The 59262-nt window shown below is 53.9% G+C and overlaps 1 protein-coding gene across 4 annotated transcripts; it reads left to right on the top strand.

The window, feature by feature from the left end:
• The first annotated feature begins 30216 nt into the window (after window positions 1-30216).
• LOC123360919 (serine/threonine-protein kinase pim-1-like) lies at window positions 30217-58489 on the top strand. Of its 4 annotated transcripts, none has more exons than XM_045001285.1 (8): window positions 37329-37423; window positions 37808-37902; window positions 49159-49266; window positions 49670-49776; window positions 50003-50053; window positions 54510-54876; window positions 56886-57062; window positions 58098-58489. In XM_045001285.1, exons 3-8 carry the CDS (start codon window positions 49185-49187, stop codon window positions 58253-58255), a joined length of 942 nt encoding a protein of 313 aa, XP_044857220.1. In that variant the 5' UTR covers window positions 37329-37423; window positions 37808-37902; window positions 49159-49184; the 3' UTR covers window positions 58256-58489. The 4 variants fall into 4 exon arrangements, with proteins under 4 accessions (XP_044857219.1, XP_044857218.1, XP_044857220.1 ...); XM_045001282.1 differs by having other exon boundaries at window positions 49154-49266; XM_045001284.1 differs by lacking the exons at window positions 37329-37423; window positions 37808-37902 and adding an exon at window positions 30217-30932 and having other exon boundaries at window positions 49154-49266.
• Window positions 58490-59262: the final 773 nt, after the last annotated feature.

The raw sequence follows: 59262 nt of genomic DNA, 5'->3' as shown, positions 1-59262 counted from the left end.
TGGCATTATGAATTAAGTTATTTTTTTCCGTACTACTGCCTTAGTAAGTGAGCTTTAGGAGCAGCAGAATAATGTTAACTGTAGCAGATGCAGGGAAGCATGATATACTTCTTATTAAAAGAATAAAATAAACTCACAACGATTACATTCTACGCTTCTGTCACTGCTGTCCTGAGAGAGACGTACTGTGTGATTTTCATGATTAAAAATCAAATCTATTACTCTTGACATCTTCTGCCCAACTGAAATCAGTGAGAGTCTTGCCACTAAATCCAACTGAAACAGAATCCAGCCCTTTGGGATTTGTGGGTGAAGAACGTAATAACAGCAACTGTCCATATTAAATGCTTGGCTGGATGGTAGAATATTAAAGAGCAGAAACTCAGGGACAATACCATAGTGACAGAAAGTCAATTAGTGAACAAAGAGGATTGATGATGTTTCTCATTTCCCAAGGTTGATTTAAAAATATCTATACAAAGGGTTCATTTGATTTAATATTTTTCCTTGCCCTTGGCTCTCACTCTTCCTTCATGGTTCCACCTACACCTGTCTTCATTGGCCAAGTACCCACTGACCTTCAAATTCTATTTGAAAACCCATCTCCTAAGGTTATCCCTCATCTCTTATTCTCATAGTCAATAATCTCCTCACTCTCAGGCTAGGTCTACACTGGCGGGGGGAGTCGGCCTAAGATACGCAACTTCAGCTATGCAAATAGCGTAGCTGAAGTCGGCGTATCTTGGGTCGACTTACCTGGCCATGAGGACGGCGGTGAGTCGACTGCTGCCACTCCCCCATCGACTCCGCTTCCGCCTCTCGCCACGGTGGAGTTCCGGAGTTGACGGCAGAGCGATCGGGGATCAATTTTATCTCATCTACTCTAGATGCGATAAATCGATCCCCAATAGATCAATCACTACCTGCCTATCCGGCGGGTAGTGTAGACGTACCCTCAGACTCCCAAAAGGGCTGTGAGTTTTGACTTTGTCTTGTAGCTTTTAACCTTTTCAGGGCAAGGAGAGTTTGTTTGTTAAAACATACATTTACCGTGCAATATAAATCTTTTGTAATAATGATAATAAAATAGGTTAATTTCTGGACTGGGCAATAACAGTGAACAGATATCAACCCAGTAATCACAGCACAAGCACAGTTCTACATAGTTACACTAAAATGAGGAAAACATATGAAAACTATCTAACAATGCCTAAGACATGACTTTTAAAAAAAAATACTGTATTTCCTTGACTTTTGCTCTTCTTGTGTCATTTGCATTTTTCTCCCTGACATCCCTGTGACCTTTCTGCCATCATATAAGTCATACTGACAAGCCAGACATTTAAATTTCACTATATTTAACCCAGTGAAATATAAGCTACAATATGTATTTTCCCATTACATGTTTCACTTGTTAGGTCTAAATCTCACTCTTCTACTCTGTGCAGAATGGATTTACCTAAGAGTTCATACAAGAGGAGTAATGAAAAATGGTTTCATGCATTACTGGGCTTTTTAATTTAATAAAATAGCATTTATATTACAAAAATAGAACAAAAAATAAATGACAGAATGCATTTTATGTTGCCATTGATATTTAAATATTTGCTCTATCATGAAGAATGACTGGTGGGCAGCGTGCGCCGGAGAGGCGCCCCCACAGGGACGGGGCAGTTTGTGCAGGAGAGGCGCCCCACAGGGACGGGGCAGTTTGTGACTACATGAAGGGAGCCACCTTGGAATGTGTGATTTGCTGAAGACTTAGGTTGTGTCTACACTGAAAAGACAAAAAAGTGTCTTAGCAATTCTCAGAGCCTGGGTCAACTGATTGGTAGGATGGCTCTTGCAATGATCGGGGATGGGAAATGACCAAAGGAGAGGCCAAAGGCTTGGTACATGGACCAGATATCAGTGGACATGAGCACGAGTCTTGGCAGAAGGCTATAACGCTCTCCGACCCCGAACAGGGAAGTGGCACGAAAGAAGAGGAAGAAACAACGTTAACAGACAATGAAGCAAAATATAAAATTATTTAAAAATAGGACAGACTGAGTGGAAAAACATTATTTTTTCCCACTTTTTTGTGTTTATGTCATCTGCTTAGGACAGATAACAAATACTTGTTTCTGCTTGAAGTGTTTAGTAATCCTTTGATCGCTATATAAATCCAAATACATGAGATCCTAACAACTAACAACAACAAAAATTTGAAATGCTAAATAAGGTAAGTTATGCCTGATGGGGAAGAAAACAAAGAATATACAATACATATGTTGGAAATTGTGTACAATATGAATGACAGGTATTTACAGCTTATATTTTATATACTCCTCTACCCCGATATAACACGACCTGATAGAACATGAATTCGGATCTAACATGGTAAAGCGGTGCTCTGGGAGGCGGGAGGTGCAGGGCTGTGCACTCCAGCGGATCAAAGAAAGTTCAATATAACGCAGTTTCACCTATAAACGCGGTAAGATTTTTTGGCTCCCGAGGACAGTGTTATATCGAGGTAGAGGTGTATCTTAAAAATTTGACATTTCTGATTTATAGTCTTTTTTTAAGGTATTTCAACTACTATTCTACTAAAAAATACTTGCAAAGTACTTAATTTTTTAAGATCCTATCTAAAGAATAAGAGTTTCAATTAAATTTCTCTGAAGGTTTAAGCTGTTACCAGAACCTACAGATAAAAATAAAGCTTTATATTGTACAGTTGGGCACAGTCCATATATAACCAACAAAACAGACATCCAGATTTATGGTGATGATAATCATATAAACTAGAACCTACCTATACAGTAGCATAACAGTATTGCCAGTAGCACGGAGACTTTTATAGCACAGAGGGCAGTACCTTTCCAGCTGCAACACTCTGAAGACTTCTTGAATTTAAAAGCACTTCTTGATAGTGTATTTCTAGGTACTGGCTGAGTAGGAGGGGGAGAAACAGAGCCAGATTCCATCGTGTAACCCTGTGTTGCAGTACTGAACAGTGGTGTTGTCCCTGTTCCTGTTCTGAATAAGAAATGCCTGTGGGAGAAAAAGACTCTATTAAAACACAATAATAAATAAACAAATGGAACAGGCAGAGACATTTTTGGTTCTCCTTAAAGCTGTTTGCCTTTTTTTTTTAATATCTTACATTTTTTTCAGCCTACAAAGATTCTTGAAACCAATACATAGCACAACACTTGCATAGAAAAAACAGCATATTTTTAAAGTACAAGTGAAAATATTTATGATACACACTCTGTCCACAGTGGGACCACAACCACACGAACTACAATAATGTAGTCAGTGTAGCTAGCAGAGCTCTTGCCAAATTCTCGGACGAGTGTGGACAGGCCTTCTTTCGTCTGAATCAAGTGTTATAAAACTATGTCACATACTCCAGGGATCAATGTTTTCCAGATACCACACCTCTATCACAATTGTTTCTTAGTCTAAATACAGGGTGTGACAGATATTGAAACCCCATGCCGTATCTCTGGATACTTCTATGTTAAAATTATGTAGGGTTTCATGTACGACTGGGTTCTGCTCCATTGGTGAGAATTACCAGAGTTCCTCCAGGAACTAAAAATAGTGGGGGGTGATTATCTTGGGGATTGTGAGTAACTCCAGCGAAGCACCACCTGGGGTCATGAAATATATTGGCTCAAGTTGGGATTTCCAGAGAGTGGGAGACAAAGAAAGGGCTTTCAGTATAAAAGGATAACCTTGAACAGACCCAGGGCCTTCTTTCTGACCCAGGAATGAACAGTACCTTCTGTCCAACAGGGCTCCCAAATCCTTTCAAAAGGGTGGGAATGCTTTGGCTTAAGAGGGCCCCATAAGACTGATGAGTGACCCCTGGTATATTTAATATGTTTTCTCTATAACGTTTTTACCCTGAGTTGTGTAGTAACTTGGAATTGCCGGCAATATGCTGGTCATTGCCCTTGGAGAAAAAACAATGCACAGACACTGGTCTTTAGCATAGCGTAAGGCAGGGGGCTGTGCCCTTCCAAAAACCCTAGTCAGACGGGAGTGAGTCAAGGATCTTTGCCCAGAGACCAGTAACAGCTGGAGATCTAAGACTTGACTGGGCACTCCAGGAGCAGACCAGGGACAAGGAGGATAATGGTGCAATGACCCTGAAACTGTGATACAGGGAAAACAGCAGCATCTCAAATATAACTGCATGGCAACTTTTGGCAAATGTAGGCAGTTTCGTTTTTGATGTATCCTAATGAATCATTTCCTAATCCTCAGTTTATGTTTGTGGCCATCACCCTACTAAGGTGTGATCACAGACACAGGAGCTGGTTTAATTTGGGGGATTGGGTAGGTAAAAAATTGTTTTGCAAGCCTGCCCAAAAAGGTTGTAGGCAGAATTAGAGGGGAAAAAATAAAGCGATGTTTGGGACTCTCTCAATGAGTCAATCACCATGCTAATGCTGACTACATTTTTTAACTGAAATTTCTGGGGCGAATGCCACTCTACATGAGCTCTGAGGCAACTTGTTCAAACGAGGCTTCAAGAAGCCCGTAAATCCTCACCAACTGGGTTAAGAAGGAGCACTGTGCAGAATTTTGTTGTTGCCAGAAACACCAACAGCAATACAGAACTATATAGGTGTGTGCATTTCAGAGGAGGAAACAGAGGGTGGCCAAATCATAAAATGATTTATAATAATTATGTTATAATATAATTATTATTCAGTAAGATACACTGGAGTTATATCAGGAATGAATCTGCTCTTTTACTCCCTGGGAGAAATAAGGACATTTGATAACCAGGAAAATTTGTGCTTTGAGAAGGATTTGCACTGTGGACCTTGGCATCAGCTGCCCTTCTTTGAAATATTCCCCTCAAGAACAGGGTCGGCTCTACCATTTTTGCCACCCCAAGCAAACACAAAATCGCTTGGACTGCTGCTGCCCGAACTGCCTAAGTGCCCCCACAAAAACCCCAAAACAAATGTTCGGACTGCCACCGCCCAAACTGCCAAAAGAGGGGAAAAAAACCCACACTCAGCCTGCCGCCGCCTGAACTGCCGAAGCGCCCAAAAACCACCGCCCAAACTGCTGAAAGAGGGAAAAAAACCCCACACTCAGACTGCCACCACCTGAACTGCCGAAGCGCCCAAAAAAACCCAAAACCAAATGCTCGGACTGCCGTCAGCCAAACTGCCAAAGCAGAAATAAAATAAAAAAGCCACCCAGACTCTGCCGCCCCAAGAATGGACGGAATGCCACCCCTTAGCATGTGCTGCTCCAGGCATGTGCTTCCTCTGCTGGTGCCTGGAGCCAGCCCGGCCTGAGAAGATTCCTGGTAATACACAGCATAAGGAACTTCACTTGTAAACAATATTAAGGCTATTGGTAATGGCGGAGAACTGGGAACAGCAAAGAAGCCCACCTCAGAGCATTTAAATTCAGAAAGGGGAACTACACAAAACTGAGGAAGCCAGCTAAACAGAAATTAAAAGGTACAATCCCAAAAGTGAAATGCCTGCAAGCTGCATGGAATTTTTTTAAAAAATTCTATAATAAAGCCTCAAATTAACTGTATATTCCAAATGAAAAAAAAACATAGTAAGAGGGCCAAAAAAGTGCTACCCCCACGATTAAACAACAAAGTAAAAGAAGCGGTTAGAGGCCAATAAGGCATCATGTAAAAACTGGAAGTTAAAACCTACTGAGGAAAATAGAAAGGAGCATAAATTCTGGCAAGTCAAGTATAATTAGGCAGGACAAAAGAATTTGAAGAGCAACTAGCCAAAGACTCAAAAACTAACAGTAATTTTTTTTAGTGCATCAGAAGCAGGAAGCTTCTACACTAAACATTCAGTGGAGCCATTGGTAGAATAAAGGAGCACTCAAGAAAGATAAACCCATTGTGGAGAAACTAAACGAATTCTTTGCATCTTTCACACTTGAGCCATTCTTTTTAGGTGACAAGTCTGAGGAACTGTCTCAGACTGAGGTGCCGTTACAGGAGGTTTTGGAACAAACTGATAAATTAAACCGTAAGAGAGTCACCAGGACTAGATGGTGTCACCCAAGAGTTCTGAAGGAATTCAAATACGAAACTGCAGAACTACTAACTGTGGTATGTAACCCATCATTTAAATCAGCTTCTGTATCAGATGACTGGAGGATAGCTAATGTGATACCAATTTTTTAAAAAGGCTCTAGAGTCGACCCTGGCAATGACAGCCTGGTAAGCCTAACTTCCGTGTGAAGCAAACTGGTTGAAACTCTAGTAAAGAACAGAATTATCAGACACAGAGATGAACACAATTTGTTGGCGAAGAATCAACACTTTTTTTTTCGTAAAAGGACATCATGCCACATCAATCTATTAAAATTCTTTGAAGGGGTCAACAAATGTGGACAAGGGTGATCCAGTGGATACGATGTACCTGGACTGTCAGAAAGTCTTTGACAAGGTCCCTGACCAAAAGCTCTTAAACAAACTAAATAGTCATCAATCCGTAACTAGTTAAAAGATAGGAAACAAAGGGTAGGAATAAATTGCCAGTTTTCAGAACGGAGAGAGGTAAATACTGAGGTCCCCCAGGGGTCTGTACTGGGACCAGCGCTGTTCAACATATTCATAAATGATCTGGAAAAAGGGATAAACAGTGAGGTGGCAAAATGTATAAAAGATACAAAACTATTCAAGATAGTTAAGTCCCAAGCAGACTGTAAAGAGTTACAAAGGGATCTCACAAAACTGAGTGACTGGCAACAAAATTCATTTGTCAGCATTGAATTTCATCTGCCAAGTAATGCACGTTGGAAACATAATCCCAGCAGTACATACAAAATGACCACTCAGGAAAGAGACCTTGATGTAAATGTGGATCGTTCTCTGAAAACATCCGCTCCATGTGCAACGGCAGTGAAAAAGCCTAATGTTAGGAATCATTAGGAAAGCGATAGATAGTAAGACAGAAAATCATAATGCCTCTACATAAATCTAGCTATACCCACATCTTTAATATTGTGTGCAGATCTGGTCACCCCATCTTACTTAGAATTGGGAAAGTTATACAGAAGGGCAACAAAAACGATTAGGGGTATGGAACGGCTTCCGTATGCGGAGAGATTAAAAAGACTGGGACTGTTCACCTTGGAAAAGAGACAGCTAAAGGGAGATACGATTGAGGTCTATAAAACCATCACTGGTGTGGAGAAAGGAAATAAGGAAGTGTTATTTACTCCTTCACGTAACTTAAGAACTAGGGGTCACCCAATGAAATGAATAGGCAGCAGGTTTAAAACAAACTAAAGGAAATATTTCTTCACACAACGCACAGTCAACCTGTGCAACCCATTGACAGGTGATGTTGTGAAGTTTTTGAATGCAGCTATTTTTTTGGTATATAATTCTACATTTGTAAGTTCAACTTTCATGGTAAAAAGATTCCTCTACTGTACTTGTATTACATGAATTGAAAAATACTATTTTTATTTTTACAGTGCAAATAGTTGTAATAAAAATATACAGTGAGCACTGTACACTTTGTATTCTGTGCTGTAATTGAAATCAATATACTTGATAATGTTAAAGATGTAAAAAGGTGTAAAAATCCCAAAATATTTAAAGAAATGGTATTCTATTATTGTTTAACAGCGCAATTAATTGCTTGACTGCAGCAGAATTCTGCTTGCTGTACGTACTATGAAGAAAAAAATTCTTCCAACACTACTGCAGATATACAGCACCTCTGTGGAGTAGGGGCTTGGGGCTATTTCTGCAGATCTGCTCAGCTCACAGCCTAGCTACTTCAAGCCAGTGTCTGTGGTCTAGATTTGCACAGACATATTCCTTGGAGTAATTCTATAGAGCCTTCAAGACCACACATGTAGACACTCATCAAAATAATGCCACATGACAGTATAACAATTAGAAGATATTTCCCCCTTAAAGACGATAATTAAAATGTACGGCATGAAAAAGAACTAGAATGTCAAAGATTAGACCATGTTGCACTCCACTTTTTAGTCTCTGAATCAGGCTGCTAAAGCTGTTACTCTCCACTGTGACCAATTATGGCTTAAGCCTAGTGGAGAATCAGGGCCCCACAGTCTTAAGGTCTTTTAGAATCACGTAGAATAAAAAAATCATGAAAAAATTGAAGAGGAGTCAAAAAATTCTTACAAATCCCGTAAGTATGAAAGGTAAATATCACTGTCCCCATGACAAGTGGGTAGGTTCCACAGAGTTTTGCAATATTAGAACTACTGAAAATTAGTTATACCTACAAATTGCTTGTCTTAAGATTCATAGGATCATAGAATATCAGGGTTGGAAGAGACCTCAGGAGGTATCTAGTCCAACCCCCTGCTCAAAGCAGGACCAACCCCAACTACATCATCTCAGTCAGGACTTTGTCAAGCTGGGCCCTAAAAACCTCTAAGGAAGGAGATTCCACCACCTCCCCAGGTAACCCATCCCAGTTCTTCACCACCCTACTAGTGAAAAAGTGTTTCCTAATATCCAACCTAACCTCCCCACTGCAACTTGAGACCATTACTCCTTGTTCTGTCATCTGCTACCACTGAGAACAGCCGAGCTCCATCCTCTTTGGAACCCCCTTTCAGGTAGTTGAAGGCTGCTATCAAATCCCCCCTCACTCTTCTCTTCTGCAGACTAAACAATCCCAGTTCCCTCAGCCTCTCCTCATAAGTCATGTGCCCCAGCCCCCTAATCATTTTTGTTGCCCTCCACTAGACTCTCTCCAGTTTGTCCACATCCTTTCTGTAGTGGAGGGCCCAAAACTGGACACAGTACTCCAGATGTGGCCTCACCAGTGCCCAATACAGGGAACAATCACTTCCCTTGATTTGCTGGCAATGCTCCTCTTAATGCAGCCCAATATGCCATTGGACTTCTTGGCAGCAAGGGCACACTACTGACTCATATCCAGCTTCTCGTCCACTGTAATCCCCAAGTCCTTTTCTGCAGAACTGCTGTTTAGCCAGTCAGTCCCCAGCTTATAGCAGTGCATGGGATTCTTCTGTGCTAAGTGCAGGACTCTGCACTTGTCCTTGTTGAACCTCATCAGATTTCTTTTGGCTCAATCCTCCAATTTATCTAGCTTACTCTGGACCCTAGATCTACACTCCAGCGTATCTACCTCTCCCTCCAGCTTAGTGTCATCTGCAAACTTGCTGAGGGTGCAATCCATCCCATCATCCAGATCATTAATAAACATGGTGAACAAAACTGGCCCCAGGACCAACCCCTGGGGCACTACGGTGACCAAGTGTCCGGTTTTCGACTGGAACACCAGCTCGAAAAGGGACCCTGGCGGTTCCAGTGAGCACCACCGACCTGGCCATTAAAAGTCCGGTCAGCGGTGCTGGGGCACTAAGGCAGGCTAGTCCCTGCCTGTCCTGGCATCACGCTGTGCCCCAGAAGCGGCCAGCAGGTTTGGCTCCTAGGCGGGGGGGCCAAGGGGCTCTGCATGCTGCCCCCAACCCGAGGACCAGTGGGAGCTGGGGGAGCCAGTGCCTGTGAGTGAGAGCAGCATGGGGAGCTTCCTGGTCCCCCGGGCTAGGACCTGGACCTGCTGGCTGCTTCTGGGGTGCATGCAGCGTGGTGCCAGGACAGGCAGGCAGCCTGGCTTAGTCCCGCTGTGCCACTGACCGGGAGCTGCCCAAGGTAAGCTCCTGCCCCAGCCACAAGCCTCTGCCCCAGCCCAGAGCCCCGCCTCAAAACCAAACCCCCTCCTGCACCCCAAACTCCTCATCCCCCTCACCACCCCAGAGCCCTCCTGCACCCCAAACTCCTCATCCCCCCTCACCCACCCTGCCCCAGCCCAGAGCCCCGCCTCAAAACCAAAACCCCTCCTGCACCCCAAACTCCTCATCCCCCTCACCACCCCAGAGCCCTCACCCACCCTGCACCCCCAGCCCAGAGCCCCATCTCAAAACCAAAGCCCCCTCCTGCACCCCAAACTCCTCATCCCCCTCACCACCCCAGAGCCCTCACCCACCCTGCACCCCCAGCCCAGAGCCCCGCCTCAAAACCAAAACCCCCACCTGCACCCCAAACTCCTCATCCCTCACCACCCCAGAGCCCTCCCCACCCTGACCCCCAGCCCAGAGCCCCGCCTCAAAACCAAAGCCCCCTCCTGCACCCCAAACTCCTCATCCCCGTCACCACCCCAGAGCCCTCACCCACCCTGCACCCCCAGCCCAGAGCCCCGCCTCAAAACCAAAGCCCCTCCTGCACCCCAAACTCCTCATCCCCGTCACCACCCCAGAGCCCTCACCCACCCTGCACCCCCAGCCCAGAGCCCCGCCTCAAAACCAAAGCCCCTCCTGCACCCCAATCTCCTCATCCCCCTCACCACCCCAGAGCCCTCCCCACCCTGCACCCCCAGCCCAGAGCCCCGCCTCAAAACCAAAGCCCCTCCTGCACCCCAAACTCCTCATCCCCTCACCACCCCAGAGCCCTCACCCACCCTCCAAACTCCTCATCCCCCTCACCACCAAACCAAACCCCTCCTGCACACCAAACTCCTCATCCCCACCACCCCAGAGCCCTCACCCACCCTGCACCCCCAGCCCAGAGCCCCCTCAAAACCAAAGCCCCTCCTGCACCCCAAACTCCTCATCCCCGTCACCACCCCAGAGCCCTCACCCACCCTGCACCCCCAGCCCTGAGCCCCGCCTCAAAACCAAAGCCCCTCCTGCACCCCAAACTCCTCATCCCCGTCACCACCCCAGAGCTCTCACCCACCCTGCACCCCCAGCCCAGAGCCCTGTCTCAAAACCAAAGCCCCTTCTGCACCCCAAACTCCTCATTCCCGTCACCACCCCAGAGTTCTCACCCACTCTGCACCCCCAGCCCAGAGCCCCATCTCAAAACCAATGCCCCCTCCTGCACCCCAAACTCCTCATCCCAGCTCCACCCCAGAGCTCTCACCCACCCTGCACCCCCAGGCCAGAGCCCCGTCTCAAAACCAAAGCCCCTCCTGCACCCCAAATTCCTCATCCCCGTCACCACCCCAGAGCCCTCACCCACCCTGCACCCCCAGCCCAGAGCCCTGTCCCACACCCTGAATCCCTCATCCCCAGCCCCACCCCAGAGTCTGCACCCCAACTCCAAGCCCCCTCCTGCCCCCATAACCCCTCATTTCGGGCCCCAGCCCAGAGCCCGCACCCCCAGTTAGAGACCTCACCCCACAGACACCCGAAACCCCTGCTGCGGCCCAGTGAACGTGAGCAAGGGTGGGGGAGGGTGAGCCACCAAGGTAGGAGGAATGTAGAGAGTGGGGGGCGGGGCCTCGGGGAAGGGGCGGGGCTAGGGTGTTTGGGGTTTGTGCAACTAGGAAGTTGGCGACGCTATGGGGCACTCCACTCGATACCGGCTGCCAACTAGCCATGGAGCCGTGGAGCACTACTCCCTGAGCCCAAGGATCTCGCCAGCTTTCTGTCCACCTTAGAGTCCATTCATCCAGCCCAGACTTCTGTAACTTGCCGGCAGGATACTGTGGGAGACCGTGTCTAAAGCTTTGCTAAAGGTTCATTCCTTCCTACCCGCCAAAGTGACATCATGTTTCAAAGGCTCAGCTGTTTACAACGACACGTATTATAGCCTAAGCAATGCTAGTAAGAGCGGCAAACATCCCATGCACCGCCACTGGCTGCAAGAAGGAACTGAGGGTGGGGGGAGCCGACAGCACCCCCTATACCGTGCCATGCAGGCGCCACTCCAGAGGGGGCCGGAGCAGCTCCCCTGTGGATACTGCTGGTGGAAAAACGTCCTGCACCGGTGCATGTGGAGAGCACACACACAATGTGCAATGGACATGAGCAGGCACCCGAAGAACTACCATTTACTAGTTCAAACCAGCAAGGGACCCATGCCCCATGCTGCAGAGGGAGGTGAAAAGCTCCAAGGGGGTCTGCCAATCTAACCAGGGGGGAAATTCCTTCACAACCCCACGTACGGGTCAACACCATTTACATAATCAGATACTCACCACAAAGGTTAAAGGGAGCTAGATGTACACTACAGAATAGCTCCCCAGCTGTACCTGTGTGACTCATCAGGTTTCGAGGAATACCAGTGATAGTCTCTCTGGTTTATGTTGCAAATGCTCAGCTGTGGACTCTACACTTAAGCAACAGTGTCTGTGTGCGCGGATGGGAGGTGGGGGGAGAGAGGACCTTCTTTCCTACCCTCTATGATCAAAATGCCTTCCAGGGATTTATGTGTTTCACAGCCGTTATTTGCATCTCTCAGTGACACCATTTTTTTACCATACCCTTAGAAAGCCATAAATATCCCCCACTGACTTGAGACAGAGTTGAACTGATGTTTCTGAGGTAAAAATTAGGCTTCATGGATCAATTTAATCTAGTGTCACTTCACCAACTGCAGTGGAATGACACCAGCGATGCATTTGGTCCCAGAGCCACTATCCACGAGTGTACAACTGAGGGCCAAATGCTGCCATCCAGCTGAGGAATGGATCGTGGTCACACACAGGAAAAAAGGGTCGCAGCTAAATCCTGCTCACTTGTGAGAAGTCCCAGGATTTGGCCCCTCTCTCTAAAAAAAAATCTCCCCCTGAACGATCATTTTATTATTGATTGTTTGAGCTGCACATTGGGAATTTTTGTCAGGATTCTTAAGAAAAAAAATGTTTTTTTGTGATATTATTCTCTGTAATGACCCGACATAAATTATTCATCTTAAACTGAAAAGGGAAGTGCCCTGATAGAACTGGCATCTGAGACTGAGACTGTCAGTTTTCTAATCAAAATCAAGTATCAGAGGGGGAGCCGTGTTAGTCTGGATCTGTGAAAGCAGCAAAGAGCCCTGTGGCACCTTATAGACTAACAGACGTATTGGAGCATGAGCTTGCATGGGTGATGGAGGGGATGGAGAAGAAATAACTGGAGAAATTGGCTGGAAGAATTTCACAGAGCGTGTCACAAAGGGTCAAAGAAGTGTGAAAAATGAACCCTGGAATATGCAGCATTTAGCCAAGGCCACAGGTCACTCGTAGCAGCACACCTATGTACTAGTGATCTCTGTGGCCTGTATACAAAAAGCTTTGAAAATTCAAATAGTTTAAGGTGCTTCCTGTTAATAAGAACTACCACTGATCTAAACTCTAAAAGAGATTAGATTGTAGACAGAGAGCTCATGGATGTAGAAAGCCACACACATCCAACCAGACCTCCCTTCACTCCTTAGAGACCGGTCTGTTCCTTCAGCTTTCCCGTTGCACGGGCCCTTCACATTCAGGGGACGGAGCTGGGCACACACCCTATGGAGCCGTTTGCTGGGAAGGTGTGTACAGGACACAGCCATTCAGAATTTGGCTCTTGATGTCTGTATTCTAAAACTGACTTATTAATTCCTAGCCAGACAGACCCTCACCCTACACTATGCCACACCATCCATCCAACCCCAGCCCTTCCTACTGACACTACCAACCCCACACTGCGCCATGATGTCCAGCTCCCCCCCCCAACCTGCCCCACTCACCCACCATGGCGCCCCCGCTTACTAACAGGGTCCACTCCCCACCCCCCTCTTTCCACCTCAGTCTCGGCTGGTTAAACTGTACTGGGGGCTCCCTGCCATGGGCCAGCCTGTCCTCAACCCACCAGGGGTGATGGCAGAGGCCCCAGAGTCACGAGACCCCTTTCATCTCCGAAGGCTAGATGAGGAACGAGGGGTGGGCAGGGGGTCTACAGGACAGAGGAGCTGGGGTAGATGTTGGGGGCGGGGGGATCCAGGACAGTGGTTTTTACCCTATGGTACGTGGCTCCCTGGGGGTCTGCCGAGCACGTCTGAGATGTCCACCGCGGTCTGCACCTCCATTTGAAATGCTTGGGGGGGCCGCGAATGAAAAAGGTTGAAAACCACTGGGTTGCAGGACAGGATGTTAGAGATCAGCGTACGTGTTAGGAGGGGCAGAGGCAGGACTGGGGGCTGAGGAGGTATTGGGGGGCTGAGGACTAAGCGAGGGATGGTGGGGGCTAGACAAGGGGAGCATGGGAGGTATTTCGGGATGAAGGCTAGAGGTGGGATGGTGGGGGCTAGAAGAGGAGTGGGAAGTATTTGGGGGACTAGAAGAGGGGGGAGGATGGGAGGGATTTGGAGGAGGGGAGCTAGAAGAGGAAGGGGTGGAGGGTATTTGCAGGGTGAGGCTAGACAAGGGGGGGATTTGGGGGGCAGGGCCTAAGAAGGAGGGGGTGGGAGGTATTTGGGGGCAGGAGCTAGAAGATGGGGGAGAAATTGTGGGGAGAGGAGCTAGAAGACAAGGAGGATGGGAGGTATTCGGGGAGAAGGGTCTAGATGAGGAGGGGGAGCTATTGGGGGCAAGGGGCAAGAAGAGGGGCCAAGATGGGAGATATCTGGGGGGCAGGCGGCTAGAAGAGGAAGAGGGTGGAAGGTATTTGGGGGAGGGGCTGGAAGGGTGGGAGGTATTTGGGGCTGGGAGGCTAGACGAGGAAGGCAGGGGCTAGAAGGGGGACACGGGGGATAGGAGGGGTGGGAGGTATTTGGGGGTAGGGTAAAAGAGGGGAAATGGGAGATATTTGGGGGCAGGGTAGAAAAGGGAGGAGGTATTTGGGGGCAAGGGTAGAAGGGGGGTGGGAGGCATTTGGGGAGGGGGCAGGGGCTATTGGGGGCGGTGTGTAGAGGGGGGGTATTGGGGGCGGGGGCTAGACGAGCTGGTGGGAGATATTTGGGGAGGAGGCAGGGGGTAAAAGGGGGTGGGAGGCATTTGGGGAGGGGGAGGGGGCTATTTGGGGAGGGTGTAGAAGGGAGGTTGGGAGGCATTTGGGGAGGGGGCAGGGGCTATTTGGGGAGGGTGTAGAAGGGGGGTTAGGAGGCATTTGGGGAGGGGGCGGGGGGTATTTGGGGTGGGGTGTAGAAGGGGGGGAGGGAGGCATTTGCAGAGTAGAAGGGGGGAGGGAGGGTGGGGTGTAGACGGGGGAGGGAGGCGTTTGCAGAGGGGGGCAGGGGCTATTTGGGGGTGGGGTGTAGAAGGGGGAGGGAGGCGTTTTGCAGAGGGGGGGGGGGTGTTTGGGGGTGGGGTGTAGAAGGGGGGTAGGAGGCATTTGCAGAGGGGGGGCGGGGGTGTTTGGGAAGTAGAAGGGGGGGAGGGAGGCATTTGAGGTGGGGGCGGGGGTATTTGGGGGTGGGATGTAGAAGGGGGGAGGGAGGCATTTGGGGAGGGGGCGGGGGTATTTGGGGTGGGAGGTAGAAGGGGGGAGGGAGGCGTTTGCAGAGGGGGGCGGGGGGTATTGGGGGGTGGGGTTTAGAAGGGGGGGAGGGAGGCATTTGAGGTGGGGGCGGGGGGTGTTTGGGGAGAGGTAGAAGGGGGAGGGAGGCGTTTGCAGAGGGGGGCGGGGGGTTTTTGGGGGTGGGGAGTCGAAGGGGGGTAGGAGCAATTTGCAGTGGGGGGGCGGGGTGTGTGTGGGAAGTAGAAGAGGGGGGAGGGAGGCATTTGAGGTGGGGGCGGGGGTATTTGGGGGTGGGATGTAGAAGGGGGGAGGGAGGCATTTGAGGTGGGGGCGGGGCTATTTGGGGAGGGTGTAGAAGGGGGGAGGGAGGTGTTTGCAGAGGGGGCGGGGGGTGTTTGGGGGTGGGCTGTAGAAGGGGGGGTAGGAGGCATTTGCAGAGGGGGGGCGGGGGGTGTTTGGGAAGTAGAAGAGGGGGGAGGGAGGCATTTGAGGTGGGGGCGGGGGCTATTTGGGGAGAGTGTAGAAGGGGGGAGGGAGGCGTTTGCAGAGGGGGGCGGGGGGTGTTTGGGGGTGGGGTGTAGAAGGGGGGATTGGGAGGCATTTGGGGAGGGGGCGGGGGTAGAAGAGGGGGAGCTCGGGGGATATTTGGGGAGCTCAGGGCCCCCCCCGCCGCCCCCTTTACCCGCTCGCGCTCCGGGCTGCGCCACGTGCTGCTCAAGAGCCGCCACGCGAACGCCTCAGGGCCACGTGACCCCGCCCGCGAAGCTCCGCCCCTCCCGACACGGCCAATAGGAAGCGAAGAGAGAGCCCTGACCAATCGGAGCGCAAGTAAAATCCCCCCCCACCCCCCGTGCAGTGTCCAGCCCCCCCGGGTGCTGCAGGGACCAGACCTCCCCCATCCCGGGTGCAGCGGAGGGGGGGCAGCCACACCGGCTCCGGGGGCACTTTGCGCAGCCACTGCTGTGATGAGCTGGCGAGTCTCAGCCTTGAGGGCCAGGTGCCCCTGCTGCCACCCCCCTCCCAGCCCCCCAGCTTGTCTAGGGGGCGCCTCCCTTTACCCCCCCCCCCGCCTCCCTTAGAACCACGTTGTGCCCCGGAGGCCTGGGGCCGCGGAGCCGCTGGCAGTGGTTCTGTAGGGGGCCCCTCGCACCAGCCTCAGTCCATCCTTCCTGGGGACGGGGACCCTGATTTCCAGCCTTCCCTGGGGGGACCTCCCCGAATGGGCTCTCTGCTGCGGAGCCCCAAGCCCCTCCCACTCCCCACCAGCGGGGATGGGAGTGGGGTGAATGCCCCCGAGGCAGTCACATCCCCCCCCCTGCCAGCTACATGCTGGGAATCCAGGCTGGGAGGCAGGGGGGCTGCCGGCCGTGGGGTTCCCTGCAGCCTGGTGCCATTCACAAGGAGAACCACGACGGTCTGACACCCCAACCCCAGTACGAGCTCCCGCCCTGCCCCCCCCATGCCTACTGCCTCTTGAGCAGCCCCCCCTGCGGTGTCCCCAGTACCTCCCCCCGGCTGTGTCCCCTCCCCCGCAGCTTCCCAGCCCCCCAGCTCCCACCCCTGTGACATCCCCCTCGCTACACTGTCTCCCTGCAGCTTGCCCCATTCCCTCCCTGATCCCAGCTTCACCCCCTGACATCTCTCCAACCCCACCTCCCCCCATCACAGCCCTTGTCCCCCTCTAGTGCCCCGGCCCCTGCTCCCCGTGGGGGGCTTGAGAGGCCCCCACTCCCCGGCCGCTCCACTCCCCAGAATGGGAAGCTGCTGGTGTTGAGGAAGGTGGGCCTGGGCTGGGCCAGCTGCTTGGCCAGGTCCTGGTGAAAGAGAGAAGAGCAGGCAAGGCTGAGAGGCCCCTCCCTTGTCCCGGGGGGGGGGACAGGGGGTCCCACAATTTGGCCAGTGTCACCCTCCCACATACAGAGGAGACATCAGCTCCCAGCAGCCGTGCTCCATCTCCAGCCCCGCAGGGATGAGACCACAATCCACCAGTGCCCCCCACCCCGCCACCGCCAGCAGTCAAGCCAGGGAATCAGCCCCTTCTCCCCTGCGAGGGCTGCAGGACTCCCTGCCCCTGCAGCACCAGCCTCCCCACCATGCACCCCAGAGTGGGGTCGGATAAGGGTGGATTTATTCTTTCCATTCCTCAGATCTAGCCCTCAGTCCTGGTCTGCCCATACGTGATCCAGGGTCTGGAGCAGTTGGCTGCTTACCCAGGGCTACCAAGGAGCCGCCAGGAGAAGGGACTAGATTCTCCAAGGCTCTGCATCCATTCACACTGGTACCCGTCTCACACATGGGGAAACTGAGGCACCAGGGAGGGCGATATGGGCTGTGCCAGGTCAGATTGGGAGTCTGTGGGAGAGCCAGGAATAGAACCCAGGAGTCCGTGGGCAGCTTGGGACTCCTCCATTTGGGGAGGCTGGGCGCTCCCGGACTGTGGCCCTGCCCCAAGGCTCGCTCCCGCTCAGCATCCCCTGGGCCCTTATACCCACCGCCCATGCCTGGCTCCCAGCCTCCCCTGCTCTAACCGCTAGACCCAGCAGGGCTGGAACAATCTTTATAGTGGGAGGTGCTGAGAGCCAGTGAACAAAACTGTAAACCCCGTACAGGATGGAAACCACTTCAAGCCAGGGGGTGCACCACGACTGGCCCTCACTCCCTTCCCAGAGCTAGCGGTGGGACCCGGATACCCTGGCTCCCAACCCCCACACTAACCACTAGACACCACTGCCCTCCCAGAGCTGGGGATAAGAACCAGGAGTCCTGGCTCCCAGCCCGGCTGTGGGTGGAGCAGGACGTACTGGCCATGGGCTCAGCTGGGCATCGCTTACCATCAGGTTGGAGGGGACGAGTCATGGACGGCGCGTACTATGGGCTGGGGCAGGCTGTGTCTCCCCAAACAGCCCAGTGTAGCCCTGCCCATGCTCTGCCCAGAAGGCCCCCTCCTGCTCGCCCTTCCCCCTTGGCCCCAGCCCAGGCCAGCTGGCTGCTACTCCTCAGGGCAGCGTGCTGGGGCTGGGACTAGGGTGGCCATGGCCAGCCTGTGGCCGGGACTTGAGGAGGCTGGGGGGCACCTGGGGATGCCCACCAAGTGCTTGCGAAGGAAGGGCTGGGGTGGGGGCTGTGTGCTGCCTGCCCGGCACTCGGGAGCTGGGGGGGCCGTGCACTGTCCGACCACCCAGCGTTTGGGGACTGGGGGTCACGGGTGGAGCGGGGGCATGTGTCCCCCACCGAGCATGCAACGGGAAGCCACAGGGGGGCGCTCTGGGCTCCGGTGGGGGAAGGGGGCCAGGAGGGGCAGGGCCGGCTGGGGGGATTGGATGCTCCATAAAGCAACCAATGGATCAGATCAATGGGCCAATCTAACCTGTATCGCCCCCCCCCCCAACATCAGATTAATTGGGCCATCTAGCCTGGTATCCCCCTCCCCACAAGAATATCAATGGGCCCATTTAGCCTGGAATACCCCACCCTACATGAGCTCAATGGGCCCATCTAACCTTGTTATCCCCACCTCATATCAGAGCAATGGGCCCATCTAATCTGATATCCCCCACCCCACAATAATATCAATGGGCCCATGTAGCCTGGTATCCCCCTCCCCACAACAATATCAATGGGCCCATCTAGCCTCGTATACCCCCCCCATTAAATCAATGGGCCCATCTAATCTGATACCCCCCACCCCACAATATCAATGGGCCCATGTAGCCTGGTATCCCTCTCCCCACAACAATATCAATGGGCCCATCTAGCCTCGTATCCCCCACTCCCCATCAAATCAACGGGCCTATCTAGCCTGGTATCTCCCTCCCCACATCGGATCAATGGGTCCATCTAGCCTGGTATCCCCCTCTCAAACATTAGATCAAGGTGGTCTGTGGGATGCACCCTTAAACAGCTGAAGTTGGTTAACATAATCAAGTTTTTGCTCGTTTGTTTTACATGTATCTTGTTTTTAGTAACCCACATGTAATACACAGATTAACTTAGTTCATCCCCAGTGTAATAGGGACCAAGTCTTCTATAACACAAGCTCTGCGTCTGGTCTGGTTTTTCCAGGTCTTTAGCACACATATGCCTGCTTTCGATCCTTTCGCAGTTGTTGCGCAGACAGTCCTTTTTGCAGAATTCATGCAAGTGCATTACTAACTATTGTAGAAGAAACGTAGTGCTTGACTGCTAAGAAGCACTGCAAGTCTGTAATGTTATATCCTTGGGGGGCAGCCGGTTTAGGAAGAAATCACTTGAGGCCAGACAGCAGACAGCTAACAAAACCACCATTTTATTTACAGACACAGAGAGCTCACTCAGCCGGCTGAAGCTGGCTGAGCTAACCCATAATAATCTAACTCAGTTGCCATAGCAACAAAAACCATGACAACCAAATACACACCATGTAAGAAAGCATATTGCTCTCCCCAGCTGAGCTCTCTCTTTCAGTAACAGAAGGGGCTGTGTCTGAGGCTGGGAGCCCAGTGCGGAGGCTGCTCCAGCATGGCCGGCAGCAGGGCAGTGCAGTGGGACCGGGGGTAGCATGGGGAGTGGGTGGCCCCTGTATAGAGAGGAAGTGTGGGCTGGAGGCATGGTCAAGATGGACACTGTCCTGATGGGAGAAGCAGGGGCCTATCTGCCTGGTTTGCCCTCTGCCCTGAGTCCCTGAGCTCCCTCACAGACCTGAGAGGGGGCTGCCCAAGGCTGTAGTGGGCCAGGGTGGACAAGTATCCCAGACAGTGAAAAGAAGAGCAGCCTCTCCTGCAGGGTCGGTGAAACTGAGGCAGGGAGTGGCTGGGCCCAGGGAGCTGAAAGAGGAGCTTGGGGCCTAGCTCTGGTGCAGATCTTGCAGCCCAGGCTACGCCCTGAGCGTGAGGGGACAGTCGCAGCTTGGGGTGGGTGGATCTGGTGGTTCAGATCTGGGGTCTGAGGTTGGAGGAATGGCTGGAGTTAGGGATCAGAAGTCTGTTTGGGTTTGGGGTGCAGGAGTGGAGCTGCGTCTTTGGGATGTATCGCATGTGGGGTAAAGAACTGGGTATTTGGGGACAGTCTTACTGTTGGGAGGGGTCTGTCCAGCTGTGGCACTGGGAGTCGGAGGTGGAGTAGTTGAGGGAATGGTTTGATGTTGACATTTTAGGCTGCGGGTAGGAGCTGGGGTTTGGGCTGCACTCCTGGCATTGCACCAGAGGGTCTTGTGTTTTTGTCTGAAAACCTGCTCCTCCTTTCACCTTTCCCTTTCAGATCTTCCTCGCTCAGCTTGTACACCTGGAAAAACAATCTGAGTCCCAAGAATTCCACTTGGGTGTCTGCAGGGCAAGGTGGGCCCTGAAATCCAGCAGCTGGGAGGCCACTTGCCGTGGTTTGTAGCCTCCCTCCCCTGCCTTCTTCTAGGAGGCAGCAGAGAGCACCTGACACTGCTGCAACGGGAGAGCGAAGCCGCCCAGGCCGAGGAGGAACGGCAAGGCAAGGAGTTGATGATAGATGCCTGGAGCCCTTGTCTCTCAGGTTTGCCTGCGGTCACAGTGCCTGAGTGACATGGTAAACCCACGGCTCGTTCTGCCAGCTGCAGTGTGGAAACCAGCCGCCGTGGAGCCCACGCAGAGTGCAGGGTCAGGCACGTGCAGGTAACACGATGGCCTTAAGGTGGAAAAGGCTGCTGTGAGGGAGAATGTCAGTCTGCCTACTGGCCCAGAAAGACCCTGCCTAAAGGCTGGGTAGATAGATCCATGGCCCAGTTCCTTTCTAGCACCTTGGGGAGAAAGGAGAGAAGATGTGGGCTGGAGAGATGAGGATTTTGGCTCAGGCCCAGTTGATGAGAAAAGCCCCTCCTGTAAGCAACGTCCCGCTTCCCCCACCCTGATTCCTCCTCCGTCCTGGCCTAAATGAACTTCCTATCGCCAACAGAAAGAGATCCTGTCCTCTAGTAAAGAGGTCCCCACCTCTTGGAGGCACATTTATGGTTCTCTGCCATTTCCAAGCCACCCTCTTCCTGTCATGGCAGAAACAGACGAAAGACAAGAGGCAGGAGATCATCTGGGAGAGGGAAGAGCTGCCTGGGTTCGTGGCAGGATTTGGGCCGGAGAAGTTCCTGCTGGAAGAGCTAGCCGGAGCCAGAGCCACTGTGAAGAGAAGGGATGAGGGTGACTCCAAACTCTCCTGGGAGATTTCCCTGTCCAACGAGAGGGGTGGAGAGAAGGGGCAGTAGCCACTGACCCAATCCCTGAGGGTCAGACTGTTTTATTGCCATGTGTGGCAAATTACCTGCCCCTCTGCTTGTTAGCTCAGTCCGTCCTAGCTTCAGAGGCACAGGCTAGGCACAAGGGAAAAAAAACCCTTCTCAATCTCACAAGGCCGGGCTGATTCCTTCTCAGCCAGCCTCCTAGTTCTAGTTTCTTTCCCCCCCCTGGGGAGAATGCCCTCCGTCCTGCAGCGAGTCTCAGAGTTCAGCTGTCCCTCCTTGCTGGCAGCTGCCCTGCTTCTCTCGTCCTCCTTCCCCCCTGGCTTCCTTGTCAGGGAGGGTTTAAAAAGGTCTCTAGCAACTGGGGCCGGCTGAACCTGATTAGTTTCTTCCCAACCCCTGCCCCAGCTGAACCTTATTTTGCTGGCTAAGCCTTCCTGGCTAATTGTTACCCCTCTCCAGGTAGCTAATTGGCCTGAATTTGCCACATATCCCCCCCCCCCCCGCTCAACACTACGGGGTTGGGCCACTTGGGTCGGAAAACAATGTACCCTCGACAGGCCATCCGCATTGCCATGTTGAGACCCGGACCGGTGCCGAACCGTGAAGTGGAAGGGCTGAAGCGACAGGAACCATCTCGTCACTCGCGCGTTCTTGTCCTTGTTCTGGTGCATCCATTGCAACGGGGCATGGTCCATGACCAGGGCAAATCTCCGTCCCAGTAAATAATAGCGGAGGCTTTCTACGGCCCACTTTACCGCCAGACATTCCTTCTCCACGATGGCGTACTTCCGTTCTCTAGGCAGGAGCTTTCTACTGAGGTAGAGGACGGGGTGTTCGTCGTCTCCGACCATTTGGGAAAGCACTGCCCCCAGGCCTACTTCCGAGGCGTCCGTCTGTAGGACGAACTCCTGCCCCCAGTCTGGGGCTACTAGGACAGGGTCCGTGCAGAGGGCCGTTCGTAGATCCACAAAAGCGGCTTCGGCCGCAGCAGACCATTTCACTATGTCCGGGCCCCGAGCCCTGGTCAGGTCCGTTAAGGGGCATGCCCTGGTGGCAAAGTGGGGAATGAACCGCCTATAGTACCCCACGAGTCCCAGGAACGCTTGGACCTGCTTCTTCCGCAGTGGCCGGGGCCACTTCAATATGGCGTCTAGCTTGTTGAGCTGGGGCCTCACCACGCCCCTCCCCACTACATACCCCAGGTATTTGGCTTCAGCTAACCCGATCGAACACTTGGAGGGGTTCGCGGTCAGCCCGGCCCTTCTCAGGGTATCTAATACTGCCTCTACCTTTCCGAGATGCGTCTCCCAGTCGGGGCTATATATGATGACATCATCAAGATAGGCAGCAGCGTACTCCCTATGGGTCCGTAACAGCTTATCCATTAGCCGCTGGAAGGTAGCGGGGGCCCCATGTAATCCAAAGGGAAAACGGTGTATTGATATAGTCCTTCCGGGGTTGCAAAGGCCGTCTTCTCCTTGTCGGTCTTCGCCAGGGGGATCTGCCAATAGCCCTTGGTAAGGTCCAGGGTAGACATGAACCGGGCCTTTCCTAATCTGTCGATCAGTTCGTCGATCCTGGGTAAGGGGTAGGCGTCAAACCGGGATACCTCGTTCAGCTTGCGGAAGTCGTTGCAGAACCTCATACTGCCGTCTGGCTTTGGCACCAGAACCACGGGACTGGACCACTGGCTATGAGACTCTTCAATAACCCCTAGGGCCAGCATCTTCCTGACCTCTTTCCGAATTTCCTCTCTTTTGGCCTCCGGGATCCGGTATGGCTTGACGTGCACCTTCACCCCGGGCTCTGTGAAGATGTGATGGTGCACTTCCGTAGTTCGACCGGGCTTCTCCGAGAACACGTCTTGGTTGCGTTCGACCAGGCTGACCGCCTCGGATCGCTGTTCTGGGGTCAGCTCCAGGGATATTCCCACCTGGTTGGGCCGATCGTCTTTAGGGGGTGGCGCCCCCAACCCCGTTACCAGGGTTTCTCTATCCTGCCAGGGTTTCAGCAGATTTATGTGATAGATCTGCTCCAGCTTCCGGCGACCTGGCTGCCGGACCTTGTAGTTAACTTCCCCTACCGCCTCAATTACCTCATAGGGTCCCTGCCATCTGGCCAGGAGCTTGCTCTCTGCCGTGGGTAGGAGCACCATCACCCGGTCCCCCACCTGGAACTTCCGGGCCTTTGCTTGACGGTTGTAGTAGGTCCGTTGTGCCCCTTGGGCCTTCTCCATGTGTTCGCGTACTAGGGGGGTGACCCTGGCGATTCGGTCTCTCATTTGTAGCACATGTTCCACAATGTTTCTCCCCGGGTTTGGCTGCTCTTCCCAGTCTTCTTTAGCCAGGTCCAGTATGCCCCTGGGGTGCCGACCATATAACAGCTCGAAGGGGGAGAATCCCGTGGAGGCCTGAGGTACTTCCCGGACGGCAAACAGCACGTATGGTAGCAGGGTGTCCCAGTCTTTTCCATCGCAGCTGATCACCTTCCGCAACATGTTTTTCAATGTCTTGTTAAAGCGCTCAACGAGGCCATCGGTCTGGGGGTGGTAGACCGACGTTCGGAGGGTCCGTATGTGGAGCAGGTCACACAAGTCCTTCATCAGCTTGGAAACAAAGGGGGTCCCTTGGTCTGTCAGGATCTCCCTAGGTATCCCTACTCTGGAGAATATCTGGACTAATTCTTTGGCTATGGACTTGGACAAGGTATTCCGCAGGGGGATGGCCTCGGGGTATCGGGTGGCATAATCCAATACTACTAGGATGTACCGATGGCCCCGGGCTGACTTTTCTAGTGGCCCCACTATGTCCATAGCTATACGCTCGAACGGGATCTCAATGATTGGTAGAGGGACCAGAGGGGCCCGCAAGCATGGTCGGGGCCCATGTAGTTGGCACTCCGGACAGGAGGAACAATACTGCCGGACGGCTGCATAAATGCCAGGCCAAAAAAACCTCTGTAGAACCCGGTCGAGGGTCTTATCCATCCCTAGATGGGCCCCGAACAGATGACTGTGGGCGAGGTCCATTACCGCCCTTTGATGCTTCCGGGGGCCAAGAGTTGTTCGATGACTCGCTCTTGGACCCGGACTACTCTATACAGCAAATCCTTTTTAATCATGTAATACGGTCCTGGTCCCTTAGCTCTTCCCTCCACCGGGACCCCGTTCACCTCGACTACTTCTTTAAAAATGTTATGGTATAGGGGATCATTGGCCTGATCCTGACCAAAAGTCCCACGTGCGGCCCCTATGGGCCCCATTTCGGGGGGGTCCTCCTCCCCCTCTCCCTCAGAGATAGCCTTCGGGGAACCCGGCCCAACAAATGGGCTGGAGTCGGCGGGCCTGGCCCCGCTGTCAGCTGCGCCCCTTCTTTCCCCCACCAATGTAGGCGTCAGGTACCGGGTCAGGATCCTCGTCCCCCTCCTTTTGTCGGCCCTCCGTTCCCTCCGAGGTTTCCTGGGCTTCCCCGGTGGGGAGAACACGTCCTGGCCAAACTCGTGGAAAGCGGGGAGAGGGTCCCCCATCTGGGCCGCCCCTGGGCCCCCAGGGTTCTCCCCCCCTTCCTCCTCTTTCCCGGGGAGTAGGCCATCAAATCCCGGGAAGTCCCGTCCGATAAGGACAGGGTAAGGGAGTTTCGGAACGACTCCTACCGTCACCTCGGTGGGGTTTCCGAGCACCTCAATGCGTACAGGGACGGTCGGGTAGTAGCCGACATCCCCATGTACACAGGATATTCCCGAGCACGGGGCCTGGGATAGTTGGCCCGGCTTGACCAGCTTCCCAGAGACCAGCGTAATCGCACTGCCTGAGTCTATTAATGCTGTGGTCCCTATCCCGTTCAGCTTAACGGGCCGAGTGTATCTATGAGGGACCATCGTGTCCCCGACCAGACTGATTAGCCCGCACGGTCCCCCTATTTCCCCTAGTTCGCACTGCATAGGCTCCCCAAGGTTAGGGCATTGGGCAGCAATGTGCCCTAGTTCACCACAGGCATAACATCGGTATCCCCCCTTGGGCAGCCCCCTATTTTTCGGGCTGCCGGGACACATTCCCGGAGCCCTTCTTCCCCAGTCCTCCAGTCTTTCCGGACCTGCCAGTGGTTCCTTCACCTCCTGCCTCCCCTCCATTTTCCGGCCCGGGGCTAGGGCGAACGGGGGCCTCGGCGTAGAGGCTGGCCTCTGATATTGGCGCCTCCCTCCCCCGGGGGTCTGAGATAGTTCTTGGGCTGCCAAGTGTCTCTCCACGAGAGCAACCAGATCATCATAAGAGGAGGGGTCGTTTTGGCAGACCCACCCGCGTATGTCCGGCGGCAACCCTCTCATGTATCTGTCCAATACCAGTAGTTCTAATACCTTCTCCGGACCATGGGCCTCGGGGCGGAGCCACTTCCGAGCAAGGTGTATCAGATCGAATAGCTGGGACCTCGGGGGTTTGTCCTCCCGGTACTTCCACTCGTGGAAGCGCTGGGCCCTTATGGCAGGCGTCAGGCCTGCCCTCGCCAGGATCTCCGCCTTCAGCCGAGAGTAATCCATGGCTGCTTCCGCAGGCATGTCAAAGTAGGCTTTCTGGGCCTCCCCGCATAGAAATGGAGCCAGCAGACCGGCCCACTGGTCCTGTGGCCAGGCCTCCCGCCCGGCCGTCCTCTCGAACGCGAGGAGATATGCCTCTACATCGTCCTCTGGTATCATCTTCTGCAAGTAGTTGCTTGCCCGTAGCGGTCGGGTCCCCTGGGCCCCCTGCGTCATCGTGGTCAGGGCCTTCAACTGATTCACTACCTCGGTCAGGTTTGCTCGATCTTGGGCTGCCTGGCTCATCAACAGCTGGTTGGTCTCCTGTTGCACCCGTACGGACTCCCGCTGGGCAGCCACCTGCACTCTGGTGGCCTCTTGTTGGGCCGCAGTGGCCTGCATCAGTGCCTTCAGCACATCCTCCATTTTAGAAGAAAAAAAAATTTTTTTTGTTTTTTGTTTTTTTTTGTGGTCTTCACCCTGCCCAGTTACGGCTTGCCATGGAGCCTCACTCACTGGGCGATCCCACCCCTGACACCACGTGTGGCAAATTACCTGCCCCTCTGCTTGTTAGCTCAGTCCGTCCTAGCTTCAGAGGCACAGGCTAGGCACAAGGGAAAAAAAACCCTTCTCAATCTCACAAGGCCGGGCTGATTCCTTCTCAGCCAGCCTCCTAGTTCTAGTTTCTTTTCCCCCCCTGGGGAGAATGCCCTCCGTCCTGCAGCGAGTCTCAGAGTTCAGCTGTCCCTCCTTGCTGGCAGCTGCCCTGCTTCTCTCGTCCTCCTTCCCCCCTGGCTTCCTTGTCAGGGAGGGTTTAAAAAGGTCTCTAGCAACTGGGGCCGGCTGAACCTGATTAGTTTCTTCCCAACCCCTGCCCCAGCTGAACCTTATTTTGCTGGCTAAGCCTTCCTGGCTAATTGTTACCCCTCTCCAGGTAGCTAATTGGCCTGAATTTGCCACACCATGATAATATGCAGCATTTCTATGGGAGCTTCTCAGCCCTAGTCCCCAAAGCATTTCACAAGGTGGGCTCAGAGGCATTATCCCTACGTTACAAAGCGGGAAAGCAAAGTTACTGTCACTCACTCAGCATGACAGTCCTTGTTGTCCAGTCAGGCAGCCAGATTGGACTCCATGGGGAAGGAATGTCCTCGTTTCCTCATGATACTTCGGTGCCACGTGGTAAAGGACAATTGTTTCCAATCTAATCCTGGCATCCTTTGGGGCTGAAAGCAATGCTACTGAAGCAGGGAGCGGTGTTCTATGAACAATTTGATGTAGGCCATAGCTCTCCATAGCTTTCTTCTCTGGGGTGAAAACCAACAGCTGGGTGCCTGCTATTTCGATCGCAGTTCTTGCCAAATCCTTCACCGTGCTAAAAGTACACTTCCCTGGAGTAGAATCATGTAGCAAACCACCCAAAATCTCAGCAGCGCTAGGCAGGAATAGCATCTGCAAACATGGCCAGTTTATTCCTTTAAACTGGTGGCACAGGTGCCAGTTAGGAACCAGACCTAAGCCTAGGTCACAGTCTCCGTTAGCTACCTGAGATGGGGGTTCTAAGCAAAAATAGTTATTTATTTTCCTGCAGCTCTCTCAGCTTCAACACTGGTTGTATTTCACACACCTTTGCAGTTCCTGCTGAGGGGTGACCGTGACATCACCAAAACCACCCTTTTCTTCCCTCCACGTTGCCATAGTTAGGGACAGCATTTCCCAAACCACCGGATTAGCTCGGAGATGACTTCAGGAGTAACCTCCTGTAGAGCTGAGACATACCAGGCTACAATCCAGACTAATGAGCAGCTCTATTACCCCTGCCCTGAAATCCTGGGTGCCTTACGATGCCTTGCTGAAGTAACTTCCACCTGGGCCACTCCCAAAGAGCCTTCCAGCAGGCAAGCCACACCCTGAGTCTCTGAGTGTAACTGCAGCCCACCAGCCACACTGGGGTTACACTCTGTCTCTCCCCAGCCCTGGTTCTACTACACGGTGACCCCCCAATACACCCCCAGTCCCAGACATGCAGCTCCTGGACAGTACAGGATCTCTGAAGGCCAATAAACCTTTAGGAGAATAATATGTACGATTATTTCAAATAGTTATTCAGAAACATCAGTTTAAACACACTGGCTTAGAAAGAGTTAGAGAGATTTTATATGCGTACAGGCATAACATAAACGAGAAATAACAATTATAATTGGCTACAAGAAAAACAAAGATAAAATGCTTACTAATGCATACTTAAGAAATTATCTTGGTTTCAAAGCCAATTTTTCTAAACACATGCTTCAGTAGTCTTCCTGACCCAACTCCCTAGGGCAGGACCTCTCCATAAAAGTTACCCAGTTGTGTCATTTTGTCTTCTCAGGTGTGGAGAATGCAATAGGCAGGAAGAGATGTGTTTTGTGGCTGTCTGCCCCTTCTGTCCCTGGGGGAACCTGGTGACTAACAATTGCTTTGCAGTGGGAAGAAAAGCTTAAATGTGATGCCCCAAATTCGTTTGGGCTACAGAACAGTGACTGAGGTCATGTCAGGTCTTGAGGAAATCTACTAAATTAACCTGCCTGCTATATAGGGGCTATTTTCTTTAATTTTAAAAATAATTATAATTTTCCATCAAGACAGCTAATACAAGTTAGCTAACTCCATGGAACAGCCTAGTGGACTCAAGACCCAGAGAGATTTAACGTCCTCCCTCCATCACTCCTCAGCTGCAGGGAGAGGGGTCACTGCACACCCAACTTACATGCATCTGGAACTCCCATACCCAGACACCCCCACCAAGCCTCACCCTGCACACCCAGAACCCCCCTGGCCCTCCATACCCAAACCCCATCCCATTGAACCTCAACCCCTGCATCTGGAGCTCCCCTGCCCCCAGATCCCAACCCCTGCACCCAGAACACCCCCCCTGAGCTCCCTGCACCACTGAGTCCCCACATCCACACCCCCATCCCACTGACCCCCAACTAACTGCACCCATACCCCCACCAAGCCCCACTCCCCCAGCACCCAGACCCCCCTGCTGAGACCCCCACACCCAGTCCCTTCCACTGAGCTCCAACCACTTTCATCTGGAAGCACTTGCAGAGTCCCATTACTGGAATCCCCCCCAACAAGTCTCTGTGCATCCAGATCCCCCCCCACATCTACACCCCCCCACATAGCTGCCTGCACCCAGATTGTCCCACACAGAATCCTCTCACCCCACAACTGGATCCCCCCACACTGAGCCCTCCACACTTGGTTCCTACTGGTTGAGCCTGCCTGCCCCACACCTGGTGGGCCCCAGGGTGTTTCTGGGGCAGGCCTTGTGCTGTGTCAGGGTTGGGTGCAGCCTCCTCACTGATTCCATGTCCCAGGGGTGGAGGGTGGGGTGGAGGGGTGGCCGCACTACCGAAGCAAAAAAAAATAAAAAAACCAAACCCCAGAGAAAACAGCAGCCACAGGGAGCTTGTGGAGGTCGGTGAAGGGCAGCACCTGCCCGCTCCCTCCGCCCGTGGGCAGCCAGGCGCTGTAGCCCACTCACAGCCGGGCGAGAGGGGCTCCCCCCGGCCTTGGGGTGCCTCTCCTGGCCGGGCAGGCTCCGAGAGGGCCGACACAGGCAGCACTGGCTGGGGTCTGTGACCTCTGCTCCGGGCCGGCATTGCAGCGGGGCTCGGCACAGTGCAAACGGCACCGGGATCAGTGGGGCCTGCCCCTCCGCTGCCGGCCGGGCCGCCACAGAACCCTCCCTCCAGTTCCCGCCGGGCTGCCACAGAACCATCCCTGGCACCGCTGCTGGCCGAGCCGCCGCCTACAATTCCCCTCCCTCCTTCCGGTGCCCAGGGGCTGCAGGAGGTGGTGGCTCAGCCGCTCTTTTAAAGGCGGCTCGGCCAGGCTGGGCTCAGAGCAGCACGGGAGACGGAGGCCGGTGCAGGCAGCGGGGAGTGGCGCATCCCGGGGAGCTCGGCGGCACGATGAGTGGCGGGGATCGCTAGTTCTTGCCCCGCCCCCCGGGCCAGGGTGCGTGTCCCTGCAGGGCTGGGCTGGCCGCCCCAAGATTGGCCGGAATGCCTCCCCTTTCAATGTGCCGCCCCAGGCACGTGCTTTCTTGTCTGGTGCCTGGAGCCGGCCCTGGCTGCAGGGTGATCTCCCACCTGTGTAAAGCCAGTGGCTTGTGCTCCCCCTGCCAGGCTGGAGCCTGCCCTGTGTGGATTCTCTGATGGCTAAGAAGCTGTGAGGGCCTACTGAACTTTTCCCCACACTCAACACACATGTTATTTCTCTCTCCCCTGGGGATTCTCGGCTGGGTCGTGGTTTCCTTGAAGCCTCTCTGAGTTCCCCTACAATTAACAGATTTTCCACCTTTCTGTGTTGGCTGGATTCCCTGCTGAGTCTCTGGCCTCTGTTGACTCTCACAGGCTTTTCCCTGCTCACATTTCCTGGACACGCCCCCTTTGTGTCTTTACAATAATGTCCCATGTGATTTGACTTGCTCATCATCTTCCTGCTGAGGCTTCTGCTCCAAGGTCTCGCTCACCCTCCCATCACCCGCTGGGACACAGAGAAAAAAAGTCAGAAACAGGAATGGAAAAGCAGAGAACAAATGGAAAGAACAGCTGGAGATGAAGACAAATGAGGGACTGAATTTCCCCAAACTCTTCCTCAAAGGGGAGGAGGGGATCAATTCTACATCCAGTGCCCTCTAAACACCCAGGGAGAAGGAAGTTCGGGGAGGACGCTACTGCCAGGAGACAGTCAGGATAGGTAGGAAGCCAAGAGCAATATCTGCCCTGAGGATATGACTATTGCTGCAGACAAGCCTGAACCAAGAGAGTTCACAAGGTCTTTGTTGGGAATCCCAGCTGTTTCCTTCTGGCACTGAGTTCATTTCATGATTCCTCACCTGTGTAGATGTCTCTCAGGCTCTCTCTTTCCTCTGAGCCCTGGAGATCTGGGGATAACAGCTCTGCCCAGCTGGGAGATATCAGGTTTGGAAACTGGAATCCCTGCCCACAGAAAAGAAGACAAGTGAGATCAGGTGAATTCATTTGTCACACACAAAAGAAGTTCTGTTATTTTAACCCCTTCTCATTTGAAAGCAGGAAAATCCTGGGGCCAGCTGCTCAAGGGTGCAGGAAACTCCTCTGAGGGATTTAACTTTGCCCAAGTCTACTGGGAACACTCACAATCCAAGGGGTTCCTAAAACCCAGAGCAGCTCACTGCATGTCCCAGAAAGGGAAGACTCAAGCCAGAGAGGACGGCCTCCAGGAACTGCTCCTTACTGAGAGAGAGAGGCCCAGAGGCACCACAGGAGTGGGAAAGGCACAAGGCCTGACAGCTGATGGAGGGGACACTCCTTTGTCTTTCCTTGCCCATATGTTTACATTCAATTTCTCAGATTAGAAGCTGATTTGGGCAGAGATTTTACTACAACCTAATCAAGGCTTTTAGGGTGCTACTGCAATACCAATCATTAATGAGAGAAGGTTTTGTAATCTGGACTGACCAGGATCTTGTGCACAGTGGACTGCTATGAAGCCAATTATAGCGTTATCATTATCACAGTGTGCTGTGCCAGTCCCAGGCATCCCAAAATCACTAATCTAGCCCCACCCCCATCATGAGATTCTTTTTAAAACAATAAACTCTGGGAAGAGGCTGCAGAGACCTGAGGTGAGAGTGGCTCTGGTGGGATGAAAGAGGCAGGATGGAGTTGGAGGGGCGGGGCTGCGAGAGGAGGTGGGGCCTAGGCCGGTGTCAGAACTTTAAGTGGGGGCCTAGGAAGAGTAGGGCAAAGGGGGCGTTGAAGTCTGGGAGGGAACCGGGTGGCACTGCAGGGACAGTACTGAGTGGTGTGCAGGGGGCATGTCAGTTGATTGGGCTGTGGGGGCCATATGGAAATGTGGGACAAATGGGCAAGAGCTGGGTGAGGCCTGATGGGAAGAAATGAAGTGGAGAGGAGGAGCCATGGTGTGATGACCCACAAGTGGCCAGCAGAACAGAGCTCCTCCTCTCTGCTGCACTTTCTGCCAGTTTTTCTCCTCTCCCCTTCACATCTCTGCTCACTCCCCTCTAGTTGACCATCCCTGTTTGCCATCCAGGTGCCCCCCCCAAACACACATACAGCCCTTTGTCCCTTGCTGTGTCTCCCAGCACGGTTGCTTATTCCACCTTGGCTCCCCGCAGTGCTGCTGCATTGTGACCGGGGGAAACCAAGAGTGATGGTTTGGGAGGATGTGGAGAGGGAGTGAGGGGTGCGTGTGGAGAGGAGGGGAATGTTTTGGGTGGAGAGGCTTGCTGGGAAGAACGAGGGGCGAACAGATGGTGCCTTGGGGGTCTAGGCAGCGCGCTTGTCGGCACTCGAAGGGCTCTTCATCCTCTGCTGCCTTGACTCCCGAGTGCATTGCGCTGGCAGTACTGTGGGGAACCCCGGTACATCACTGCCTCTGCACAGAAGCACTTGGCTCCTCTGGCTCTGCGCAGCATGGTGGGCCAGAAAGCAGAGGATGGGCTTCCCCTTTTCCTTCCCACCTAAGTCTCCCTGCTCAGTGTCAGATCCCTGCACCCCAGCTCACCCCTATAAATCTCCACACCCCTCATGCACCCCAAAGCTTCCTTCACTGGCCCTGCCCCCTGATCCCCTCGTTGCCACACATGGGCTTCTCCAGAGCCCACCCCCATGTTCCCTGCCTTCCCACGGGCTGTGTGAGGAGGAGAGCTAGTGAGTCAGGGAGCGAGGCTAGCAGCAGCCCAGAAAACAGAAGCAGTTGAAAGAACTTGTCCCAGTGTTGACAGCGCTGCAGCATTTAAAGCGTAGACATATCTTGACTCAAAGAGGGAGGGAACAAAGAGATGCACCCACACATCACCAAAGCTCAAATGCTTCCAGAGTGCCAAAACTCAGTGTCCCCTACACTGTCCCACATTCTGACAGCTCCAACTGGCCCCTCCTCCACTGTGGAAACCTCTAATTTCCCCCTCTGCCAACATCAGCTATACAATTAGGTTTTTGCCATACAAATATCTGCAGCACGTTGAAAATGTAGGGGCAGTGTAAATTCATTCAACACCACACACTGCACATTGTATTAGTCAGTCAGAAAACTCCATTTTTAGACTTACCAAAAGGTGCCATAGATGCTTGAGTTTGTGACACCAGAGAATCACAGAAACCAGGGACACTTGCAACATAATTTAGATCTAGTTGCTAGAGAGTAGGTGGGCTTTTCACATGCAGCTGCAATGTGGTTCTTTTCAAAACTAGAATAGGATTATTTAAGCAGTCGGCCGGGGCATTTTGACGTTAACCCTTTGGAAACAATGGCTAGATGATATAAACACTCAGTGACTTTCTCCTCTTATTCTGGTCCCCACTCTGGTTTCTCTCTCTCCCTTCTGATCTTGGCTTCCCTTTAACACTTTCCTATTCACTACATGAGATTTGCACAGCACTTTATCCACATACAAACTCTATCATTCCTAAGTATTGGTGATATGTTTCTTAGAGTCAGACGTTCCTCATCCTACCTTCAATCTTATGTCCCCCATCATAACTCTTTCCTTCTGCTTCTATGCTCCATGAGCACCTCACCCTCCAAACCCTTTGGTCGTCTCCATATCCTGTAGTGTTTTGTGCAACTTCAAGGCTCTACACTCTTTTCTCCAGTTCTTCACCCCATAGGTGCATTAAATATTTGTTGTGACAACCCAAAGTTCCTGTGAACCTCCCTTCCTGGCTTCCTAGAGGAAAACATACCATTTTAATCACTCCCTAGTTTATCTTTCCATAAACTAATCTTTCTTCTCTGATGAGTGCACTTTACATGACAGTTCTTACCATAAAATACTTCGGTGTCAGTGGCACTTCCAGTTTCCTGCTCTAAAATAAACCACGTTGCACACCACATTATTGGATTCTCAGCCTGTGGTCCATGGACCATTGGTATTGTATGGAGAGTTGGTTGGTCACATGGTGCTGGCCTTTCCTAGTCTCTAGCTATTAGATCAAATTAGAAACAGCTAAACAGCCAGCCAAATACATTCTTAATATTACACTTCCACATTACACAGGGATGTCAGGCAGTTATGAATGGGAAGTGGAGGGGATCCACATGCCAGTGACTGGGAAAGGAGATGTGCATGAGGCACTCTCTGTCAAGTTGTGGTCCACACAAAGACCTCAACTGAGGACCCCTGACTCATAGGGTGTCACTAATGTAATATATTGTACCCAGCAGTTCCCAGGATCTGTTAGGAAAATCTTCTCTTCATTAGCATGCAGGAGTGCCCTAGCGCAAATCACTACCAAAGCTAGCAGATGTCATTGTCCTTTGTTAATGTTTGTAAACTCTCCGAAGATATAAGGCACTTTCTAAATGCTAAGTGTTGTTATGTTATTGCCGGCAGACACACAAACCACTGACATTGGAGCCTTCCAGGGGGTTTCTCTACGGCCGGGAATTCGTAATAGATTGAATGCTAAGAATAAAGCTTTTAGTATGAAATAAGACTTACGTGTCTCTCACATCAGTAGCACATCCCCTTTCTGAATCCTTTCTAGAAGAACTGACAGAATAGGCACTCCGCTACCTTTCCCCCGCAGTATCTTCCTGATAATCAGGGATTATAATGTACTTATTTGCCCTGCAACAGTGAGCCATCACTCAGAGTTTAGGGCCTGATTTTCCATTGGTCTATGCCTTGTGTAGTTATTTACACTAGTGAAAAGCAGGTGTAAACCTCAACCACTCAGATCTGGTGGCATCTTAACCCCCCTTGCACGGGTATAAATGACTGCACAAGGCAGAGAGCAATGGCAAATCAGGCACTTAGTTAGTAGTCAGTGTTCACAGGAAGCTGACTGAGGCATCACTAGGTCATGTAGTGAAGAATCACCAGCACAGACAGGGTTCTCCTAGCTCCCCTAACTTCGTTCTAAGCAACAGGGACAACATTTTCCTGTAGTGGTTTATACCATTTACACCTAAATCCACATTTACGCAGCTAAACAGAAGTGGCTTCTTCAACTCTGAAAAACAGACCACTTATTTCAGTGCCTGACTGAAGAGCCTTGCATTTGAAAATGTTGTTATACAGGGCTGCAGTTTCATTGCAGTGTGTCGGAACCTGCAGTGGTGCCCTGTTCTCACCATCATCAAGGCTAGAATTCAAATTCAAGAACCTAGTGGCAGACTCCAACACTTCAAAAAGATCTCACAAAACTAAGTGATTGGTCAACAAAATGGCAAATGAAATTTAATGTGGATAAATGTAAAGTAATGCACATTGGAAAAAATAACTCCAACTATACATACAATATGATGGGGGCTAATTTAGCTACAACGAGTCAGGAAAGAGATCTTGGAGTTATCGTGGATAGTTCTCTGAAGATGTCCACGCAGTGTGCAGAGGCGGTCAAAAAAACAAACAGGATGTTAGGAATCATTAAAAAGGGGATAGAGAATAAGTCTGAGAATATATTATTGCCCTTATATAAATCCATGGTACGTCCACATCTCGAATACTGTGTACAGATGTGGTCTCCTCATCTCAAAAAAGATACTCTAGCACTAGAAAAGGTTCAGAAAAGGGCAACTAAAATGATTAGGGGTTTGGAGAGGGTCCCATACGAGGAAAGATTAAAGAGGCTAGGACTCTTCAGCTTGAAAAAGAGAAGACTAAGAGGGGATATGATAGAGGTACATAAAATCATGAGTGATGTTGAGAAAGTGGCTAAGGAAAAGTTATTTACTTATTCCCATAATACAAGAACTAGGGGTCACCAAATGAAATTAATAGGCAGCAGGTTTAAAACAAATAAAAGGAAGTTCTTCTTCACGCAGCGCACAGTCAACTTGTGGAACTCCTTACCTGAGGAGGTTGTGAAGGCTAGGACTATAACAATGTTTAAAAGGGGACTGGATAAATTCATGGTGGCTAAGTCCATAAATGGCTATTAGCCAGGATGGGTAAGGAATGGTGTCCCTAGCCTCTGTTTGTCAGAGGATGGAGATGGATGGCAGGAGAGAGATCACTTGATCATTGCCTGTTAGGTTCACTCCCTCTGGGGCACCTGGCATTGGCCACTGTCGGTAGACAGATACTGGGCTAGATGGACCTTTGGTCTGACCCGGTACGGCCGTTCTTATGTTCACTGTTCACTACACAACTCTCATTTGCTGCTATGAGACACTCCAGAACCTGCAAGGCCTGACCCAAAGCCCACTGAAATCTTCTGTGGATGAGGGCCATAGCGAAGGTACACGAGTACTTATAGCACTGGGACGACCCCCAGTCTGATCCAAACGAGTCAAATTACAAATCCCATACTGATTAGTTTGGAATGATTTGTCATATTCATTACGTTCTAATTGTTCTGCAATCAGCTGAAAATGCTGACTAATGGTGGTTACTACACATCAGCCCTAATACACCTACTACATTATTCACCGTATCACCTCAGTTTCCCCCATTTCTCACGTAACTCCTAACCGAAGTTCATGCATATGGTATCAACTAACAGAGCCCATCAGCAGAGATTCCTCTTCTCTGGCAGGGTAGCGCAATTAAAACACCCACGATAGTAAGTGTACAGGAGTAAAGACGTAAGTTTTAATATTCAGTTGAGTCTCCAGTGCTCTAGTAACTGCACTATTTCAGGTTAGCTTTACCACTCAGGCTGCTATTCTGTCATATCTCCAAAGCTAAGCAGGCTGGAGCCAAGGCTGCACCCGGGGGGGGGGGCGGGTCTGCTCACTGCAGCCCCCCTCACTGCTGCACCCTGGGGGGGTCTGGTCACTGCAGCCCCCTCCCTGCTGCTCCCTGATTGGGGGGGTCTGCTCACTGCACCCCCCTCCCTGCTGCACCCTGAGGGGTCTGGTCACTGCAGCCCCCTGCTGCTCCCTGCTGGGGGGGCTGCTCACTGCACGCCCCTCCCTGCTGCACCCTGAGGGGTCTGGTCACAGCAGCCCCCTGCTGCACCCTGATTGGGGGGGGGTCTGCTCACTGCACCCCCCCTCACTGCTGCACCCTGGGGGGGTCTGCTCACTGCACCCCCCCTCCCTGCTGCACCCTGAGGGGTCTGGTCACTGCAGCCCCCTGCTGCTCCCTGCTGGGGGGGGGGGCTGGTCACTGCACCCCCCTCCCTGCTGCACCCTGAGGGGTCTGGTCACTGCAGCCCCCTGCTGCTCTCTGCTGGGGGGGACTGGTCACTGCAGCCCCCTCCCTGCTGCACCCTGGGGGGTCTGGTCACTGCAGCCCCCTGCTGCTCCCTGCGGGGGGGGGGTCTGGTCACTGCAGCCCCCTCCCTGCTACACCCTGGGGGCGTCTGGACACTGCAAGCAGCCCCCACCCTTGCACTCAAACACGGGGGGGGGGGGTCTTCTTTCGCTCCGATTGGTCAGGGCTCTGTCTCCTCTTCCTATTGGCTGTGTCGGGAGGGGCGGAGCTTCCCGGGGGCGTCACGTGGCCGCGAGGCGTCCGGGAGGAGGCTGCTGAGTAGCACGTGGCGCAGCCTGGAGCACGAGCGGGTAAAGCGGGGGGGCGAGATCCCTAAATACCCCCGCCCCCTCCCCAAATACTCCCGGTCCCCCTCTTCTAGCCCCCGCCTCCAAATACCCCCCGCCCCCCCAACACCTCCCACTCCCCTCCTCTAGCCCCCACCGCCCCTCCTCTAGCCCCCAGTCCTGCGTCTGCCCCCCAACACCTCCCCTGACCCCCCAGCACTCCCTCCAGACCCTCCCCAGTACCATGAACCCGCCACTTCCTCCATTTGTAGAGCCCTCCCCAACACCTCCCCTGACCCCCCAGCACTCCCTCCAGACCCTCCCCAGTACCATGAACCCGCCACTTCCTCCATTTGTAGAGCTCTCCCCAACACCTCCCCTGATCTCTAACATCCTGTCCTGTTACAGTTACAGGCCCCCCCAAGCATTTCAAGTGGAGGTGCAGACCGCGGTGGACATCTCAGACATGCTCTGCAGACCCCCAGGGAGCCATGTACCATAGGGTGAAAACCACTGTCCTAGACTCCCCCAAACATCTACCCCAGCTCCTCTGTCCTGTAGACCTCCTGCCCACCCCCTCGTTCCTCATCTAGCCTTCGGAGATTAAAGGTGTCTCGTGACTCTGGGGCTTCTGCCATCACCCCTGGTGGTTTGAGGACAGGCTGGCCCATGGCAGGGATCCCCCAGTACAGTTTAACCAGCCGAGACTGAGGTGGAAAGAGGGGGGTGGGGAGTGGACCCTGTTAGTAAGCGGGGGAGCCATGGTGGGTGAGTGGGGCAGGTTGGGGGGGGGGGAAGCTGGACATCATGGCGCAGTGTGGGGTTGGTAGTGTCAGTAGCAAGGGCTGGGGTTGGATGGATGGTGTGGCATAGTGTAGGGTGAGGGTCTGTCTGGCTAGGAAGTAATAAGTCAGTTTTAGAATACAGACATCAAGAGCCAAATTCTGAATGGCTGTGTCCTGTACACACCTTCCCAGAAAACGGCTCCATAGGGTGTGTGCCCAGCTCCCTCCCCTGAATGTGAAGGGCCCGTGCAACGGGAAAGCTGAAAGAACAGACCGGTCTCTAAGGAGTGAAGGGAGGTCTCATTATGCGTGTGTAGCTGAAGTTGCATAACTTAGATCAGTTCCCCTTCTCCCCCCACCCAGTGTAGACCAGGCCATAGAGAATTGCCAGTTTAGGCCCACAAGGTGGCCAGCTGACTGGTTGTCCCTTTCATGGCTTTAATACCTCAGGCAAAACAATAACCCCCTCTGAGCTCATCAGTGTCACCCTGGATATACCTTGGTGCCCCTACACAATGGCTGGTTTTCCGTGCTATTTCCCCTCAGAGTCCGAGTCCTACTCAGAAATCTGTAGACACAACCTACTTGTATTAACTAAAGTGACAGCTCAGTGGCCCTGTATTCTTCCCTTTTTTTCCTTAAAAGGGACAAAAATAGTTTTGTTTCCATTAACTCCTCCTACTCTCTCTTTCACATTGAATTCCTAGCAATTGCCTGAGGTTTTCCCCCCCCCAAAACATGAAGTGTCATGTTGTAACTGTATTACTTTTAAATGCTCTATTACTGTTTATTTTTTAAAACCAAACTCAAAGAGCAGCCTAGTGAGCCACATTATCTGGTTGCCGATAGAGCGCCCTGGTTAGGATTTGCTGTGTATTGCTCTTGTATATGTACATAGCTTCAGATTTCAGGGACTGAAGTTTGAGGTTTTGGATTTGGGTTTTGAACCAAGTTCTCTTTGCTAATCTGTATATTATGGGGGCAAAGAATAAACTAGTATTTCTGATTGAACTGTCTTCAGACTTTCCAGAAGACAAACTTTTTATTTTTATTTTCCCATTTTAGATCTGTTGAGATGAGATTATTGATTGTTGTCAACAGGTAATACAGGTTCATCATGAGACAGGACCGTCTTTGTAGAGTTAGTCATCAAGAGAGCTAATTGTTAAAGCAACATCATGAAAAGTATTGATGAAATATTTTATGCACGAATGCACATTGGGCAATGGACTTCCCTTATCTTGTGATTGGAATTCTTAGTCTGCGCTGAACATGTGAAAAGTAATATTCAGCCTTTTGCAGTGCTGGATGGGACAGCATAAGGATAGGTTACCCGAGAAAATAGAGAGGAAAATGTTGAAGTGCTTAAGTAGGACCATCTTCAAAGATGTCCTATACCTTAAAGTGACACCATTAACTTAAAACTCACCTTCTGTCTGAATTTACAACTGTTTACAGTTGTTGCAAATAAAATTATTGTACTGAGAGACTATTGAAAAAATACTGTTTTCTGTTTGCTTGCCTTGACTATTCAAAAAGTGACATCAAATATACAATTTCATTTTAATTATAATACTCCCTATCTCTTCTATAGCACTTTACCTCAGTAGATCTCAAAGCCCTTTACAGAGGAGAACAGTATCTTTATCTCTGTTTTACATATGGGGAAACTGAGGCACAGAGAGGGGGACATGATTTGCCCAAGATCATCCACCAGCCCCTCAGCAGAGCCAGGACTAGAACCCAGATTGCCCTGAGCCCCAATGTAATGCTTTAACTGCTAGGCCATATAGTCAGTTTCTTCTGTTGTTTGTGTGAGTCTTTCACAGAGCCATGGGAAAAAGAAAAACACCTTTAAAAACAGGAATATGCAACTGTAAACCCATTAATTTTGGCATGGAGATTCAGGGCCAGGGTAGTGTATAAAACTTATTTGAACCTGTTTTTTAAAAAATTGGTAGATTTCAAATTGACAGTGTCCCTTTAACAAATATATGGTTCTAGAGCTGGGACCAGGGAGTGCACTTCGAGAACTGCCAAGAATGATGCTGTTAAGGGGGGAATGTGTAGAACTTTTGACAGTGGTTGAAAGTTTAAAAAAAAAAGAGAACATTTCTAAAGATAAAATATAAAGCATTTGTTTAAAAGGGAAAGTGTTTCTCATTTGTATGGGTCACGCTGGAATTAACTAATGTAAGAATAAGTTGCTAATTACCATGGCAATTCAGTTGAGCTGAATATCACATACTGATTGTTACAGTGTGTTTCTAGAATTGTTTCCAAAATGCATAAATACATGCTTATGATGAAGCAGATCTAAACATTTTAAAGACAGAGTGGAGCTAATTTTGTAAATAGTTCTTAAATATGTGCCTATATGAGCTGTAAGAGTTGCTCTGAATTGCTTGTTAGATCTGACTTGCTGTGAGTTAGAGGCATTATGTCCGTGTATTGGGTAGCTTGCCTGCCTGGGTTGCTACAAGGTTCATTATACTGCTAGGGCTCTCGGTGTTATTGATGGATATTCATGTGCACTGAACCTGAACTGGTTGTCTGAGTGTTGCCTGTTACTGGAATTGTGTTTATTCTTAACACTGTTTGCAATATTTAATTGCTCCCTAGTAAAAATAATTGCAATTTGAATTTGCTCATACAGTAGAGTAGGGACTGTTAAAATACGGACCTGGCAGATAGGCTACGAATTTATTCTTCTCTCTTATTAGGCATTACACATTAGGGTTCTGAATCAAAATATAAAAATCTAGAATAATACATTTTATCGACAGCATAATTACAATGGACTTAAATTGCAGCAAGGATGGTTCAGGTTGGACATTAGGAAAAACTTCCTAACTGTCAGGGTGGTTAAGCAGTGGAATAAATTGCCTAGGGAGGTTGTGGAATCTCCATCATTGGAGATTTTTAAGGCAGGTTAGACAAACACCTGTCAGGGATGGTCTAGATAATATTTAATCCTGCCTTGGGTGCAGGGGACCGGACTAGATGACCTCTCGAGTTTCCTTCCCGTCCTATGATTCGATGTGTTGGCAGGAGACTACCTCATACATATCACAAGCACAACTATTTATGAAGCCACCTGTTCCATTTGGAACATTGTCTCCACACCTTGCCAGATAAGGCTCAAATCCTGTCTTGACTGGTGATGCCTACACAGTGTTTGTAGTGCCTAGGAACCAGCAGCATGCTTAGCTTGGGGCATCTTGCTGCCTCAGGCCAGGCTGGGTTTTGGAGGGCTGTTACCTTTCCTCTGAGCAAGGGCAGCATGCCCTCAGGTATCTTTATCAGTCAGTGCTCATGCTCATTACAGCAAGTTCACTCACCTACTCCACTTCTAACCACACATCTGTTCAATGATCCAAGAAGCCATGCCTCAGTCAGACCTTGGTGCACGCTCTCCTTCACAGAGCATAGGTGCTGGCACGTTCTCGCATATTGTGATGGCCTGGGCCTGTTCTTCTTGTGTGTTGCAGCGCCTTCCTCCTCTCTTCATTGCATGTACACTTGTGCAGCCAAGGTTTACACTGTATTGCAGTATCTTTTTATTAGATAAATATTGTACCGTCTCTCCCCAAAATAGCCGTACCTGGGTGCCTGTAAGTTAGAAATGTAATCACCTAGACGAATGATCTTCTTTTCAGCTGTGCTGAGCATCCACAAATTCCACGCAGTCAATGACAGCTGGTTTTTCCTCTTTGAAAATCAGCTGATTTCTAGTTGGGTGTCTAAATACGGATTTAAGAGTTTAACTTCCGGCTCCCAGGAATGAAAATTTGCCCTCTTCCTTTAAATATGGGAGCAGAGACTACGGCAGCAATGAAAAGGGGATGTTCTGTGGGCTGGGACCTGTCTCCAGATCTTTAACAAATTGGAACTATTACCCGCTAGTGGACAGCTGAAGTTGTGAAAAATACAACCTCAGGGTGGTTTATGGGGAAATATACTTGAAAGACGTGTCTAGAAGTAGGACATGTACAATAAAGATGATACTTTTCTTTTGTATTGCAGTAGCCCCGGTCTTGCAGCAGGGACCAGTTGCTCTAGGCACTGTACTACCACAGAACAATCTAAATGTAGCTGTACATGTCAGTCGGAAGGGTGATTCCAGCTCTCATCGGCATCACTCACTTTCATTTACCTGGTGGGCTAACAGTATTAGTGAAGACCTGGCTGCATGGTCCCTGGCGTGGGCTGGCAACGTGAGTATGTACCCAGGGTTCTGGTTGGACTTGCAGAGCCTGCGCTGCCATTTCTTCACTGCTGTTTTTAGCTGTGCTAGCTCAATGGACACTAGCATGAGAGTATGCCTGGGAGAGCTGCAGCCACACCTCCATTTGCAGCGTACACAGCGCCTACGTAAAAAACAATTCTGCTGCTAGATGGTGCAGTTCTTCCCTGCCAGGCATTTCCTGAGGTTTGGTCCAGTCTCTTTCAAATCATCTCCAGAGCTGGCGCTTCCACACGGCTTCCCTTGGCAGGTTATTCTGTACTCTAATAGGTGTCCATGTTAGGAAGCTAGTCTGATTTGGGGCCACGTTTTGCCCACTGTTGGTAAGTTCAGAAGCAGTTGTGCCATGAATCTGACAGCAGACTTTGTCCCATTGGGCTCACATAATTTATTTGCTATCAAGGGACAAAAGCATCTTGAATTGGAGGGCAAAGCGGCATGAACTCCAATTGCCACACGTATTTTCTGGGATTTGTTCTCGTGCTACTCACAATGTCAAATGTTGAGAAAAATCTGTCACGGAAATATTGGAGAGGACGTTTAAACCTCGGGCGTCTGCTCTGGCAAGACCTTTTCCCTTTCAGAAAGAGGCTTAGGAAATGCATTTGGTGGTTGAAATTCCAGAATGTAGAACAAGCGCATAGCTGGTCTGATTGGACCCCAAGGAGAGAAGACGCTGCCTGACGTGTGTGAGGGGAAGTAAAGGGTTGTGCTGTAAAGGGGAAAATGGTGACAAGTCTTCGCCTTGAAACACCTTTGTCTTTTAGGAGAAGTGCAGGCCACCCAATAACTCTAACAAAGCCCCGCTCGTTAGTAGAGACAGAAAAACGCTGTGGTAAAAAAGAACTGCCGTGCAGGCTGAGTTGTTTATGGGCTAAAGAGTCGCTTTGTCACAGACCCCACGTACGGGCGGCAATGCACAGCTGAAGTGACCCAGGAGCAGGCCAAAAAGCTGCTTGTGACTGAGGAGTTGCAGGCTGCCTTGTGGTTTTCTCTCTGCTCCAGAGGATGACGTACCTTGCATCACGCCGGTACCTGGCACCGCGTACGACCCCCCAGCACACTGTGGGAGCGGAGCCCAGGCTCTAACTGCTGCCATGCCCACTTAGGTGGAGTGTGGGGAGAATTGTGGCTCAGCAAGGGCTGTTTTCATCCATGCTGATACCTGTGCTGATGGCAGTCAGCACAGGGGCATAAGGGAGCGCCTCATGTCTCTGCATGGGCAGGCGGGATATCCACCACTCTGGTCCTGAATCATTATCTGGAAGCCCTGGAGAAATTGGCGGGGGTGGGGGGGTTGCTTTTAAAAATGAATTAAAATGAATGTGGTGTTTGTGAAAAGTGGGGGATTAAAGTCCAGGAGACAAGGATGTTGTAGGCGCTGGCAGTCAAAGCTTTACCCCTGCCTTGCTCCCTGCTGGTAGGCTTAGCCCTGTGGTCTGAAGGGGACCCGCCTTTAGGACGGAAAGTTCGTGCTGCATGTGTGGTAAAGCTACAGAGATTTTGAGTAGGGAACCAGTTGTTAATCACAATAGCAACCTGGGGAATATATAAACCTGATGCAACAAAATTCCTTGGTGTAATTCCTTGTCATGCAGTTTGCTGCCCGAGGGGTTTAGCAGGCAGTACCAGACTTGAGTCTGATCCGAAAAACTCAGCTTCACCTGCTGGCCTAGCTGTTGTCTGGGGAAGTTCCAGACCTCCTCCTCCCAAACTGCAATAAGTGCTCCTAGGCAGTGTCTTGTAAAACTCCCCAGCTGAGAAGCCAGAAACTCTTAGTCATGATACACAAGTCAGCTTTGTTCAATAAGCTGAAGGATGAATCAAGGAACATGGGGATAATTGGTCCCTAGAATATATTGCTTTAGAAGTAGATCTGCAGTATCATAGGCGTGCGCAGCACATTTCATTAGGGTGTGCACTCAGGGAATTGTATTTATTGATTTATTTTAAAGGAGGGAGTTGGGGTACACGCAGGGGGCTCAGGACAGGGAGTTGGGGTACAGGAGGGGTACGGGGCATGGGTAGGGGGCTCAGGACAGGGAGTTGGGGTACAGGAGGGGTATGGGGCACGGGTAGGGGGCTCAGGACAGGGGGTTGGGGTACAGGAGGGGTATGGGGTGCAGGCAGGGGGCTCAGGACATGGAGTTGGGGTTCAGGAGGGGTGTGGGGTGCAGGCAGGTGTCTCAGGGCAGGGACCTGGGGTGCAGGCAGGGGGCTCAGGACAGGGAGTTGGGGTGCATGGGGGTGCAGCAGGGGGCTCAGGACAGGGGATTGGGGTACAGGCAGGTGTCTCAGGGCAGGGACCTCAGGTGCAAGAGGGTGCAGGCAGGCTCCCTGTCTGCCCGCCCTGGCCCCATGCCGCGCTGCCCATCACGTCCCTGCACGGCCCTGGGGAAGTGGGGGGCACAGGGCTCCGCGCGCTTCCCTTCCACACCTTCAGGTACCTCCCCCAAAGCTCCCATTGGCCACGGTTCCCCGTTCCCAGCCAATGGGAGCTGCAGGGGGCACGGAGCCCTCTGCCCCCCCACCCTGGTGCAGCTTGAAAGTGAGAGGTGGTGACCCGAGAGCGGCGTGGGGCCTGGGGCACCACTGGGGGCAAGTCCCCTGGGCCGGATCCGGCCGTAGTTTGCCCACCCATGCGCTAGGGTGTGCTGGGCACATGCCGATGTGTGGCAGGCTGCAGCCCAGGTTGGCTCCTTCCCCGAGTCCTGAGACCCCCACCACTCGTTGAGTCCCTCTGTAACCCACACACCCTCTGGGGCTGGGGGCTGGCCCAGCTAGTGCCACTGAGACCTCAGAGAGAGAGAGACTGAGTCTGCTCGACAGCCGGAGCTCCCAGCCAGCTGCCTTTTAGCTCACGGGGTAGAGGCTCACGCACTGAGCTCCGAGGCCCCAGGTTCGATCCCCCCCTGCCCAACAACCGGGGACTGTTGGTGTTACGCCTCCCTCCCCCGTATCCCTGCCGCTCGCTGAGGCCCCCCTCCCCACTGCCACTCGCTGAGTCCCTCCTCTCCTGCACCCCCTCCCTATGTGCCCTCCAGTGCCGCTCGCCCAGTCCCTCCTCTCCTGCACCCCCCTCCCCGTGTCCCCCCCGCCGCTCGCCCAGTCCCTCCTCTCCTGCACCCCCTCCCCGTGTCCCCCCCGCCGCTCGCCCAGTCCCTCCTCTCCTGCACCGCCTCCCAGTGTCCCCCCCGCCGCTCGCCCAGTCCCTCCTCTCCTGCACCCCCTCCCTGTGTCCCCCCGCCGCTCGCCCAGTCCCTCCTCTCCTGCACCCCCTCCCTGTGTCCCCCCCGCCGCTCGCCCAGTCCCTCCTCTCCTCCACCCCCATCCCTGTGTCCCCCCCGCCGCTCGCCCAGTCCCTCCACTCCTGCACCCCCCCCCCCGTGTCCCCCCGCCGCTCGCCCAGTCCCTCCTCTCCTGCACCCCCTCCCTATGTGCCCTCCAGTGCCGCTCGCCCAGTCCCTCCTCTCCTGCACCCCCCTCCCCGGGTCCCCCCGCCGCTCGCCCAGTCCCTCCTCTCCTGCACCCCCTCCCTATGTGCCCTCCAGTGCCGCTCGCCCAGTCCCTCCTCTCCTGCACCCCCTCCCTGTGTCCCCCCCGCCGCTCGCCCAGTCCCTCCTCTCCTGCACCCCCTCCCAGTGTCCCCCCCCGCCGCTCGCCCAGTCCCTCCTCTCCTGCACCCCCTCCCCGTGTCCCCCCCCCGCTCGCCCAGTCCCTCCTCTCCTGCACCCCCTCCCCGTGTCCCCCCCCCGCCGCTCGCCCAGTCCCTCCTGTCCTGCACCCCCTCCCTGTGTCCCCCCCGCCGCTCGCCCAGTCCCTCCTCTCCTCCACCCCCTCCCCGTGTCCCCCCCGCCGCTCGCCCAGTCCCTCCTCTCCTGCACCCCCTCCCTGTGTCTCCCCCTCGCTCGCCCAGTCCCTCCTCTCCTGCACCCCCTCCCTGTTTCCCCCCGCCGCTCGCCCAGTCCCTCCTCTCCTCCCCCCACATCCGTTTGTCCCCCCGCCGCTCGCCCAGTCCCTCCACTCCTGCACCCCCCTCCCTGTGTCCCCCCCGCCTCGCCCAGTCCCTCCTCTCCTGCACCCCCTCCCCGTGTGCCCCCGCCGCTCGCCCCGTCCCTCCTCTCCTGCACCCCCTCCCTCTCTGCCCTCCAGTGCCGCTCGCCCAGTCCCTCCTCTCCTGCACCCCCCTCCCCGTGTCCCCCCGCCGCTCGCCCAGTCCCTCCTCTCCTGCACCCCCTCCCTATGTGCCCTCCAGTGCCGCTCGCCCAGTCCCTCCTCTCCTGCACCCCCTCCCTGTGTCCCCCCGCCGCTCGCCCAGTCCCTCCTCTCCTGCAGCCCCTCGCTGTGGCCCCCCGCCGCTCGCCCAGTCCCTCCTCTCCTGCACCCCCTCCCCGTGTCCCCCCCGCCGCTCGCCCAGTCCCTCCTCTCCTGCACCCCCTCCCCGTGTCCCCCCCCGCCGCTCGCCCAGTCCCTCCTCTCCTGCACCCCCTCCCTGTGTCCCCCCCTCGCTCGCCCAGTCCCTCCTCTCCTGCACCCCCTCCCTGTGTCCCCCCCGCCGCTCGCCCAGTCCCTCCTCTCCTGCACCCCCTCCCCGTGTCCCCCCCGCCGCTCGCCCAGTCCCTCCTCTCCTGCACCCCCTCCCCGTGTCCCCCCCGCCGCTCGCCCAGTCCCTCCTCTCCTGCACCCCCTCCCCGTGTCCCCCCCGCCGCTCGCCCAGTCCCTCCTCTCCTGCACCCCCCTCCCCGTGTCCCCCCCGCCGCTCGCCCAGTCCCTCCTCTCCTGCACCCCCCTCCCCGTGTCCCCCCGCCGCTCGCCCAGTCCCTCCTCTCCTGCACCCCCTCCCTATGTGCCCTCCAGTGCCGCTCGCCCAGTCCCTCCTCTCCTGCACCCCCTCCCCGTGTCCCCCCCGCCGCTCGCCCAGTCCCTCCTCTCCTGCACCCCCTCCCCGTGTCCCCCCGCCGCTCGCCCAGTCCCTCCTCTCCTGCACCCCCTCCCCGTGTCCCCCCCGCCGCTCGCCCAGTCCCTCCTCTCCTCCACCCCCTCCCCGTGTCCCCCCCGCCGCTCGCCCAGTCCCTCCTCTCCTGCACCCCCCTCCCCGTGTCCCCCCTGCCACTCGCTGAGTCCCTCCTCTCCTGCACCCCCTCCCTGTGTCCCCCCTCCGCTCGCCCAGGGCCTCCCCTGCTTGACCCCCCTCCCTGTGTCCCCCCGCCGCTCGCCCAGTCCCTCCACTCCTGCACCCCCCTCCCCGTGTCCCCCCGCCACTCGCCCAGTCCCTCCTCTCCTGCACCCCCCTCCCCTTGTCCCCCCGCCGCTCGCCCAGTCCCTCCTCTCCTGCACCCCCCTCCCCGTGTCCCCCCTGCCACTCGCTGAGTCCCTCCTCTCCTGCACCCCCTCCCTATGTGCCCTCCAGTGCCGCTCGCCCAGTCCCTCCTCTCCTGCACCCCCCCCCGTGTCCCCCCCGCCGCTCGCCAGTCCCCTCCTCTCCTCCACCCCCTGCCCGTGTCCCCCCACTGCCGCTCGCCCAGTCCCTCCTCTCCTGCACCCCCTCCCCGTGTCCCCCCCCGCTCGCCCAGTCCCTCCACTCCTGCACCCCCCCGCGGTGGCCCCCCGCCGCTCGCCCAGTCCCTCCTCTCCTGCACCCCCTCCCCGTGTCCCCCCGCCGCTCGCCCAGTCCCTCCTCTCCTGCAGCCCCCTCCCCGTGTCCCCCCTGCCGCTCGCCCAGTCCCTCCTCTCCTGCACCCCCTCCCCGTGTCCCCCCCCGCGCGCCCAGTCCCTCCTCTCCAGCCCCCCTCCCGTGTCCCCCCTGCCACTCGCTGAGTCCCTCCTCTCCTGCACCCCCTCCCTATGTGCCCTCCAGTGCCGCTCGCCCAGTCCCTCCTCTCCTGCACCCCCCTCCCCGTGTCCCCCCGCCGCTCGCCCAGTCCCTCCTCTCCTCCACCCCCTGCCCGTGTCCCCCCACTGCCGCTGGCCCAGTCCCGGCTCTCCTGCACCCCCTCCCCGTGTCCCCCCGCCGCTCGCCCAGTCCCTCCTCTCCTGCACCCCCTCCCCGTGTCCCCCCCGCCGCTCGCCCAGTCCCTCCTCTCCTGCACCCCCTCCCCATGTCTGTTCCCTACCCCCACTGCTCACCAGGTCCCTCCTCTCCTCCATCCCGCTCCCTGTGTGACCAAGTGTGATGAAGTGGGACTGTTCTTATGTTTTCTCTGAATACTGTGTGGGTGCCTCAGTTTCCCCTTTGTCTGTCTTAAGTGTCTAGGTGGAGGGATCAGGGTGTGTGATTGTTGCAGAGCCCTAGGGGACCAGTTTGATTCTGTTGCCCAGAGAATGGCTGACACCCTGTCTCCTGGCAACTAATGGCCTGGGCTCCTTCCCTGCAAGGTGCCACCTGAAGGTGTTGGAGAACAAAGGGATCGGGGACTCCTGGCCGGGGAAAGACACAAGCTGGAGAGTCTGGCTGGGGAAATGGACGGAGACCCAGCCCAGGCAGGGCACTGGGCTCCCTGCCCCCCAAGTTGGACCTGGCTGAGGGGTCCTGTTTCCTGTACCTACAAGCTCTGTTTTAGACCATGTTTCTGTCATCTAATAAACCTGTTCTACTGGCTGGCTGAGAGTCTCAGAGAATCGCAGGAAGGGAGGTGCAGGGCCGTGACTCCCCCACAGTCCGTGACACCAAGTCACCTGGTACTGGACGCCATGATAGAATTACCAGCGTTTCTCTATTGAAAGGAAAGTCCTGGAGTAAGGGGACAGGGTGGGGATGCTGCTCTCCAAGATCAACTCGCTGACCAACCTGTGCTCCGGGTCCGGTGGGGAGCTGCACCCGGCCAAGCTACAGCCAGGTGAGGCTCAGCTGGGTTCAGTTCGGTTTGGATGGACTGCAGGGGGGGGCCTCTGCTGTGGGGGGCCCTGGAGCGGCTGGGATCAGTTTGGAAGGCGCCCTGTCCTGCTAGGCATTGGAGAGGCTCATAGAGGAGTCTGATCTAGTTTGGGTTGCAAGGAAGTCTGATCCGGTTTGGGGGAGGGATGTGGGTCTGGTCTGGTTTTGGGGGGTGGGGGTCGTTCTGAGGAAGGATGGGGGTCTGCTCTGATTTGGCTTGGGGAGGGATGTGGTCTGGTCCAGTTTCGGGGTGTGGAGGGTCATTCTGAGGAGGGATGAGGGTCTGGCCTGGTTTGGAGGGTTGGCCCGGCCTTTTGAGGACACAGCTGGGTCTGATCCTGGTGTCTGTGACTCTTTGCCTGCAGGGAAGGACAAGGAGCCGCTGGAGAAGCTGTACCAGGTGGGCCCGCTGCTGGGCAGTGGTGGCTTTGGTTCTGTCTACTCGGGCACCCGCCTGTTGGACAGCGCCCCGGTGAGTAGACCCTGGACAGGGACCCCCCCACCCCACCCCTGCAGCCCACTCTATAGAGCTCCACCTTTGGTGAGAGACCCGTCCCTTACCCCGTTACATCTCCTTTGCTTTGCCCTGGCATAGCCACCATCTTGCCTCCCCTTCACTGGTCCCTTGTTTGCCTCCCCTCTTTTTGGGGTTGCCTGACCCGATCCTGATTGTCTGAACGGTTCTGGTTGTGTCCTAGGTAGCCATCAAGCACGTGTACCGGGACCGGGTTTCTAACTGGGAAGAGCTGGTAAGTGTCTTGGGCAGGGATATCTGCTGTGGCTCTGCATTGCATGGTCTTGGCTCTGTAGTGAAGGTGTCGTAGGTAGCACGGAGTCCCCGGGCGATGCTCTGGGACTGCTCCCCACAAAGCCAGTCAGGACTTTGGGGAGCCTCCTCTTCCTTGGAGCAGACTGTCTTTAGGGCAGGAAGCTCACACGTAGCATTCAGCATGTGCCCGTCCGTGTGCTTCCCACAGCGAGTCCACCCAATCGGGGTCCTGGGGAAGCCAGAGGCTCCTGCACCCCCACCTTGCAGTCAGACGTGACTCTCAGCCAGCCAGTAACACAGAGGTTTATTTAGATGAGAGGAACACAGTCCAAAACAGGTCTTGCCAGTACAGACAACAGGACCCCCCTTAGTTAGGTCCATCTGGGGCCCCAGGGAGGCCACAGCCCCGCTGGGAGGCCCGAGCCTCCTTGGGGCTCCCCTCCATCTTCCAGCCAGCTTCCAAAAACTGCCAAACCCCCTCCAGTCCCTCCTCTCTGGGCTGTGTCTCCTTCCCGGGCCAGGAGGTCCCCTGATCTCGCTGTCTCCAACACCTTTAGCATCCCCTTGCAGGGGGGAAGGGCCTGGCCATTAGTTGCCAGGAGACAGAGGGTCGGCCAGAGCTGAGGCCCCCCCCAGTATTCAGAGGGAACATTAAAACCAGTTCCACTTCATCACCAGTCCCTCTCCCCCCTTCGAGACCGAACTGAGCGGGGTCACTTCAGCCAGTGACCTGGGGAAGTTCGAACCTACCCACGTTCCCAGGGATGCCCCAGCATCCCCCCCTTTGTGGGGGAAGAGTTGGACCAGGCCCTTCCAGTTTCCTGCCCCCCTTTAGGTCGTGGGTGCTCGATGGCACCCGTAGGCTGCAGCTGGGAAGGCTTAGGCAGCTCATGTCCTTTCCCCACCCCAATACCCCTGGGGTTCAAGCTGGGCTGGGGTCTTCTCCCCGCGTTCCAGTCTGGGGGGCTGTGATTCGGGCTCTCTTGGTTCAGACACCCCCCCTTTTGACCCTGGCCCCCCTCTGGAAAGGCTCCTCTGTGCTGGGCCAGGGTCCTACAGCCATTTTCCCCGTGTCCCGGCCTCCCTCCCCCTCTGGCAGGGGTCACAGGAGCGGCAGTGCTGCTGGACATGGGAAAGACCAGAGGCCAGTAAAAGTTCTGTAGCAGCCTCTGCTGGGTACGCCAGGTTCCCTGGTGCCCTGAGGGGGATGTCATGGGCCAGGTACAGCAGCTGGTGGCGATACTTCCGGGGTACCACCAGCTGCCTCCTGATCCCCCCGACTCCATTTTCCCTGGGGGAGCCCATTCTCGGTACAGGAACCCCTTCTCCCACAGGAACCTTTTCCGGCCACCTCCCCCCATGGTCTGTACCACACTGAGGTCAGCCAGGTCCCTTATCTTCCACAAGGAGGGGTCTTCCCGCACCTCGGCCTGGAACTCAGCAGCTGGGGCAGCGATGGGGACCTGCTCTCTCTCACCGGCTGGGTCTGAAGTTGCAGCCTCCTTGAGCTGTGTCTCTGGGCATTCCCTTCCCACCAGGGCAGGGTTCTGCTCCTCGGGCAAGGTACCCTTCCCGAGGTCAGGGCGCAGTGTCCGTGCAGGCTTGGGCTACGGGTCACGACTAGGGCACCCTGGGGGTTGCTTGGCCAGTTCTCCATGTCCCCCCCCATTAACACCTCAGTGGGTAAATGAGGGTGCACCCCCACTTTCTTGGGGCCCTTCTTGTCCCCCCATTTCAAATGTACTCTTGCCACGGGAACCTTGAATGGGGTCCCACCCACCCCCATCAGGGTCAGATAGGTGTTGGACATCACCTCATCTGGAGCTATCACCTCAGGCCGGGCCAGCGTTACCTCAGCGCCCGTGTCCCAGTATTCATAGACTTTCCTCCCATCCACCTCCAGAGGAACAAGTCACTCGCTTCGCAGGGACAGCCCTGCGCCCACCCTGTAAACGGAAAACCTGATGTCTGGAGCATCCAGCTCTGCGGAGGAGGTGGCCTGGGCCCTCCTCCCTCCTGAACAGTTGATAAGCTGCCAGCCCCCCTTTCCTGGGAAGCCTGCCCCTCATCCAGCTGGGCCGCTACCCAGTTAACCCTCTGTGGGTCCAGTCTGCTTGGTCTGTACCTGAGCCTGGGGCACTGGGTCTGTATGTGGCCTCTTTGGCCAAAGTGATAGCAGCCCATATCCCATTGGTCCCCCCGAGCTGGTCGGTTGGCTCTGAAGCCGGATGTCCCCCTTGGGAGGGGGTTCTCCACGTTTTCCTTATGAGAGGTCCCAGGATCGCTCTCTTTCTGCATCATGGCAGGCATGTTTCTTTGGGACTCCTTCCTGCCACCCCCCGACCGGCTCTGCACAAACTCATCGGCCAGCCGCCCTGCATGTCATGGGTTCTCTGGCTTTTGGTCCCTCAATCACAGCCTCAGGTCGGATGGGCACCGCTCATACAGTTGCTCCAGTACCAGCAGTTTAACCAGGTCCCCCTTCGTCTGGGCCCCATCGGCCCACTTGCTGGCGTACCCCTCCATGCGGACGGCTAGTTGCAGATAGGAGACCTCAGGGGTTTTATACTGACCCCGGAACCTTTCCTAGTACATCTCAGGGGTCAGCCCAAACTCGCGCAGCAGGGCCTGCTTGAACAGTTCGTAGGCCCCTTTCTCCGCCCCTTCCAGTTGGCGGTACAATGCCACGGCCTTGGGGTCCAGTAAGGGGGTGAGAACCCGGAGCCTGTCCGCAGGATCTACCTGGTGCAGCTTGCAGGCCGTCTCAAAGGCACCCAGGAAGTCATCCATGTCCTCCCCCTCCTTACGCAGGGCCAGGATGCACTTATCAAAGCTCCGTGCAGTCCTGGGTCCCCCCTCACTCCCCGCAGCCGGGGGCCTGCTGCTCCTCAGCCTCACCAGTTCCAGCTCATGCTGACGCTGTCGTTCTTCATGTTCCCTCTGTCTCTCTTTCTCCTCCAGCTCCCGTTGTCTTTGTCTCTCCTCATGCTGCCTCTGTTTCTCACGATCCTGCGTCTCTCTCATTTTTAGCTCTCTCTCCCACTTCAGCCGCTTCCACTCCACGGATGCCGAGCATTGCCGGGAGGATCCCCTGCTGGTCGGGGGGGTCATGGTGCCCTCAGTATTCGCTGGGCTCCTCTTCACCCTCCCCCTAGGCATAGGGAGAAGGGGTCTCGGGAAGCCCTCAGCGGCCGGCTGACCACTCCCAGCGGGGACAGACACTGGTGCCTGTGCTGCATCTGCCAGGCTGCTTCCCTCAGAGACAGGGATCAGTTCATTCAAGCGATCTCCCTCCTCCAGCTGGGCAATCAGCTGGTCTTTGGTGAGCTTCCCACTGCGCAGCCCCCTCTGCTTGCACAGCTCCACCAGGTCACCCTTAAGGCACTTGGCATACATCTTCCTCCTGGCCACTCACAGGCCTGGGTGCTCGCTGCTCCCCACGGTACCCAGGGAGTCCCCTAGTGCACCAGCCCTTCTTGAGGTTACCACCTGTCTGCCAGGGTTGAGCCGCAGACTCCTCTGCCCCTGGGACCGCTCGCTGTGATCCCCCGGGGGACCTTGTTACTGCGAGAGCCTTCTTTCTGGTCACACACTCCCAAGGGTTAATCGCCCCTGAAACCATCTCTCTCTGAATCTTTGGCATGCCTGGTCCCCGTCAATCCCCCTTCGTTTTACTGCTCCCCAGTCACTTACTGCAAGAAGCACTGTCCACGGGGTGCAGTAGATCCCACCGCTAACACCAGTTGTCACAGAGTCCCCGGGCGATGCTCTGGAACTGCTCCCCACCAAGCCAGTCAGGACTTTGGGGAGCCTTCACTCCCTTGGAGCAGACTGTCTTTAGGGCAGGAAGCTCACACGTAGCATTCAGCATGTGCCCGTCTGTGTGCTTCCCACAGTGAGTCCACCCAGTTGGGGTGCTGGGGAAGCCAGAGGGTCCTGCACCCCCACCTTGCAGTCAGACGTGACTCTCAGCCAGCCGGTAAAACAGAGGTTTATTTAGATGACAGAAACACAGTCCAAAACAGGTCTTGCCAGTACAGACCACAAGACCCCCCCTTAGTTAGGTCCATCTGGGGCCCCAGGGAGGCCACAGCCCCGCTGGGAGGCCTGAGCCTCCTCGGGGTTCCCCTCCATTTTCCAGTCAGCTTCCAAAAACTCTCAAACCCCCTCCAGCCCCTCCTGTCTGGGCTGTCTCTCTTTCCCAGGCCAGGAGGTCACCTGATCTCTCTGTCTCCAACACCTTTAGCATCCCCTTGCAGGGGGGAAGTGCCCGGCCATTAGTTGCCAGGTGACAGAGGGTCGGCCAGAGCTGAGCCCCCCGCCCCCCAGTATTCAGAGGGAACATTATAACCAGTCCCACCTCGTCACAGTAGCTCTTGACTTCGTGGGTCGATTTGCCTGCCTCTGATGGAGCTCTCCTTTCTCTCTCTGTGAAGCCTTGTGGGAGCAGAGTGCCCATGGAGATCCTGCTCCTGAAGAAAGTGGGCTCAGGCTTCCGGGGGGTCATTCAGCTCTTGGACTGGTTTGAGAGACCGGACAGCTTCGTCTTGGTTTTGGAGCGACCGGATCCTGTGCAGGACCTGTATGACTTCATCACGGAGCGGGGTGCTCTCCCCGAGGAGCAGGCCCGCAGCTTTTTCCGCCAGGTTCTGGAGGCAGTTCAGCACTGTCATAGCTGTGGGGTATTGCACCGGGATATCAAGGATGAGAACATCCTGGTTGATCTGAACAGCGGGGAACTGAAACTCATAGATTTTGGGTCTGGGGCATTACTCAAGGACACAGCTTACACTGATTTTGATGGTGAGTGTCTGTTTCCATCCTCTTCTATTTTATCTGCATAGGGAGGGAATCCAGGGAAATTCCTCTTTGAAATGAGTTGTTCCCTGCCTGTAAATGTTCAGTAACTTCCCAGCCAGGGAATGGTTTGTTCCCTCTTTCCCCTGCCATTCTCCTTTGCTAAATATATTGTTGTGTGATGTGCAGCTTTGATACCTTTGGGGTTTTCCTCCCTGCCTTGTATCCAAAAAGCATTTCACAAATGTGTTTGCCCTTTTGTTGGGTGTTAACCGGTGGTAGCTGCCCACGTCATGCAGGGGCTGGGAGGGGGGCACATGGCAGAAACCGGGTGTGAACTCACAAGCATCAATCTCTGGAGTCCCTGTGAGCAATAAGAGGAGAAAGTTGGGCTCTGGTTCCAGTGATTTGGTTTTCTCTAGGTCCATGACAGCTGTAGCATTTCAGCAGGGGTCTGGCTGGTATTCCACCCTCCAGGGGTGGTGCAAACAGGATCTGCCTCACCTCCTAGATGGGGAAAGATTGAGTGAAACCTCTCTGCAGCCATGGCTGCTCAGGTGCTGGATCCTAACCTAATCTACCAGCTAGAATGCAGGGGAGGGGAAGTCCCCCCCCCGCCCAAGGATAAAGAAGAGGGCTCTTGTGCAGTTTCTTTCTGTGGGGACGGATGGACATCAGTGTGGGGAGGGGATCAAGAGGAGAAGCTGCTGTCTCCGCCATCTCGCTAAATTATTCATTTCATTGGAAAGTTATGTTTTGTCACGGGATGAATGTTGTGAAATAGGATCGGTGGGAGATCTGCTTACAGCTGGCTCCCTTTCCTCTGCTCCCCAAAGGCACCTGAGTCTGATCTTGGGGGGGGGGGGGCTCCAGACCCAGGGAGGACTGTCTGACCTTGGAGCAGGGGTGCAGGGATCTGCGTGGGGGACAAATAAGCAGAGCAGCAGGCATTCTTTCTGACCCACTAGAAAGGCATATTCAGGATAGGACCGTTGACTTTCAAAAAACCAGATCAGTTTGTTGTGGAGCGTTTGTTTTGCTTCTGCCCTGCCGGATGGGTGCTGCATTTTTTGTTTTTAATGTAAGGGTTGATGACAAGGGATGGGTTTGCCCCTCTCAACCACCCATCTCCTGCAGAATTTCCCAAGCTAGTGGCGCCCCCTGGTGGGACATCAGGTTTCTTTTTACAACCCAAAGTTTGTAAACAACAGTCACGTGGCCAGAAACCAGACTAGGAGCTCTGACCTCAGTCTCCTCTTCCTGCCAGAAGGGAAGAGATCAGATACAACAAAGGCAAAGGGCGTAAGCCTCTCCAGAGGCCAAAACCAGGCTTCCAAGCATAATTATCACATGCACAACGGTACAAACTAAAACCACTCCCCTGACGTTGTACAACAAACCTTTGTTCCCAGCTCTGGAGTAGCCAGGCTTTATCCCTGGCTGACTCAACAGTAGTCAGTGCCAGAAAAGGAATAAACTCTTCAAGGTATCTGCCCTTCTTTGGGTTAAGCAAGGAAACCCTTTATGTAGAAAGGACTGTAAGGTTGTCTGTGGTCCTTGTTGTGCAGTAGACAAGGCCCCAGCACCTCCCCAAATGCTCTGGCTGCACTGGGTCACCATGGACTGAAGTATCTGCAAGCTGCCTCTCTCTTTACCTCACTGAGAAATGGTTACATTGACAGAGATGAAGGCAGGATAATGGTGGCCTTAAGAAACCTGTTACTTATTGTGGCTTATATTGCAGCTGGAAAACATGGTTGTTTGCACTCCATTTGGTTCTGCTTCGTTTGTAGTCTATGCCCTAGCACAGCTGCTAGGGGTTTAAATCCCAATCAAACTGGGCTGAGAGTTAAACAATATTAAGATATTGCAACCTAAATTGGGGGCTGAAGTACCAGACTTGGTCTCTTGGTCACCCTGATAACACCTGAACAAATCATTAATAACTGGTTGCTCTGCTTAGGGGAAGAGATGAACTATTTCTGCTAACCGTGCTCCTCTGATCTCCTCTACAGGGACCAGAGTGTACAGCCCCCCAGAATGGATCCTCAATCACCAATATCATGCCAGGTCAGCCACAGTCTGGTCTCTGGGGGTCCTGCTATATGACATGGTCTGCGGGATTCTCCCCTTTGAACATGATGAGGAGATTATTAAGGGCCAGGTCTGCTTTCGGCAGAGCGTCTCTCCAGGTGAGCACACGCCTTTGTAGTGTTAGAGTTGGGCGAACAGCTGCTTAGCCTGAATGCCACACTGACAGAGCGATAATATGACAACATAGAGGTGCATTTACCATCACTTCATGCAACCAATGAGACATGCAAGGCATAGTCTGTGATCTAGTGGTCCCTTCATGTCTTAAACTCAATGAGATGTTTCATGCTATTGAATCCTGGGGAAATGCTGGGGACCCCGCTGTCTTCCCTGCCTCAGACAGCTGCTTCAGAGCTCACTGTTGTCGTTCACTTCAGCACTTGACTCTCCTGCCACTCGCCGGGGTCTTTAGTGTGGCTACTGCCGCTGGCTGATGAAGCAGTCTGACAGAAAGTGGAAATGATAAAAGAGCTAGAACCGAGTAGCTCTCCGGTTTCATCATCTCACTGGGGAAGGGAAAGTTGATTTTTGCTATTAGCCTGCATATGAATGGCGGGGGACGATGGCCTGCTCATGGACTTCCACTGCTAATTTGCTCCCTTGTGTATTTTTGGAGTCTCCATCCAAAGATGGGACCTGGTTCACCTACGTACTAGGGTGGGGGAAGTAACTAAGAAACCACATCTAGGGCAGGTCTACACTCTGGCCGGAATCGATGCTGTGAGATCGAGCTGGGGGGGGTCGATTTATTGTGTGTAGTCTAGACGTGATAAATCGACCCCTGAGCGCTCTCCCGTCGACTCCTGTACTCCAGCGCCACGAGAGGCGCAGGCGGAGTCGATGGGGGGATGGCAGCTGTCGACTCGCCGTCATGAAGACGCCGCGGTGAGTCAATCTAAGTACGTCGACTTCAGCTACGCTATTCTCGTAGCCGCAGTTGCGTATCCTAGATCAATTCCCCCGCCTCCCCTAGTGGAGACCAGGGCCTAGCCACAGCCATGGTCATCTGTCCTGTGAAGCAAGAAAGGCAGATCCCAAAGCAGACTTGCAGGTGGTAAAAGAGGGAGGCTTGTAGGCTTCCCAGACATTACTCAGCAGCACATTCTCACTGACTGCTTGTTTTCTCTCCCCAGAGTGCCAGCACCTCATTGAATGGTGTCTGGACTTGAGGCCCTCCGACAGGCCATCCTTGGAAGACCTCCTAAATCATTCATGGATGCAAGACGTTCCTTTGCCACAGAAAACAGCAGAGATGCACCAGCACAATCTAATTCAGGAGTCTGGCGAATAGCAGTTCCTCTCATCCACGGGGTGTAAAAGAGAAAACTCTTGCCAGTGGCTGCCTGCCTGTTACATGGGAACATTCATATCTCATTCCAGAGGCCAGCTAACTGGCGAATCTTCTGAGAGGCTGGAGGTTAGGCCCTGCCTTACCTGATGTCTTGCCCAGGGGGGCTCCAGGCCCCAGCACGCCAAGCACGTACTTGGGGCAGCAAGCCGCAGGGGGCGCTCTGCCGGCGCTGCCAGGGGGACAGGCAGGCTGCCTTCGGCGGCTTGCCTGCGGAGGGTCCGCTGGTCCCGCGACTTTGGAGGACGTCCCGCAGGCGTGCCTGTGGAGGGTCCGCTGGTCCCGCGGCTTTGGAGGACGTCCCGCAGGCGCACCTGCGGAGGGTCCGTTGGTCCCGTGGCTTTGGAGGATGTCCCGCAGGCGCGCCTGCGGACGGTCCGCTGGTCCCGCGGCTTTGGAGGACGTCCCGCAGGCACGCCTGCGGAGGGTCCGCTGGTCCCGCGGCTTTGGAGGACGTCCCACAGGCGCGCCTGCGAAGGGTCCGCTGATCCTGCGGCTTTGGAGGACCTCCCGCAGGTGCGCCTGCGGAGGGTCTGCTGGTCCCGCGGCTTTGGAGGACGTCCCGCAGGCACGCCTGCGGAGGGTCCGCTGGTCCGGCGGCCTGCAGGAGGTCCACCGAAGCTGCGGGACCAGCGGACCCTCCACAGGCAAACCGCCAGAGGCAACCTGCCTGCCATGCTTGGAGCAGCAAAATCCGTAGAGCCACCCCTGGTCTTGCCAGTAGCCTTTTTGTTTTGTGAATAGTTAATATTGTAAAGGGGAATTCAGAAATCCTGTTGGTTTTTTTATACATGCAGTTTTAAATAAAAATGAATCACTTGACTTAACCTGAGACCTGGTCTCTTTCGGGTGGAGTAAAAGTGCCAGTTTGACAGCGCAGAGAAGTGGTAAACATCAGTGCTACATTGAGGCTGCAGTATGTTACCCATCACGTGGCACGTTGGATGCTG

The sequence above is a fragment of the Mauremys mutica genome, unplaced genomic scaffold, assembly GCF_020497125.1.
Source record: "Mauremys mutica isolate MM-2020 ecotype Southern unplaced genomic scaffold, ASM2049712v1 Super-Scaffold_100331, whole genome shotgun sequence".
Lineage (NCBI taxonomy): Eukaryota > Metazoa > Chordata > Testudines > Geoemydidae > Mauremys > Mauremys mutica.
Note: the sequence above shows the minus strand (reverse complement) of the source record. Positions and strands in the feature narration are given on the sequence as shown.

Excerpts from the sequence above, each read along its gene's own strand:
- LOC123360919 (XM_045001284.1), top strand. The coding sequence starts at position 49,185 with ATGCTGCTCTCCAAGATCAACTCGCTGACCAACCTGTGCTCCGGGTCC. Across the intron at positions 49,777-50,002 it reads GCCTGTTGGACAGCGCCCCG|GTAGCCATCAAGCACGTGTA; the intron begins GTGAGTAGACCC and ends GTTGTGTCCTAG. Across the intron at positions 50,054-54,509 it reads TTTCTAACTGGGAAGAGCTG|CCTTGTGGGAGCAGAGTGCC; the intron begins GTAAGTGTCTTG and ends CTCTCTGTGAAG.